Raw genomic sequence first — 56237 nt, forward strand, 5'->3', positions numbered from 1 at the left:
TTGATGTAGCTGCGGATGGACTCTCATTCCCTTTGGTACCGACCGGTCAAATCAGTTGAACCATGCCACAACCCCTAACCAATTCAATCATATCTCTAAAATCAAAAGTCAACAAAAATTTGTTGACCGGCCGAAGGTGTCTTCCCTATTATTTTTACCAAAAAAGCATCTTTTTATTCTTAAATCTTAATTTTCAAAAAATTGAAGATAAAATAAGAATATTATAATAAAATATAATTATATATTTTGAATATGTATAATTTATATTACTATGCATATATTATATATTGCATCATCCGTGAATGTTTTTATGGTAGCTTTGGGACCAATTTATGTATAATTTTTGGTAGCTTTGGGACCAATTTATGTATAATTTTTGGTAGCTTTGGGACCAATTTATGCATATATTATATATTGCATCATTTATGAATATTTTTTTGAATATGTATAATTAATAAACTTTGGGACCAATTTATGGTAGCTGACCATCTACGCCGTTGCGAAACTTAATTCTGACTTCCCACTTTCCCACAAATTTCTGCTTATCTTCTCTTTTCTATTAAACCCAATACCGACTTTAAGATTTATGGTTCATCTCCCCAAAAGACATTTGCCAATCCCTAGAAAGATTAGGTGGAGTAGATTATAAAATTACCTTTGTTTTTTTAAAAAAATGTCTAAAATTACCCTTGATTTTTATGAATTCTTTTAAATATATCATAATTTTTTAAAACGTACAAAACTCTTCATGTCACTAAACTAAGTTTTTATTTTCTAAAACTCACATCCCGCTATATCATTGCTAATGTTCATTAGACTCTTCCGAAACTCTATGTGTGTGCACGTGTGCCGATCAATCTCTCACTCAGATCTTTCGGCCGTCGCAAGTCTCTCCCTTTCTCTTTGCACACAGATCTTCAAATGGTAGACATCGCACCAACTATCTCCCTCTCTCTTGGTTAACTCACTCAGATCTACAATAGGTGCATGCCACACCATCCTCTCTCGCTTAGGTCTCAATTCCGGCCTCCACAACATCCTCTCTTACTCAAATCTAGATTCTAGCTATCGCACCATCCATTCTCGCTCAGATCTTGATTCCATTCGTCGCTCCACCCTCTCTCTCTCTCCCTCAGATCTCGATTATAATCGCCACACCATCCTCTCTCTCACTTAAATCTTGATTCTGACCACTGCCACACCACCACTATCCCTCTCACTCTTTCCTACATCTGATTTGATGTTGTGAAGGAACGAAGATTATGATCAAAGTTCCATAGATTTCTAATGTTTTGAAATATGTAAATATGTATTGTAAATTTTTTGAAAACTTTTATCATTTTATTAGTTTTTTTATGCAATATTAGTTGAATGCAAACTGTTGCCCCGAGCAGTTGAACTGTTCGACGATTTTGACTATTTATTTATTTATTTTTTGTCGACTGTTAATTGGTCATTGTCTGAATCCGTTTTAAAAACCTTGGGTTTTCTTTTTCTCAAATGGTGAAAGAAGCAATGACAATGGTTCTCTTTCGTTCAAACTATTAGGGTTTTGGGTTGAAGAATGGTGGGGTAATTTTGGGATATTGTAAAATGGGTCAAACATAAAGGGTAAAATAGTAATGTTCGTTAGTCAAATTTTTATTATCTCATTGACATGGGGAGTTTTGGTACAGTAAGCGTTTATTGAATAAATATTGCCACATAGGCATCACTTTACTTTTACTGATGTAATTCCTAATTACACCGTCAATTATTGCTTTTCTCGATTTTGTAAACAAGTTAATTAGATGCCACATGAGCGGTCAATTATTGCTTTTGTCGGTGTTCCAAACAAATCAATTAGAAACTTTAGTGCCAGTGAAATTTTTTGCAGACGTAAGTTACTCTAATCGTCGTACAATGGAAGGAGACGTGGACCCTCTGACTCGGTCAGGGGCCTCTCATGGTCTTCACTCACCTCCTTCCATTTCATATATTGTAACGAGATTAGCATCCGAATTCCTCCAAGCCTCCAACCACCTCTCTCCACTTCTTCTTCGTTCTTCTTCGTCCTCTGATGGATTCAAGCGCGGCTGAAATAGCCTACGAATTTCCTCCATTTTATGTACTGTATAAAGATGGGCATGTAAAGAGGCTTATCGGCACTGATTTTGTTCAGGCATCATTGGATCCCCAAACCGATGTTTCATCCAAGGATGTAATCATCGTACCCGAAACCGGTGTATCTGCTAGGCTGTATCTCCCCAAAATAACCGACCCACATCAGAAACTCCCTCTTCTCGTTTACTTTCACGGTGGAGGCTTCGTCATCGAGACTGCTTTTTCTCCCACCTACCACTACTATCTCAATTCTCTGGTAGCTCAGGCAAATATTGTCGCTGTATCGGTAGAATACAGAAGAGCCCCCGAGTACCCACTTCCGATCGCCTACGACGACTCATGGACGGTCCTCCAGTGGGTGGTCTCCCATTCCATGGACCAGGACGTTGCTGAGCCTTGGTTGAGGGATCATGTGGATTGCAAACGAATTTTCTTGGCGGGGGACAGCGCCGGTGCCAACATAGCCCATGATATGGCTATGCGAGCTGGGGCCACCGGCTTGAAGCTTCGTGGTATTGCTTTGATCCATCCTTACTTTTGGGGGGAGAAGAGGATAGGGTCGGAGGCAGAGGACCCAGATAAGGCGAAGATGGCGGACAAGATGTGGCTCCTTGCTTGCCCGTCCTCGGCGGGTGCTGATGACCCACGCATTAACCCTGTTGGGGAGGGAGCGCCGAGCCTGTCGAGATTGGGTTGCAGTCGCCTGCTAGTGTGCGTGGGAGAAAAAGACATTCTGAAAGATAGAGGATTGATTTACTATGAAACACTCGTGAAGAGCGGATGGAGTGGAGAGGCGGAGATTATGGAGTCCCAAGGGGAGGATCACGTCTTCCATCTCTTCAATCCCACTTGTGAGAAAGCCGTGACCCTCATGAAACGCTTGGTATCCTTTGTCAACATTGACAATTAACCATTAGAGTTCCAACTTCCAACCTTGTTGTGTTGCACGCCAAAGTGAAGCAGTAATTATATTGCTTTGTTTAGCAAGTGTTAAATTAGGCTTATTAGGCGCTTAGCTAAAATACAACTGTACTCAGAAAAGAAGGATGAGTCGCATCTCTTCTGTTGTATGGATTACGGCGAGGGCACCATCTCTTGACTCTTGATATAAAAAGATGACTCGATTGCAATTGCAGCATATATCAGTCCCAACTCCCAAGGTAAGGCGGAAGGCAAGCTTTGGTGCGCAACGCCGAGAAAAATACAAAAAGAACATGGAGCAGTTGCTACACATTTTTAGAATACTTTATTCTAGAACTTAGAACTTACTAGTTATACTTAATAAGTTTAGAACAAATAATATCAATCACAAATGTAAAGTCGGTTTAACTTGCAACCACCGACTCATACAACCTTTTGTATTGCAAATAAGCCGTAGGAGAGAAACAAAAAAAATACAAAAGCTACTTTCTACCATATACTCTATTCTTCTATACCATCAATATTGTATTTAATTTCTTTAGTAAGTAGCTCGTTACCCATACCCCGTGCGTAATCAATCATGTATTAAGTGCATTCGGTTCATGAGCAGTTGTCAAATTTCTCAATAATCGTACTCTCTCTTATTATTATTATTTCTATGGGCAAACATTTGGAGGAATATGGACGTATGGTGGTGGGGATCGCGAAGGCAGGACTTGATCCCAGCCGAGGTTAGGTCAGGTCCAGTGGGAACCATGCAATTGCAAACTTTGTTATTTCATTCCGCCTTAAACCGGTGGGTTGGCAGTCCTAGCACACACATTTGCTATAACTAGGCAGCGGTTCGCTTGCAACCATTGGATTGGTCATCTACCTACGGTCGACCCTCATCCTCTTTGATCTCATACTCAGAGTTGATGCGGTTGCGATGGGAAAAAAATTATCATCGCTTGGCGACCATCTAATGATGAAATTGGAATCAAATTCCTCATGTAATATGGGTGTTGAGAAGAAATTGGGTTTTTTCAGGGAGAGGCAGTCCAGGACTGGCGTGAGATCGTGAGTCGTGACCTACTTCTCATACCCACATCGCACCAGAGACTACTCGAGGTGGCCCGACAAGTCGGAGGGTTGGAAGGAACTGACCGAGAAATACAGTGAGAAGCTCATGGAACTGGCCTGCAAGTTGTTGGGGGTGCTGTCGGAGGTGATGGGGCTTGAAACAGATGCCCTTACCAAGGCTTGTGTCGACATGCATGTACCAAAAGGTGGTCGTCAACTATTATCCCAAATGCCCGCAACCTGACCTCACGCTCGCCTGAAGCGACGCACTGACCCCGGAACCATTACTCTTCTGCTGCAGGACCAGGTAGGAAGCCTTCAAGCTACAAAGGATGGGGGCAAGACATGGCTCACTGTTCAGCCCGTCAAGGGGGCATTCGCCGTCAACCTTGGAGACCATGGTCACGTAGGTTTTAGCCTAATTCACAGTGAGGACGGTGAAATAGTGAAGACGCTACCGGTGTGCTTTTGTTGCTAGGCTCGGGTGAAAATGGGGGAGAGGGAGTTCAGACGAAAGGGGAAAGAGGTTTCGATTACTTTTGTTTTTTCTCACCCAGTTGAACTGGTCTGACAAGGGAAATGTCTTACATTTAACGTTAGTTAAAATAGCGCCGTAACGGAATAGAGGAGAGTTCACGCGTGCACGCCTCCCTTCGGAGGGTTCACGCGCCCCGTGAACCTAAGGGTCCACTGAATCCGGACTGTCCCCATATTTAATCAAAGTTTTAAAAAACGAACCTAAAACAAAATCGGTCAGGGGATCGGTTTCCGGTTAAACGGTTCAACCGTCCGGGTTAAACGATTTGGCCCGTAACATCATAAATAAATAAAAAATAAAATATATTTTCAATTTTGAGAACCACCCGACTTTCAGTCCTTCGAACATGAAGGTATAAGGTTCAAAAAAAAAAAAAAAGCAAAACTTTTGAGTTCCCAATTGAGTGTCAGCCTGTCAAGCTTGAAATTGGTGGTTCCCAAGGAAAACATTGGAACCACCAATTTTGAGCCTGACATTCAATTGGGAACCACCAATTCAGGAACCAAAAGTTTTACAGTTTTTTTGAATTTTATACCTTCAAGCTCGAAGGACTGAAGGACAGGTGGTTCCCAAAAGTTGCACATAGAACAATTACTCTCACAAGCATGGGAGAATAGTGGGGAGGAATCACCGTCACTATTGGTAAGGTTGCAAAATCGTCCCCTGCCGCTGCAAGTTGGTCGCCAGACCTGCTACTGCCACAATCCACTACTGTACGGTTGGATCTGCTGCAAAATCAACGCTGGCCGCCGTAGATGAAGCTCACCACTGTCGCCAGTCACCATGAATCACCGTCGGTCGTTGTGTTGTCACCGTAGGTTGTGTCTGCCACAGGTGATCGATTGGGTGTGGCGACCGAGAGGAGGAAAGGGTTAGAACGAAAATGGGTTATTCTAACCCTAAACATAATAGATGGGATTGGGAATATGGGGGTTATTTTGTTTTTTGTTTTATTTAAATCCGTGAAAAAAAAAATGATAACCCACGAACCACTGCCCGGGTTGAATGGTTTAGCAGTTTGACTGCCCAGGTTAGCGGTTTTCTGACTTTTGTAACAGGTTTTAAAAATTTACCGGTTTATGGTATAACCGGACCCAAGGGCTGAGCGGTTACTGGTTTTTTCAGTCCGACCATCTGGTCCGATCCGGTTTTAAAAACCATGTAGTTAATGTTAATTGGTTGTACTAAAAAATTGCTGACTAGACAAATATGATTCTTAAGAAAATAGAAACCAAACATTTGGAGTTAAGACCAACGAACATGGTTCAGACTTGATTTTTGTTCAACTAGAATGAAATGGCCTTTCGAGTTATGACAAAAAAATGGTTATAGTATGAGTTAATTCCAATGAAATGCAACTTGAATCCGTGATGAACCCTCCCTTCTCTCTACCCTCAGAATACAACTGTGTCTAGCATTGTTCCTAAAGTCTGAACTATGTTTGATGACATCAAGTTGGAAACATGTTCTTCCAGATGCTTCTTGGCATCCTGTCTGCCGACATTTGCAATCGCTAGCTTCTCTGGTGGCAATTCATCTTCCTCCTGAACCGCCTTATTGTATTTGATTGCCAAGTTCAGCATCTCCTGCTCATCATACAACATGCCAAGTGAATATAAGAGGGATGCCAAAATGAAGCTTCCAAAAAAATCTATGGAAAAAAAAAAGGATGTGTTGCTTTTTAAAAGATGCAACAAATAGGAGCCTGACATAGGATCTCATGGCAAATTATCATGATAAACAAAATATTATGATCATATGCATCTTGTTATCTAATAAATTCACTTCTTCTGTGGGTATCCTGCTGAAAAGATGTCGGGATGAAAAAAATGAGCATGCCAGGTAACAGCAGTGAAGCTAAGAGAAAAAAGCTAGGAGAGGAGACCTTTCCTTACCTGAATAGTTTGCTCATTAGTTTTGGCATGGGTATCAAACCGTTGTAGTGTCAGTCCATCAGTCCACTTCTTCTTATGTAAGTTGAGTAACATTTTCTCCTCAAGTTCATTCTTCCTGTAATTAATGGCTATCGAGTAGTAATGCCTATTCAATCCATGGATCAAAGCCTGAAAGAAAAGTTGAGACGAGACAAACGGGTTAAAATGCAAAGCACACAACAAAAGATAATATTTTGGACACAAGAGACATGCATCAAGTACTCACCTGAATGGGTGGTTTGTTTAGATGTCCTAGATTAGATGTTGTTTGCCTTGGCTCTTGGCCAAGCATCATAGTTTGTGGGTTGATTAAGCGGAAGGCATCAATCACCACCTTCCCTTTTACACTTTGGATTGGGTCAACCACCACTGCAACAGCCCGTTGGTTCAAGGCTTCAAAGCTCTGCATGAGAAAACTCCAAGTCAGTTGGCCAAGAATTAAATTACAACATTAGTAAACACCGTTGAATTAACAGCAACTCATAAGAGGGAATTGGGGAATTTCATAGAACATGCATGCCATGATAGGATACAATCTTGGTCTCAAAAGGCAAATGCTTCAAGGGCATAAAGCAGATCATAAGGCATTTTTGGGCAAGAGCACTGGGCCAATGCGCCTTGCATCACATAGATCACGAAAAGTTACCAAAACTCCCCCAAAAAATTCAATCACTGAGCACAAAGTTATGGCCTCTACAAGTTTTCACATCTCTTCCTTTTTTTGTGGATGGGCTAGGCCTCCATCTTTTTTCATTTATGCCATATCAAACATGGAAAGGCACCCAAAAACCAGTGGTAGCCAAAAATAAAATTGAACATAAAAGTAAAAGAAATTGAACCTAAAAATAAAAATAATGTACCATCTGGGTCAACAGGTCTCTGATCAATCCAAAAGTTTTTGACTAAGTACCCGGTTTGGGGTTAACCTTAGCCAAAATTGTTGCTTGGTGACAGTTCAACCACCCAGGTCAATGATGGTTTGAAAACACCAAGGGAAACAGATAGTTTTGTTTTGCTGTTGGATTGGTTCATTAAAAAAATTGCTTTCTCTATTTGTTTTGTTGTTCTTTATCAGCACATTGTACAGTTTATATTTGTATTATAGTCCCTAATTAACTTATGAACTCAATTTTGTTGGATCATGGAATTTTTCAGCTTCCATTAGGAGATGACTCAAATGATGGCAAGTTGACACTGGTTCAATGGCAGTGCAAAAATACGAGGATTGATGTTCTTAACCTACACCTACAGTAATTTGAAATCAATTCCTTTCCTTTTTTTCTTTTTTTCTTTTTTTTTCTGAAACAACTGCTGCTCTAAAATTTCAACTTCTAAGCTTAAAAAACAAGTAAACTAATCCTGGCAGAAATTTAAGAATTTGTATTTTGAATTGTAGATATTTGGTGAAGACAGCTTTAATTTTCATGCAATTGGCTATTATGTCCTTTGGCACCACCATCAATTCCTAGCTTCATGATCACCTGTGTCTACTGGTGGCCTTTACTGCCTGAACTATTTCTTATTTCTCATATTGACATGACATTGCAGGCAACTAGTAGTGCATTCTAACAAATACATTACAGTATCAACTCTAAGAAGCTATGTCCTTTTTTATATGCATCTCTACCATAGATGATCATCAACCAGAATGATTGTGTGGGCTAGTTCTGCACCTTAGTGATGACATTACCAGAAGGTGAGGACAAGACTGACCTTGGCACTCAAATCCAGGTCAACTTGGCCCCTTTAGAAAGACAGTTCTCTTTCTGCAGAAATAATTTCTTTCCAACCTATTTGATCACTAGATATTTAAAATTAGTCATGCAAAACCCATACAAATAAAAACTAATTGAGGTGGTTGTAAAGAATTTGATTAAAATCTGGAATTAGACCATGAAGCCCTCAGATTGTTAGTTATTAATCCTGCATGAATTTAATAATCAATAGGGGTCAGACAGAACGTAGGAGAATCTCTAAAGATTAATGAACAAAAGGAACAGGTGTGCTGGGGGTGTAAAGAGGATAGGAAGCCTACAAGTTTGGTGAACAAATTGGAAGGACTGGTCAGAATTCAGAAGCTAAGGAAAACTTCTCGGTATCCTCCAGAGACTGTCCAAGGTTTGTTTTCTCCTTTTTTCAGTTGGCCTAAGAAGTGAGGGAAGACTATGTGGAAGTGTACTAGGGCAGTGATATGCTGGTCATTGTGGGAAGAAAGAAACTCACATATTTTTTTCCGACAAGGAAAGAACATTGGAAGAATTGTTAGATCGAATCCTTTTAAGGGCTGTCCACTGGCTAAAATCTTTGAAGTTGTTTTCTGATTTTCCTGTAGATAACTTGCTAAGAAACTGGAAAGAGATTGCTTCAATTGCTAGATGCAAGAGGGACTCTTAATCCGTTTTGGTCCCCTCCCCCCTCGGGCTTTATAAAGCTGAATTTTGATGGCAGCAGTGTAAGGAATCCAGGGCCCTCTGGGATTGGAGGAGTTTTCAGGAACGAGGAAGGGATTGTTATTGCTTTATTCTCTGGCCTTATTGGAGAAGGTGACTCTCTTAGGGGTGAGATCCTTGCAGCGCTTGAAGGAATTCGAAGAGCAAAAGAATTAAATATCAGCCGTTTGATCCTGGAAGGTGATTCGAAGGTGGTGGTTAGTTTGGTTGAAGACAGAGGACAGTGGCTTGTGGAACTTTAACAATGAAAAAAAAAACTGTTCTTATGGCTGGGTAGGGACATTGAGATTCAGTACAGCTGGGTGAAGAGGAGTGCCAACTCATTTGCGGATGGGTTGGCCAAGCAAGGAGTGAATAGGGAGTCTGTATTTTGGGCTAGTTTTTAATCTTTTCTCTTTGTACTCCCTTTGTTTTCTGTTTTTGGGGAGCTAAGATATTTTATCTCCCCTCTTGTATCAATATTCCCTCTTTTCTTTTAATTTAAAGAAGCTGGTGTTATCGATCAAAAAAAAAAAAAAAACTAAGGAAAGCTTCTTGCATTTGAAACAATGAGTAGGTCTCTTTTGTTCTAAGACAATTTTAAAAAGTTTCGAACAGATGCAATGAAGAAAAGAAAGAAGGATATTGTAATAGAATAAAGGGGAATTAAGGAGGATTAGTTAACACTGTAGTTTTTTTCATCAGTTATGGGAAGTGGCTTGGTCTTGGCTTTGGTGTTTGTTCTTGCCTGCCTGAATCAGTTCTTCAGCTTCTGCAAGAGTGGACTCTCAAGGGTTTGAATGTAAGGGACAAATTGCTTCGTTGGATTTTTCCAACTGCCATCTTGTGGGCTCTTTGGAAGGAAAGGAACTGCCGAATTTTTGATAAAAAATGTTCTGATGTAGCTTCAATTAAGATCAAAATTATAGGCTTTCTGTGTTCTTGGTTAACTGTACAAAGGGCTTTCAATGGTTTCCAGCTTTTATCTTTTTTGCAACCTGGGCCTTTTATTCACTGAATTCTCAGGTCTTTTTTGTGTATTCCCAATGTAAAAGCTGTCATTGTACATGGGCTGATGTATTTGGTTTTCTTTCTTTTGCAGTATAATACTTTACCTTAAAAAAAAAAAGATAAAAAAAGACTAAATTGAGATTAATAACTAAATATATAAGATGTGAAAAACTGATAAAATGTATACAATAGAGCCTAATGGTCAACATCATTAAGTTTCTATAGAAGTTAGCACCCAAAGATAGAGTCAAAATCTTCAATTGTGGAGTCAGCACCAAAGTATAAACATTGTAAAAACAATTCAACATTCATTAATTCAATCAATGCCCGAAAAGAATGTTTACATGGGTTCATACGCACACCCACCCACCCACCTAAATAATGAAATTAGAAAAAAGAAATACTTGCTAGAATATTGTAAATACCCCAAATATTCAACAACTTGAGGATCGGGATTTGATTGGGATTGAGTCTTTTCATCTTTTGCTTATCACATTGGGTCCACTTAGAGGTGTAAATCGGGCCATGCTGTCCCAACCCGCAGGCCTTCCTGGGCCGTGCCGCCCTCCCTGGGATAACTTGGGGGGTTGGCCCGGCCCGGCCCATGGCCCAAGCCCATGCGGGTCCATGCCATGCCGCGGGCCAGGCTGGGCCATGGACTGGACCAAAGCTATTTATTTAAATAATTTGAAAAAAAACTTAAAATTTTAATTTTATATGAATTTTGATGTATACAATTGATTATATATACAATAATTAAATAAATTAATATAATAAAATTGAATATAGTTGTTTATTTTATTAATATATTATCTACTATATATTATTATATACTTATAATTTATATAAATATATTATACATTATATATAAATATATAAATAATATATATGGGCCATGTTGGGCGACACAACCCACTCGGTCGTACTGTGCCGGCCTGGCCCACGGACCTAAAACCCTAAACCCAGCACGACCCACATGATCACGCCAAGCCTGGCACAGCTTACGTGCCGTAGTGCAGGGCCGCGGGCGACACAGGCCGATTTACACGAATCCGGATCTCCTGCCCACGAGAACCTTGCTCACGTTTATCGCAACCACACGGAGAACATCTCATCCTTTGCATAGTATTATGTAGGGGGAGATGTTCCCAATTCACGGGGGGTAGTGTGTTGTGGGCAGACGGGGGCAGGAGATCCGGATTCTGGTACACCTCTAGGTCCACTTGCGTGGACAACCAACTTTGTGGGCTTGCTGGAAAAGGATCAATGTTGTGGGCCTTTGGACCAACTCAACAATTTATTGGGCTTGGACTTGTCAAGAAATATTTGTAGGCCCAAGAAATTCAATTGGGTTTACATGCATTTGTGAAAAATCTGGTTATTGGCCCAATATGAAAGCAATTGGAAGACTCATAAAGATCTAGAGGAAGGCATGAGTTTTACTTCCCTTCGCCAACATTTGGCTCTGCATTATTTTGCCTATACAGATTTCCAAATGTGCTACGTAGTTGTACACTATTAATTATTGACAAATTCAAGTTGTAGTAAAGCAAAATCTCAAATTTGTTTATTGCTACTCACAATGCTTCAATGAGATGGTTAAAATTTCAATATCTATTTTTAGGGCATTTTATGGTTTTGGGAGTTGCGCTTGCTTTGAGGCTTTGCACATTTGCCTCTATGCATACGCCTTGTACACCTTTTAATAAACAATACATTACCATTTTCGAAAAAAAAAAAAGAAAATATAGATGGCTAAAATTTCAGTTTACCCATCCATTTTGTAGACAATTAACTACTGCAACAAAGCACCTAAACCCTTCCCATAATTTTGTTCAAATGTAGCCATAGGACTTGGAACCATGATTGCTAACCATTAGAAAAAGGTATTAATGTATTATGAATTTATGATTTATGATCTGACATGATCATTTTTGAAGCATAGATTCTAGAATTTCCTTGAAATACTATAAAAATGTTTCTCAAATGCAATAAATATGAATTACAACATGATGAATGAAGGCATAGCAAATTGAAATTGAAAAGAACTTTCTGAACACTTGAAATCTAATTAAGTCTCAGCAAAAGAAATTGAAAAAAAAATCCAGAACTCCTGAAATTAAAAAGTTCTTCCAGAGTTGTTTCTTGATTATAAATCAATTACCTCTCTGAGATCACATCTAAATCACATGATCTTGGGCTTGTAAGAAACTAAGTGACCTTCCAAATGGCACCAAAAATAAGGTGTTTACACACTTTTCAACATGCTAAATATTGGCCCTGAGGACCACTCAACGGTTGATAAACAATTATCCAAAACAAGATGTCCAAAGAGATAACTACCTGTTGTGTATTGATGTCCACACCTGAAAGCCAGCACCCAAATCCAGGATGTGAATGGTACCACCCAACTACCATCTCTGGTCTGTGATGCCAAGAAAAAATGAAAGGGAGAAAAGCAGGTAAAACTTATGTAAGACCAGGTTTGTTATATACAGATATATAAAAAGAAATTGAAATTAATAAAGTAAAAGGAACGGGAAAATCAATGACCGATGAACAATCTATCAGTCTGGAGCAGAATTTGCGTGGGGGCAAGTTAAGGGCCAAAGCAAACCTAAACAAGAATATCGAATTGTCAATTACTTAGCCAAACCAACTCTTAAATCAACCTAGAGCCTATCCAAATCTAATTATATAATCCTAACCCAGCAGGGATAAGGTTAGGATAGGTCATTTAGGCCTGGATTACAATGTCACACAACTCATTCTAGACTGCAACTTAACAAGTATATGGTAATTGGAATCACATCCTTACATTTTCTGTCAAGAAAGCAAAGATTTTCTTTTCTTTTTTTTTGGAAAGGTAAGGTATTGTATTAATGACATCATGTATCAAAAAGATTACATCAGCACCTATGACCTATGTATGCCAAGGCACCATACAATCAGTAGTAAGAAGTATCAGTAACTATATCTGTTTACAAACAAACTTTCACTTAAAAAAGAAAAAAGAAAAAGAAAACAATGAGCTATAACTAACACCTCCAAAGCATTTGGGCATCGACTTGTTATTTTTTTATCAATAAAACTTATTATCATATATTGGCAGAAAATTTTCTTTGTTGATGAGAACAACACAAAAAGCCTTGTCCTAATTATATGTGCAGAGCAACAAAAATCTTGTTTTACCATTCCACTCTATATAGGGCCATATCTATGTTTAAATTTTGAGTTGCCAAATCATTTCTCACTATCTTAACTCATACTTTTGCAGCCTGACCTGCATCAGATTACTTCTTCCTACTAGATTAGTAGGTGGTCTTCCATGGAAATGCCTAATCCATCTTAGATTCTTAGTCTACTTTCCTTCATTTAATCATCTAGAGGCTACTCCTAGAACCCCATGAATGCACTCATTTATTTTGTAGTTTTGTCACTAATCCATCTCAACATGAAGTTGCTGTTTTATTTAATTGAAGAGAGAGAGAGAGAGAATAGAAAATTAAAAAAAAAAAAGAAAGAAAACTCTCTATACTTCTATTCTTTCTTTCTTTTTTTCTTCTTCTTCCCTAAAAATCCTTTGATCTTTTAAATTTCTATAGTAAAACATCAAAACAAAGCATAAACCCGTTGATCTTTTATAATAGAATGTATTAACACACGTTAATAAGATATACCAATATAAATCATATTATAATAAGGCACCCATCTTGTCATTTTTGTCGCCTAGGCAGGTGCTTAGTTGCCTAGGCATGCGCCTAGTCACTTAGACGGGTGCCTAGTTACTATAAGTAAAGGCGTTTGGGTAAGGCACCCAGCCAAGGGTGCGCCTAGCCACTAGGCAACACCTTTACAACCTTTTTTTTTTTTTTTTATAAATAAACCTTGATAACTTTGTTATCAATCTAATAGCCATTTTATAAAATTTCCCCTAATCATCCCCTTTAACCTAATCAGTGTTTCACCTTTTATCAATAAAGCAATACATTTTGTTTTGGCAGGTAAGAGCTAGTATTAATTAAAATTATCCTTCTTCATCCACTGCAAAGAGTGTGGCTTAAGTACAATACAGCCATCAAGTGCTAACCAAATAAAATTGAAATTTAGTAGATGTAGTACTGAAGATCCAGGATCTTCATACATAGGTGGGATGTCTAGGGATGCGCATGGAACCATATTAGCAATATACTCTGGCCTGGTTGGCTAATGGGATCTCTGTAAAGCTGACTTTCTAGCATCATTACGAGGCTTGAAAATGTAATGGTAGAAGGGGGCAAAAGGTGGTATATGGCTTGGTTGAAAGAAGATAAAAGATCATGGCAGTATTGACACATTATGAGCGAGATAGGACATTTGGCAAGTGAGCTAATTCCATTTTCTCTTGGGTTCAAAAATCAGCACATAGTTTTGCTGATGCTTCGGCTAAACAAAGGGTGAACAGGGAACAATCTTTTGGGCACAATTGTAGAGTAAATAGAAAAATTGGGTTATGTGGTTACTTGCCAAAATATACTTTGTGATGCCTGGCAACTTGTATACAATACATGTAAATTTTATGTGCATATATTATGAAAATACCCAGTTGCCACCAAAGCATTGGGCCATGTATTATTTCACACTGATTCTGAATTGTAGCAGAGGCATTCCATTGAAGTCCATTAAATTATGTATGTGATCTATGGAAGCAAAGTGACTGAACTTCAAATTCAAGAAGTCAAAGTATCTTATTTATATGCTTTAACCAACTATACTATAAAAGGACATATATATTCAAAGTTTAATTAAATTTTGTAAGCCATGCATATTGAGAAATAACACTTAGCTTTGGTAGCAAGATATAGGCATAATAAATAAGTCTATATCCAGGATCTTTGGAAATGGAAAGTAATATCTTCATTTCCAACACCCATGTCCATGTTGGTATCCATATCTGGACATCATAGCACATGAACAACAAAATTGAAAAGTAGGCTAAGAAACACATAAGAACTCAATGAACTTGACTTTTTTTAGAATAAGTAAAGTATCAATTCTTTTTTTGATAGAAAAAAAGGAAGTACAATTCATTAAAGAGACAAGTACAACCAGAGGCTGTACAAAGGAGACCGGATCTGCTCCTCACACCTGGCGCCTCACACACACATCCTATCATACATTGGAACATCTCCGGTACTTATTATTATTCACGGGAGATGTTCCCAATGCACAGTGGATGTGCATGTGAGGCACCCATTTGTGAGGAGCAGATCCTGTCACTGTAAAAAGGAAGTACAAACATTCAAACCACTATCCCATTGGAAGATAGAGACTTCCAATATCAAAAAGAGAAATATAGAAAGAACTGTCAACTTTTAACTGTGCCAAAGACCAAGAATATAGCTTCCCCACAATTTTCTGCCATATTTCATCCTCTTGACAGCTCTTTATTTGAAATATCCTTAAGTTTCGTTCTTGCCATATCAACTAGAACACTGCACCTGGAATCAGATGCCATAAGATTTTCCCTTTCTTGCTTAGGCCTTGTAATTTCCAGCTGTTTACAAAAGCAACCACTGATGCTGGGCAGCTACTTCTGAAAGCAAAAATTCTAAAAATCCTCACCCAAATGTTGTGAGTGAAGCTACAGTGCAGAAATAGGTGGTCACCTGACTCATCTACACTGCTACATAACACACACCTTGTAGAATCAATCAACACACCCTCCTAATCGAGTTGTCTCTTGTAGAAATCTTATTCAGGTAAGCAGCCCAAATAAAGAAAGACACCTTTGAGTATTACATGCGTAGGGAAATCCTGCTCTTCTTGAATCAATTTATTATAGGAAGACTTCACCGAAAACTGGTCTTTGCTATCTGCTAACCACACCCTTTTGTCTGCTGCATTGAGGTCAACTTGGGTGTTATACAGCCTTTGTAAAAGCCTTCCAAATGGCTCAATCTCCCAATCATTCAAAGCCCTTCTGAAAAGAGGATTCCAGACAAACACCCCATTTTGTGGCAGGACATATTCATCCACTTTTTTCCTCCTTTTCTGCAGCAATTGCGAATAAATCTGGGAAATTATCCTTCAGCTTATTATTCCCACACCAACAGTCCAGCCAAAAGTTTACACTAGTACCCCTTCCCACTACAAACTTGATTTCCTTGCTAAAAGAACTGTAGTTTTTTTCAATTCTCTTCCAAACCGAACAACCATACGACTGATTTGCTTCTGCTGGGTCCCATCCTTCATTTCTTGAACCATATTTTGTTTCGATTACTCTCTTCCACAAGCAATTTCTTTGATGACCAAACATCCAGAACCACTTGCCTAGTAAGGCTAAATTCATTTCCCAGATTCTTCTTATTCCCATCCCTCCATTCCTTTTTTTGTTTGCACGCCTTTCCCCAATTTACTACATGAATTTTCTTACTCTCCTTCCATCCCTTCCACAGAAACTCTCTCATTTTCCTCTCAATCTTGTTGGCCACCCCTGCTGGAATTGGGTAAGGAGACAGCTAGAAAATAGGAAGGGAGGAAAAGCCATTCTTAATTAGTGTGAGCTTACCTCCCTTTGAAAAGATACCTTGATTTCCATCCAGCCAGTCTCTCTGCAATCCTCTCCACAATAGGTCTCCAAATAATCTTGGAATTACACTTGGCCCCTAAATGCATTTCCAAATACTTTAAAGGGAACTTTCCTACTTTAAACCCCCATGAGTCAGCCCAAGATTGCACATCTTTTCTTTTTTTGGATGAATCATGAAGAATTTTATTAAGATAAAGTTTAGAGTATATAGTAACCCAAGATTGCACATCTTGAACCTCTCCTACTGTTACCAGCTCACTTTTGTGTACATTCAAGTGTAATCCCGACACCACTTCGAACCACCAAAGAATTGCCATTGGATTATCAATTTGCTCCCTGGATGCATTGGCATTGCAGGAAAAAAAAACTGAATCATCTGCAAACTGTAATAAAGGAATTGCCAGCCTGTTTTCTCCCACCCCGAAACTTTCCAAAAAAAACCCTAACACTGCCAACTTCGTAACCACTCAAGGCAGTTAGCATCCTTATATAACTCTGCACTCCCAACTTTGTACCTATCTGGTATATTCAGAAGAACGTTAGATGACCTTGGGAATGGCATAAAGAAGATCTTCTTTCCAAGGTTCAAACTTTTGATACGATACACCCCATATTGGGCATATTGTATTGTATCGTTTTTGATGAATGGTGATGAAGGAAGATTTGGCCCGACCTCGTAATCACTCAACATGTGAAAAAAACAACAGCTCGGCACAACAACACGCCCGAGGCGCGAACTCCGAAAGGAGGAACCAGCAGTCTGAACTCCCTACGAGGAGCCCGAGCTCTCCCTTAGGCCCCGAACCTTACAAACACAAAGGGCATTAACCCGAACTGGCCTGCCCCATGGCAGTTTGGGACACACCTTTATCCGAACTCAAGACTTCACCTCGCTCACCACTCCAGCACTTCGCCCCCCAGGACGCCTAACTGAATAACTATACCATGCCTAACACCGAGGAAGTCCGTATCCAGCGGTGGCGCACCTGACTGACTCGGGATCTAACGCTTGGCAGCCACACTTCAAACGGCCAATTGCCACCACCACTTGCCACCACCATCTCCAGTTATAGAGGCGGCTCCGACAAGGAGCAGTGGCGGTTCTGTCCCAGCAGAAGGGATGACACCCGAACTGGCAAAAGCACAAAAGTAATCAAACCCGACCTGACAGAAGCCTCGGAGTGAGTGCGTGAAGTGGTTATAAAAGGCCCCCTACCCCCCAAGAACAAGGTATGTGAACTTTGTGCCATATGGTTTTGTCTTGCCTTTGAGAGAATACTAACTTGAGCTTCGGAGCAATCTCACCGGGTTCCCCCCCGGAGTTCCCTCATCTTCTCCGTTTCAGGTTCCCTGTAGCTCCGTTCAAAGGCAAGGCCGTCGACAGCTAGGACCGGCCAAATTGCGCACCATCAATTGGCACCGTCTGTGGGATCCGCTTCTAAAAGCCTCCCTCTAAAACTCTCATAACTTCCTCTTCTTCTAAAAATTCCAACACTCATGGCTTCTTCCAGCAATGCCGGACATGGCACAGAGACAAACACCACCGGGGAACAACTCCAAGTCCCCATGGTGTGTATCGGACAGTTCACCATCCCCCTTCCGGTGGATGGGATCCCCAGCTTGAATGTGCCACAAACAGTGGCGCCCGTAAACCTTCCTGCCATGAACGTCCCTCTTCCACTCCGTATCGAAACAACTTTTGTTGAACCAACTACTGTCCCATTGGCGACCCGCCAGAACCAGTTGGACGACCTAATGCAATGCATGCGGGTAATGCAAGCCCAAATGCAACAATTCTAGCAGCATCAACTCCAGCAGCACCAAGTACTACACCACCTCTCTCAACACCACTATTAGCAGCAGTTCCCCCAACTACCCCTAAACCAGTCACTACTTCCACCTCGGCACCCCGCTCTGAAGCCGGTTAAGGCCTCCCCTCAGGGTGGACGCCCTCACCGAGGAGAAGCCTCACAACTCCAAAACCCCCCTAATAGCCAGGCCTCATTCCCAAGCCGAAAGGAAAGGAAAATCACCCCCGCCTCGCAGCTCGCAGGCAGGTCGGGAACCTCGCCGGCAAAGTCAGCACCTCGGCGCTCCAAGCCTGAGTTCCCGCCCACAGAGAACTGATTCAGCGCCCTAGCAGTAGACTACCAACATTCCAAGCCCATCGAGCTCGGAAACACAGAGGCCAGTAGCGCCAGCACCAGGCCCACTCAACAACGAAGGCGCCGATGAAGTCGCCGAACTACCACCCATGTCCTGCCCGAGCTTAGAGGTAAGGAAGAGGCAAGCTCGGACGAGGTGAAAGCTGCCCCAATTCTCTCAGTTCCTTTCCCCCTCGCATCAGAACTCCTAGCGGTCCCCATGCCCAGAGACTTCAAACTCCCTCCTTTAGACAAGTATGACGGGTCCTTTGACTCCAACGACCACGTCGATGCTTTCCAGTCCCAAATGCACCTCGTTGTGGCTTTCACCACCACCTTCAGGGGGGTAGCCCGCACTTGGTACAGGAACCTGGCCCCCGGGTCGATAAGAAGTTGGGCCCAGTTCGTGCAGGTCTTCACCGCACACTTCGTTACCAGTAAGCGGTGCCCCAGAACCGAGGAAAGCATCTTCGGAGTAGTCCAGAGAGAAGGAGAATCCATCCGGGGCTACATCAAGCGGTTCAATGAAGCGTGATTGCAGTAACCGTGATTAGACCTCGCGGTACAGCTCGCGGCGACCAAGAGAGGAGTAACGCACAAGGTGCTCAAATGGCACATTGTAACCAGCCAGCGTCCGTGGCCGAATTCCTCAAGCTCGCGGATAAGTTCATGAGAACAAAGGAAGAAATCAACCAAAAAACTGAAGGCGGGGTCGAGAAAAGGAAAAGAGAAGGTGAGCCCTCCAACCCAGGCGACAAAAGAAACCTAGCCCGGGAGGCAAAGCCAAGCCAGCCGTCCCGAGCTCCCTTAGCAGTTCGGACGGATTACGCTCCGTTAAACACAAGACGGACCGAGATCTTGATGACGATCAAAGACGCCCCATACGTAAAGTGGACACCTCGCCTAAAGGGGAATCCAAACAAGAGAAATAAAAATTTGTACTATAGTTTTCATAGAGATCACGATCATAGTAGCGAATAGTGTAACAATCTCCGGGACAAGATAGAGGGACTCATCCGTTGCGGATACTTGAGAAATTTTGTACAGCATAATGATAATAATAATAAGGCAGGTCGGCAAGGGGAGCATGGAAAGGATGCCCCCGAATCCAGCAACAGACCGACCGAAGCGTTGCAGCGACAGCCTCCGGAAGAGAGGCCAGTTCGGGGAACCATCCATGTGATAGTGTGAGGTTCGATGGTAGCAGGATGTACTTCAGCAGCAACCCAGACATCAGTTCGCAAGGCAGCCCAGGAAGGATAGAACCCTCCAAAGAGGCCGAAGACAAAAGAATCGATCTTCTTCACGGAAGACGATGAGCAAGGTGTCCACTACCCCCACGATGACGCGCTTGTCATAAAACTAAGGATTAACGACTTCGAAGTCAGGCGCGTACTTGTGGACTCAAGTAGTTCGGCGGACATCCTCTTCAAGTCGGCGTTTGACCAGCTACAGTTGCAGAGAAGCGAACTGAAGCCCGCAAGCACTCCTCTTGTGGGCTTCAGCAAAGAGGAAGTCAGGCCCCTCGGGAAGATAACAATACCTGTGGAAGTCGGCACATGGCCTTGTGCGGTCAGACTCAACCACGATTTCCTGGTGGTCGCGACACCCTCCCCATACAATGCCATAATAGGGCGGCCAATTACGCATATTTTGCGGGCAGTGGTCTCCACTTACTATCTGGCAATGAAGTTCCCCACAGACTTCGGTGTGGGGGTAGCGTGGGGCGACTGGCTTGAATCCCACAAGTGTTATGTTGCCGCCCTGAAGGGAAAAACCAAAGCAGCCGACGACCTCGAGCTGGAGCGGCCTACGGAGCAGGGCGAGGAACGAGCTTTGCCCACAGAGGAAACGGTCGCGATCCCGACCTTGGATACGGATCCGGCTCGAACGCTACAGATCGGTGTTTCCATCAAGGAGCCTCTACGAACCGAACTGGTGAGTTTCCTACTTCAAAATTTAGATATTTTTGCATGGTCCGCGGCCGATATGCCTGGTATTGACCCTGGCCTTATAACTCACAAACTTAATACTGACCCTGTAATCAGACCCATTAGACAAAAGAAACACAACTTAGCCCCAAAACATTGAAGGGCAATCAACGAGGAGGTCGAAAAGCTCCTCGCAGCAGACTTCGCAAGGGAAATTCATTACACGAGCTGGGTAGCCAGCCCAGTACTGATGAAAAAGGCAAACGGCAAGTGGCGCATGTGCGTCGACTACACCGACCTGAACCGAGCTTGCCCAAAAGACTGTTTCCCCCTCCCCAGAATTGATCGCCTAGTAGACGCAACTTTGGGACATGAGCTACTGAGCTTCTTGGACGCCTACTCAGGCTACAACCAAATCAGGATGGACCAGTCCGATGAGGAAAAAACCACCTTCAAAACCGAGTTCGGCCTGTACTGCTACAAGGTCATGCCCTTCAAATTGAATAATGCTGGGGCGACCTTCCAAAGACTTGTAAATAAGTTGTTTCGACCCTTAATTGGAACGAAAATAGAATGTTATGTAGACGACATGGTCGTCAAGACGCAGTTCTCACAGGAATTAATACAAGACTTAGATTCTGTCTTCCAAATTCTGCGTCAATTTAGCATGAAACTGAACCCCAACAAATGAGTCTTTGGGGTCACCTCGGGTAAGTTCCTAGGGTACATTGTCAACCGGCGTGGTATTGAGGCCAACCTGGACAAGATAAAGGCCATCCTAGATATGAGGCCACCCCAAAAAGTAAAAGAAGTTCAAAGGCTAAACGGCCACATAGCCGCTCTGAGCCGCTTCATGTCCAAATCGGCAGACCGTTGTCTGCCTTTCTTTAAGGCAATCAAGGGCAAAGGGTTTGAATGGAGCCAAGATTGCCAGCTCGCGTTCGACGAGCTAAAGACCTACCTCGCTACTGTGCCAACCTTAGCCAGGCCCGAGGGTGAAGTCTTAGAACTGTACCTCTCGGCAAGCGACGAGGTGGTCAATTCGGTACTAATAAAAGAAGTAGATCGGGTCTAGCGGCCCGTCTATTATGTTAGTAAAATTCTGCAGGGAGGAGAGACGAGATACCAGTAGATAGAAAAGCTAGCATACGCATTGGTAATTGTAGCTCGGAAACTCTACCCATATTTCGAGGCTCACACCATCATCGTCTTGACTGACAAACTTCTGAGGCAAATCTTACTCAAGCCCGAGGTTTCCGATCGGCTGACGAAGTGAGCAATCGAACTCACCGAGTACGACCTCCAGTATAAGCCACGAACTGCTATTAAGGCCCAAGCCTTAGCAGATTTTATCGCCGAGTGCACGTTCAGCCTCAAAGCCCCTGGGCCAGTTGAGCCCGAGATCCCCAGTTAGGGTGAGCCCGAAGCTCCCAAGCCAATAGAGTCTGAACCCCGTGAAGCAGCAGCTAGTGTGGCATCTCTCCTGGTTAGGCCAAACGCGAACTGGGATGAGGAGCCATGAATCCTTCACGTAGATGGCTCCTCGAACCAGCAGGGCAGCGGGGCTGGAATAGTCCTATGCGGCCCGGGTGGCACGAAATTGGAATACGCACTACGCTTTGAGTTCGCGGCATCCAACAACGAGGCAGAGTACAAGGCACTGATAGCCGGGCTGAACCTAGCGCAAAAGGTAAAAGCAAAGCACATAGTTATCTGTAGTGATTCCCAGCTCGTGGTCAACTAGGTTACAAGCGAATACGAAGCACACGAGCTCTCTATGATCGCATACTTGGCAAAAGTAAAAGAGGCTCTACTCAACTTCCAGTCGCACTTCATCAGGCAAATCCCAAAGTCGGAGAACACTGAGGCCGATGCTCTGTCCCGATTAGCCAGCACGAGTCACAACACCTTGAGAACCGTGTACATAGAAGGCTTACCTCAGCCTAGCATTCTCGGTGGGGCAGAGGAGGTCGCTCCCGTCCTTGAAGCAGAGCCGAGCTGGATCGACCCACTCGCGAGCTTCTTGCTAGATGGAACCCTCCCTATGCACCACAATGCAGCCAAGAGGGTGCAGCGCCAGGCAGCCAAATACGTCATAATAGACGAACGGTTGTACCGACAGTCCTACACACTCCCCTACCTGCGTTGCTTGCGACCTGTCGAAGCCGAGCTCGTACTCTGCGACAATCATGATGGTCTGTGTGGCGAATACCTGGGGGCAAAGCCCTCGCCCAAAAGGCACTTCGACAAGGATTCTATTGGCCAACGATGAAGGCAAAACATGTCGAGCTCGTCAGAAAATGCGACAAGTGTTAGAAGCACGCCAATATCCACCATCAGCCTGCTTCCGACTTCAAGTAACTCACCAGTCCATGGCCCTTTGCGCAATGGGGCATCGACCTCCTAGGCCATTCCCGCCAACAACAGGTGGGAGAAAGTTCCTAGTGGTGGCAGTAGATACTTCACAAAATGGATAGAAGCTGAACCTCTAGCAACAGTTACAGCCCGAAACATACAGAGTTTCTTTTAGAAGAACATAGTATGTCGCTTCGGGTTACCTCGAGTACTGATCTCCGACAATGGCAAGCAGTTTGAGAATATCAAGTTCCAAGAATGGTGCGAAAACATGGGAATTCGTCAGAACTTCACATCGGTCGCACACCCGCAAGCAAACGGTCAGACAGAAGTAATGAACAGAGCCATCCTCCGCGGACTGAAAGCACGACTAGACCGAGCTAAAGGGTTGTGGGCGGGCGAGCATTATTTACAAGTCTTTGGAAGGTCGCCCCAGCATTATTCAGTCTGAAGGGCATGACCAAGTAGCAGTACAAGCCGAACTCGGTTTTGAAGATGGTTTTTTCCTCATCGGACTAGTCCATCCTGATTTGGTTGTAGCCTGAGTAGGCGTCCAAGAAGCTCAGCAGCTCAGGTCCCGAGGTTGCGTCTACTAGGCGGTCAATTCTGGGGAGGGGGAAGCAGTCTTTTGGGCAAACTCAGTTCAGGTCGGTGTAGTCGACGCACATGCGCCACTTGTCGTTTGCCCTTTTCACCAGTACTGGGTTGGCTACCCATCTCGGGTAATGAACTTCCCTTATGAAGTCTGCTGCGATGAGCTTTTCGACCTCCTCGTCGACTGCCCTCCAGTGTTCTGGGGCTAAGTTGCGTTTTTTCTGTCTAATGGGTCTGACTACAGGGTCAGTATTAAGTTTGTGAGTTATAAGGCCAGGGTCAATACCAGGCATATCGGCCGCAAACCATACAAAAATATCTAAAATTTGAAGTAGGAAACTCACCAATTTGGTTCGTAGAGCCTCCTTGATGGAAGCACCGATCTGTAGCATTCAAGTCGGATCCGTAGCCGAGGTCGGGATCGCGACCGTTTCCTCTGTGGGCAAAGCTCGTTCCTCGCCCTGCTCCGTAGGCCGCTCCAGTTCGAAGTCGTCAGTTGCCTTGGTTTTTCCCTTCAGGGCGGCAACATAACACTTGCGGGATTCAAGCCAGTCGCCCCACACTACCCCTACACCGAAGTCTGTGGGGAACTTCATTGCCAGATAGTAAGCGGAGACCACTGCCCGCAGAATATGCGTAATTGGCCGCACTATTATGGCATTGTATGGGGAGGGGGTCGCAACCACCAGGAAATCGTGGTTGAGTCTAACCGCACAAGGCCATGTGCCGACTTCCACATGTACTGTTATCTTCCCGAGGGGCCTAACTTCCTCTCCGCTGAAGCCCACAAGAGGAGTGCTTGCGGGCTTCAGTTCGCTTCTCTGCAACTGTAGCTGGTCAAACGCCGATTTGAAGAGGATGTCCGCCGAACTACTTGAGTCCACAAGTACGTGCCTGACTTCGAAGTCGTTGATCCTTAATTTTATGACAAGCGCATCATCGTGGGGGTAGTGGACACCTCGCGCATCGCCTTTCGTGAAGAAGATCGATTTTTCTGTCTTCGGCCTCTTTGAATGGTTCTGTCCTTCCTGGGCTGCCTCGCGAACTAATCTCCGGGCTGTTGCTGAAGTACATCCTGCTACCACCGAACCTCACACTATCACATGGATGGTTCCCCGAATTGGCCTCTCTTCCGAAGGCTGTCGCTGCAACGCTTCGGCCGGTCTGCTGATGGAAAATGGTATTGATATATTGTATTGTATTGTGTCGTTTTTTATGAATGGTATTGTATTGTATTGTATTGTATCGTTAGCTGACTAAAATGCCTTTTTGAAAGTTTTTCCATAAACTTAAGTTTTTAAGTGTTAAATACCCTTAAAATCAAACCCCTGCCCCTGTAAAAAATATCAGAGTAAAAAAAAATGTTTTATAGTATCAAAACACCTGATACTCATGTTCGTGTGTATTCTGTGTACCGATACTTTAAACCTTGGTTCATTTTAGGAGCTGAAGATCTAGTTTCCATTATGAAATAATGGAAAAAAGGACCAAGGACGATAACCTTCTTTACGAGTCCATTCAATAGCCATCTCATAATTTAAGCACTAATCAGATTCTTGTTACCAATGGGACCCAAATAGACAAGAATGATATCCACATCATGTCTTCATAGATCCAAACTTCATTTATGAATTATGAACAAGGGAAGTGATTCTTGAAGAGTTCATGGTGAAGGTTCAGGAATAAGTGGTGCTTTAGAAAAAAAAGGTCATTAATTATAAGTACATCGTTAAGAACATCGTTAAGAACAAGGTCACCTGGTGACCTTGTCTTATGGGATAAGTGCCTATTGATAGCATGAAGGTGACAATGACTTCAAGGTAGTATTTGGATCAAAGTCAAAAAAAAAAAATTAAAGAGATAATTAATGGAATAAAAACACTTCTAGACAAGATCCACTGTGCCTCACCTCCAATTCTAATTTAAGTCATCTATGTTTTTTGAATTACTTGTTTTGAACGTCAGAAACCAAGTCATTTCCATCCATTACTTTATCTCTTCTAAGTCCATTCAATGAGTTGTGATCCCATCAACGGGTATAGGAATATGACTGTTCCAATTGGCACTAGGTAGCGAGTAAGAGGAAATTCATGGTAGAAGACAAGTAGGCAATTCCAGACTGCAAGTTTACTATATGATTTTATAACAAAATATCATGTGGCCAAAAAATGTCTTTAGCTCTTTTCTCTGCTTATGGGTTCCACAATAAATTTGTTTTCTTTGGTCACTTATTCCCAATCGCCGGGAAAAGGATAACCAGAAGAGAAAACATGTTTCATGTAGAAAAAGATAAATAAATAATTACCTGCCAGTCTGCTTGAGCATATCGAGCATGGTAGTCTGGAAGACATGATCAACGGCCTCGACACTAACGCCAGTACCACTCTGGGGCATCGCGAAAACGTCAACAACACGGACAGTGTACTCGTCTACGAACTCACCCAACATCAAACCCATCACTTCCATCGGAACCCCTGCTCTTCCTATCCTCACCCACCAAATACTAACTATTAGGGTTTAAAATCCGCGATCCCACAATTAAATAGGAAAAGCAATAGAATGCAGAAAAGAGAGAAACCCTAATTAACAGATCCAGGATACTTTCTGCTGTATGTAGCTATTAAATAAAATAGAAGGGATTTACCATGCTTGAGCATCTTAAGGAGGGCCAGAGAAGAAATGTAGACCTGCTCCGACGTATCAAGCAGCGGAGAATCTGAAGGTGGGTGTCCCACCCCCAGCCCCCCTGCTGCTCCCGCGATCATCCTCTGTAATCTCTCCATTACTTCCTACTCCTTCTCTCTCTCCCTCTCTTTTCCCCCCTGGTCTGAAACTTGCGAATTTAAAATGGCAAATGCTATTTGAGACGGGAAAATCTGCGCCCCACATGCATATCTTAGCGTGCATTGGGACCATCTGCCAAATTGATGGTTGGGATGTGCTGTGGGGCACCCGTAGTCCGTAAATCGCGCTTGGGGCGCAGATGAGACCGGATCTGCTCTTCGTACATGGCGCTCACAATGACGGGAGATGTTTTCAATGCACGGTGCGATGTGCTTATGAGGTTATTGTGAGGCGCCATATGTCAGGAGCACATCCGGATTCATTGCAGATGTGAATTCATTCTAATTGGGGCGGTTATATCAGCATTCATATGTTTGATTACTTATCCTGCGCGGGAACCGTTGTATTAGAATCTTTTTTTATCTCATATGAGAGATGCTACATCCTGTCTAAAACCAACGGTATCGGGATAAAGAACAAGAATTTATGTCCTCCAAAGGGGTAAATTGGTGAAACCTCCTTGTTGAAATTTTCTCTGAAGTTTTTTAATGGCAATTATTGCCTTGAATTTTTTAACATAATTGCAAGTAGAACCTTTTGGTTAGAATCCTGAGAGAAAAAATATGAAAACATCAAAAAGGGAAATTTCTTGATTACTACCATGTATTCTAGGCCTAGTGTCACATTGGTCCCCAAATTTTAAAATGCAAAAATTCTATTTAAACTTTTGAAATGTAACAATCTAGTATTTGTTGTTAACAAGCTCATTAACCAGTTGTTAAGTGGCATTTAAAAAGAAAAAAAAATGCCCTTCAATTTTCTTCATCAACCATCTAAACGTTGATAAAAAATGAACACTGGTGACCCCAAATTTCCTGAATATAAGAGACAAAGATTTGGAATTATTCATTTTTTTTTATCAATGTTTGAATGATTGATAAAGAAATGGCACTCAAAGGGGCATTTGTGTATTTTCAAATGCCACTTAATAGCTAGTTAACAGACTGATTAACATGTACTAGATTGGCACATTTTAAAAATTCGGGTACTGAATTGTTGCATTTTAAAGTTTGACGACCAAAGTGGCATTAAGCCTAAAATACAGGATACTAATCGGGAATTTTCTCTATCAAAAATATACATGCAATTACTTTTGCCAAGTATATTTGTTTTCAAATTTGCCCTTCACATCAATTTGCTATCCCAAACCCTTCCTATCTCCTTTTCAAAATTGATTTATTTTTCATACCTAACTTTCATAGCAATTGATTCCCAAACCCTTGCCATCTCTTTTAAAACCCTTGCATAATAGTTTTTCAAATTTGTTATGTAATTTGAACTCGTATGCTACCCCAAACCCTTGCCTTCTCATCAGTGACAAATAAAATTCCGATGAGGTATTCGTTAGACGCAAAACACCAATCCTTATTTCTTTGAATTCAAATGTACTGCAACTTTAAACTATTATCTTTTTATTATTGGTCCTAAAATTTGTATTATTTTTTTTTCTGTAAAAACCAGAGTCAATAATTTGGTTAGAAAGGTGTATTTGCAAATTGCAATAGCTTTGAAAAACATAACACATTTTAATAGCCACATAGAATTATTAATGCCTGCATTGTCGCCAAATTGGACCCTTTTATTCGGAATCCCTTACGAGTTATGACAGCATTTCGCCCACAATAGCATATTTGCTTTTTGTACCTTTGAGATAGAGAAGAAAAGGGAAGAAGAGACTGCATTTCCTTTTGAGCCAATAAAACAAGGTAAAAGGCAGAGTAGAATGTTTGTGGTTTTCTTCTGAGGCTGCTGCTATAAGGAACAGGCAGAACAAAAGATGGTTCTTCGACCACAAGCAAGAATAGAGATAGTTCAATAGAAAATCCCCCCTCCGTTAAAAACCCCATATTTGTCATTAAAGGGTAACTTTGGTAATTAGAGAAATCTAGTTATTTACATCAGCAGATCCACTTGTCATTTAAGGGTAATTTTTCATTTAAAAATATATAATTAATGACATTACAAAACTTCTGGGGTCTACTAACAACTATGCCAGAAAGTCAGGGGAGGTGATTGCCATTACCAAACTTATGGGGGAGGGGGTTTCAGCAATTTTCCCTCCTAAAAAAACGACATCGGATTTCATGGTCCGTAATCCGTATTCTATGTATTGGAAGAACCGGGATGTACTGTTGGTTCATTAATTTTTGAGAATTAATACCTATAATATTTTGATAATTTTTGTTTAATTTATTTATAGGAAAATCTATAATGTCGAAAAGATATCATACTTGAAAGGCTTTAACCAAACATAACCTCTGTGAATTTTGGTGAAAATCCACCTGATTAGTTCCTGCTTTTATGATACCAGTTGATTGGTTGAAAGTTCTTCCGGTATCATGTCTTTCCAACATCATATTTATACTATTCAATTGGAATCCAATATAAATAAGATGGTTAAGTTCTGATTTGAATTTGAATATAAAGAAATCAAATTTATATTATGTCCAATCCAATTCAATCCGTTTATGACTCTTTGGTCCATGACCTAATTAAGTGTTTTGCTTTTGAGAAAGAAAAAAAAAAAAAAAAAAAAAGATTTTGCTTTTGCATGGACCTTGGCTAGCCAATTTGGGCTTTGAACCGAGTTTGGTATGGGCCTAGGCTCAAAGTTGGGCTTAAGTTCTTCCATGGGGTGGTTGTCATGGGCTTGATAAGGTCTTACAAATACAACACAGAAAAAGCAGCCTTTGTACCTCGTCAGTCCCATCCCATGGAAGCCCGCTTTATTGTCGGGAGAATGACTGTTCAGCCTACCTCACAATTCTTAGCCCCATACAGGTGGGATGAATCCTGACCGTGGATTGATGCCAAATCCACAGGCAGGATGCAATTTATAGGGGGGCTACTAAAATTGGTCCATGACCGTGGTGGACAGTCCAGAATCAGAATCTGTTACATGCCTTGCTTTGTAGCCTCTCAAGGCTGTACTGTTGGCTAAGTTTGGAAAGAGCACAAATACAAATTTGTGGTCTCTTCATGTACCAGTAGATAATAATTGATGAATCTCAAACTGCAACGTATAGATTTGTCTAGCCCTCTTTGACTCATAACGAGTAAAGGTTGACTGGTAGAGAGAGACAGAGGAGAGCCACCCTCACCTAAACACCTGTTTTACTTGCCGCAGTGGTACTGGGACCTATAAACTCAGACGTTAATTTGGAGGATATTCTATCTGCAGACTGCAGTTGAGTGGACCATTCCATTCCACGTCGACATATGCATAATTGGATGTACTTATTGGTGCCTATGACCAATGTTTTTCAATCCAGCAGCAATATTGTTGGCGCATACGGTCATCAGGTCATTAGATCTGTCATTCAAAAAGAGGAAACCGGGTTGGTTCGATTTCAAACCTATCTAATCTTGATTCTTAAAATTCCATTGGTTTGATCAGCAAATCACCTGTTAACTCATCCACCAATAAATCAGGAGGCCTATGTATATAATCCCTGACTTGTGTACTATTATTTTGTCAATTCACATTTCACCCAATCACCAATCAACCAAAAATCTGCCTCTTGGATAGTTGAACAGTTTATTACATCCCCCATAAAATGGGTTCAGAATCAATGACTGCTGTTGCTATTATTAGGCCTTGCATCCCAGGAAGATTAAGGTTTGAGGGGTCAAATGATATTCAAATCCAAGGGTTTCTCTTGGGAGTTGGGGTTGAGGGTCTACCTACTAAATGAAAAGTACAAAAAATAAATGAAAAAAAGGATTTATGAATGTGTCATGCCCCAACATATGGGAGGTGGTCATGGTCTGATTTGTAGCAGAACACAGAAAAGATCATAAACTAATTTCTCTGGTAGACTGGTAGGTGCTGATGAGGATGTCATGTTGACTTATATAAACTCATTTATTTAAAGAAAATCTGATATCAATGGCTTTATATCCTCCACTAATTCATGATTTTGTTGACAATGAATCTCTTTCAGATATAATGAAGTAAAATTAAATAAGGTGGGGATCAGTGGGATTTATATAATACCTAACCAGAATTTTCAACTCTGCAGCTACAATTAATTGTGATATAAAAAAAATGTCGAAATACACAATTTATCAATTATCACAAGGCAGGCAGTGGCATCCATATAGGAATCTATTCAACCCGACATGCTATTGTCTAGCTAGAAAGATCACTGCTTTTTTTCATCTATTCATTTTTACAAAATTGAGAAAAACAAATCAAGGGTCAATGCACTTTTTTTTGTTTGTTTGTTTGAAGAAAGGCATCTTCATTCATGATCAAGGCTGTTTTTGGTTTGAAGGAAAAGAAGGTAAGGAAAACTATACAAACCTTCCCTACTTTTCCCTTCAAACCAAACACATCTAGCCTTAACCAAACACATCTATATTCCATTACTTAATGTGGGTGATGGAATTTATTGGAGAAATTAATGCCTAACAAAGTCCGTGATTTCCATGTGTTTTAGCATTATATAATTTAATTAATTTCCTCCCTTGACTAGTAAATTCGTTCTGCAGAATTAAGATAGAAACCAAAATCAATTCCATTCTGCTCCCACAATGAAAACGCATACTAAAAGAATGTAATAAGATTACGAACTAATTTTATTGAATTGATGCTTTAATTACTGTTGATACACCAAGCATCTAGACCTAAAAATTAATGAAGTATAAAGAAGCTATGGTACATAAACCACTTATTAATAAATTAGGGAGCATTATTGGATTAGTCTTAGCTTGTCTACGACCTAAGATAGATCCCCGATATCTGAAAGCTGGAACAGAACTGATTATATCACTTTTTGGACTTGGCAACATTGGGGTGTGGTGATCTTGCCTCGCGAACGCTCCGTTCATTCGAAAGTAGTTTTGCAAACCTGAAATGGAAAGCAAAGAACAAAGATCAAGTCTTTAATTTGTTGCATAGATAAAAAGACAATGTGATCAACTTCAAACCTTTTAAGAGCTTGTTCATTGGTGCCTTCACTTTCCGTATGTACACAGTTACCAGTTTCCAGATTTACCCTAGAAACCGGTTTCTTCAATAATGCTTCACCCACTTTGACAAGATTCTCTAAGTTTTCCTTAGTTGCAATATCAACAGAAGCGAGGGTCACATTTAATGTATCATCCTGGTTCATTTTCACTCAAAAACCTTAGTGGTTCATCGTCAGAGTGCGTGCTGCTGGTTGGATTCTAAAATTGAAGATAACTAAGGAAAAAGAAAACACAGTAACAAATAAACATATTTGCTGGGATGACTGAGCAACTATATTAAACAATATTAATGTCTACCTGAATTCGGAGATAGTTAATTTCAGAATGAAGGGCTTTAAAAACCACAGAGATTTGAAAATCAACCATGTCTCCACTCGCCTGTGTAAACACATCCACTAATGGAGTCGAACCTCTACTAAGTAGCCAACCCAAAATGCCCCACTTGGCTGCCATCTTTGCACTATATTTCTCATCCTTCTTTGGTGAACCAGTCCCCAAAGAAATGACTAAAAATCTTCCATAGTCCATTGGTTTTATAGGGAAGAAATCTGGGTTCCCCTTGAGAATTTCCTTTGTTACTTCACTGATGGCAACTATAGTCTGAAGCAAATTAAAAGTTCCAGAATTAATTAGTGTCATTTAAGAGTAGTGTAGTACAACCACTCAACCAGAAAAAAAAAAAAAAAGAAGAAGAAGTGGAAATTAATATATTCTAACCGGGTTATTAGCAGCTACGCCACCATCAATGAGGTTGAATTTCCTGACTTTCGTCCCATGGGAATCTTTTGTTTCGAAGTGATGGGCAGGCAGGTAAGTTGGTGCTGAAGCGGTACTAATGCAGATATCCGAGAGTTGAGCATCCAAGAATGGCTTTTTCTTCACCTGTATGCACAGAGGAAAATAACACCGAGTAAGCTGTTAATTGTGCTACTGGAGCCTGTTGTAAGAAAAAGAATATAAGGAATGGATGCAAGTGACCAAGTAAACGAAATTAATCAATATTAATTCAGAGGGTATCCCTACAACAAGGTCTCCAAAAGAAAAAGAAAAGAAAGGAAGACATAATTTACGGTCACCATCACTGTAACCAGATTAAAATACCTAGCTAATTCAGAGTGAGTACGAATTTATTGGTGTGAGGCGCCTCACACCAACCTTATGGTCATCACCACCAACTGACAGCTGAAACGTGGTGCATGTGAGGCGCTCTCTGTAAGGAGCAAATCCGAATTTAGATTGAAGGACAGAAAACTAATAAGACTTAACAAAATAAAAGTGTTTATTAAAGAATTAGGACGTAAATTATGGGTAGGGTAGGATTAATAGGTAGAAGATGATAAACATTTGACATACAACTCATGTATAAGGTGACTGCTGGAGCTAATAGCTAGCTAGCTTACTCTAATAGGTATGTTAATTAAATGGAGTTGAGGATCATTCTGATAAATAATGTATCAGAACGACTGAACGCGCGACACATAACTGTATAAGGGGGAGTACAAGAAATTAAAATTTAACAAGGCCAAATTAATTACACTTTTGTTTTGGTGTTCAATGAAGTAGAGAGAGAGAGAGAGAGAGAGAGAGAGAGAGAGAAGACCTCATAGCTGGAGAAGATGGTGGGTTGGAGGTGTCTGATATCAAAGGTTGGAATGACCACATTTGTCAAAGTGTCACGCAGTCGACTGGCCCCAAGCTTCTCCTTGAGAAGGCCATGAAGATACTTTCCATTATATTTGGGTCCTGCCAGCTGCCTGATTATCTTTTTAGCAGAAGAAAATGGACCTCTGTAAGATGCAGAAAAGAAGACAAACAGTAAATATATGATGGGTGAAATTAAGCAACAAAGAAGAGAAGAAGAAGAAGAAGAAGAGGAGGAGGAGGAGGACTTAATTAATAATTACATGCACTGTGGGAAAATTTTAGGACAGTGTTCAAGGTAGAAGGCCTGGATATCCTTAGCAGCAAATAAAGGACGATTATCTTTGTCTGGTGCAGTTAACATAGCAGTAACCAGACCACCTGTGCTCGTTCCGGCAATAACATCAAAATAATCCGCTAGTCTTGCATCTTCACCATCTAGTTCCTATTACGTACCCCCAAAAAGAATAAAAAATAAAACTCCAAGGATTGGAACTAATTAAAGATCATTCCATCAAATGACAAAGGACTATGGAACTGCATGGAAAACCCAGCAAAAGCTGTATACTATATATAATACCTGTAGTTGTGATTCCAGGAAATTAAGAATAGCAGCGGGGATTATTCCTCTTATACCTCCTCCATCTATGCTAAGAATTGTGATTAGGTTACCGTATGTTGGGGGCTGTATGCACGACGATGCTCTTTCCATTATTAACTAATTAAGGCGTAAACTGAATGGAATAAGCAAAGGATTTAGAAAAGGTGATGTATGTGCATTAAAGAAAATGAGAAGAAGGAACATTTATTTATAGACTTGTATGCTTGGCCATCCATTGAAGCAAAATTAAAAAACTACTTTTGCTGTAAATTTAATTGGGCCTAACTTTCTTGCGCCATGATTAATTAGCATTTAGCAATTTAGGTTTCAGCATTGCTCTTCACGATTGAGCGTTGAGATGTAGTCAAAATATAATAATGGTGGCTGCCGATAGCACCTAGGTTGGCAGATTCCGCCATCTCTAGCTTGTTGCTCTACACACGCAGGTTCTTGCTTGAGATAAGATTCTGTATTTATAATAAAAAAAAAATTAAGAACCTTTAATTTGGTCCATGATCATCATCAATCAATTGGTTGGTTGGCCTAGAGCTTAGCGTCATTTTACACAGCAAGAGGGGGTTGGGGTACGTGATCGATGATCCAGTTAGATATATATAATCGAGAAGCGTAGGTGAATGGAGCTTTCAAGCTCACTTAATTTGTTGACTTGTAGGTTGTTCATGGTCTAAAGTTCATCTCTACACAATGTGCCAAGTAAGTATTGTTCATGAACTTGTGATATATACTTCTATACTCATCGTCTTTCAATTTTGCAAGTAATGGTCATGTCAAGCTGAAACATCCAATAATTAATAACATCTTCTGAATTAAAAATGATCCTTTAAATTATCTTAGTTAATCATGTTAATTATTATAACTAAATCCGATCCACATATAGTTTAATAATTAACTTGTTTCGTGTTTCTTATATGTGCGCGCACCGCACCTGTGGGAGGTGTACCATATATATAGTCCATCAAATTGAGATGTACATGTAGATTTGGAGATCGATGTGGCTTAATTAGGAAAAAGACCTAATTAATTACTAAGTAAGAAAGGTTGATTTAATTTCTGCGGACGAGGCTTTCTGCTTTCCTTATCTTGACATTGTACGTATAGAAAAATATGCAATTCAATGCTGGTCCAACTTTATTTCAAGTTAGGAAAGATATAATTCAGTGTCAACAAAATAAAGTGTGGAAGGTAAAGATATTGGTGTTAGATGAGTTCACATCAATGGCCCAGAGGGGGTGCTCCACAGTACATCCCAACTGTGTAGTGGGAACATAACAAGTAAGGGAGATGTTCCCAATGCATGCTGAGATGTGCTAGTGGGGCACAAATTGGGATCTGTTCCTCACATAGGGTGCCTCACAACGACCTCACAGGCACATCGCACTGTGCATTGGGAACACATAAGTATGGGAGATGTTCCCAATGCACGGTGTGATGTGCTTGTCAGGTTGGTGTGAGGAACAGATCCGGTCTTGTGGGGCGCCAGATCATATCGGTAGGTTGTTGGAACTTATATATATATATATATTTCCTTTGTCGTGTCATTGTTTATTTCCGCTTTATCTTTTTTACTTTTTAAATTCATAAAATGAGGAAAACAAAACAGTGAGGGCAGTATGGATCTGCCGTCATATTATCTCAGAGAACCCCCGATCTACAAAAGTACAGTGCTCAATGTATTCGACTGAACCCATTTATTCTAAACTTTTACATTCTTCATCATTTTAAAAAACTTCGAGACTGATTAATATATAATTTATGTAGGAAGAAAGCGGCAGGGCGGCTCCACTCCTTTTGGACGTATGGAGGAGGGAGGGGGGAGGAGGACCATTCGCTCATTCAGCATAATGAAGAAAAGGATTGGATGCTATTAAACAATTCCGCAATTCTGGTACTTGGCTCCGAGTACTGATTAATATATAATTTATGTAGGAAGTGGTAGTTCATATGTAGCTTATATAATTAATTAAGAAGGAAGACCTAATTGAACCTGCATAACTGGATTGATCCAAGAGGATATAACAAGCGTTGGGTTATATTCTCTCTCTGGTTAAACATGTTTATCTTTTAATCTTGTCTGAATTTGAGTCATGATTAGCTTTGGCAACATGCATGTGGTAAGGCTTATAGGGTTCATAAATGATCATCTCACCCTATTACTTGTTTCTGGTTTACCTTAATTTTCTTATGAAACGCTGGAAGTAGCAGTTATATATTACATGGAGAAGTGGGAAATTCATGGATTTGTAACTAGAATTATTGAAAGAAAGAAAAAGCAGATAATTAATTGTAACAAGGCAGCTGGGCTTGCAATTGGCATCCGCCTTGTATTTATTCGAACAACAAAAACTCCAATATGAAATACATACAAAATAAAGACTAATTAACTGCAATTATTATAGTATAGTGCCACAAGTACTTCCAAGTGGATTGTTCAGTGAGTTTATAGATTGAATGCAATTTCCAGATCAATATCATCCATTATAGTTTTACGATATTTTGGTGGGGTGATGTTGCATCTCGAAGCCTCTTCTCGTCTGAGAGTAGTTTGGCAAACCTGGAAAATTTAGGAGAATTTAAACAAATTAATTAAGCATATGCACACGCAGAAACTCCATTATTAGTATATACTAATTAAAGTTAAGAAATGTTGTAACATATAAATGAGTTTAATTATATTTTACCTTCTGAGTTCCTCCTCATTTGTGCCTTTGGTTTTAGAAGGCTCATATATACCAGTGTCCAAATTAACCCTGGAAACCGGATTTTTCAGCAAAGCTTCACCGACTTTTACGAGGTTGTCCAAGTTTTCCTTGGTGGCGACATCAACTGAAGATACAGTACTTCCCAACGTATCGTCCTACATTAATTTTTTATTTTAATTAGCTAGGTCGTCACTCGTCAGTATTGGATTCTAATTAAAAACCAGAGAATCAGAGCAAATATGTATATTGTTCCCGTGGTCTGTACTGTAGTACCTGAATGCGGAGGTAATTATCTTCAGAGCGAAGGGCCTGAAAAACTACTGAAATGTGTAAGTCCACCATGTCTCCGCTTGCATGCGTGAATACATCCACTAACGGGGTGGAGCCACCTTCCAGCAACCACCCCATGACACCCCATTTTGCTGCTTGATGCGCACTGTATTTCTCTGCGGCCTTAGGTGCACCAGTGCCCAAAGATATAACCAGAAACCTTCCATAATCCATTGGTTTTATGGGGAAGAAATCTGGGCTTCCCTTGGTTATCTCCTTCGTCACTTCTCTCATAGCAACCAGAGTCTGAAACCGCCATTCATCAGAAATAAGAAAATAGAAAAAAAAAATTAAAAGGTACAGATAACGCCTCAATTAATCAATTCTTCTAATTAAAATTCGTCAAAAGCCACATATCTATAGATACCGGGTTGTTAGCGGCCACACCACCATCAATAAGGTTGAATTCTCTCACTTTTCCATCGGGATCTTGGGTTTGAAAATAGTGGGCAGGTAGATAAGTTGGGGCTGCAGAAGTACTGATGCATATGTCTGAGAGGAAAGCATCCAAAGATGGTTTGCTTTTCACCTAAAAATCACGGAAACGGTGAGGTAAATTATTAGAATTAATACAAGCTCGCCTTGACAGAAACACTTTTATATATTGACTCTTAATTCTGCAAATTAAAGGCCGCTGTAATTAACAACGGAGGATGGAATCACTAAACAAGATGCGATGAAAGGTTCTGAGTTCTGAAAGAGAGAACGATCGATATTGAACCTCATAGCTAGAGAAGATAGTTGGCTGAAGGTTTTTGATGTCGAACGTTGGGACAACCACGTTGGTCAATGTCTGGTGTAGTCGCGTGGTTTCTAGTTTCTCCTTGACGACTCTATGGAGATACTTTCCATCGTATTTTGGTCCTACTAGGGCTTTCATCACCTTTGCAGCGGGAGCCAATGGGCAACTGTAGTCACACACACACAAAAATTTAATGGTGGAACAATGATCAGCAAATAATTTAGAACGGTTCAATTCTAGCCATATGAGCGCTGCTAGCTACCACCGTCCACGTGATGGTAATGCCCTTTAAGTATGACCACCTGAACCCAGATGCCTAACATTCTACAGATATTAATGCAGGAGAGATGAAATATTATTGGCAAGAGAACTCCAGATAATATATATATATATATATATATATATATATATATATATATATATATATATATATATATATATATCAGGCACACTGGTCTAGAACTAGCTGAAAATTCAAGATCTCCTCCTATACCTCAGCTGTGGAAAAATTCTAGGGCATTGTTCAAGGTAGAAGGCCTTGATATCTTCTGCAGAAAACAAAGGGCGGTTCTTCTCATTTGGTGCAGTTAGCATCGCAGTCACTAGTCCACCTGTGCTTGTCCCTGCAATTACATCAAAATAGTCTGCAAGTCTTGCATCCTTACCGTCAAGTTCCTGAATCAAGGCAAACCACTTTGAATTAAAACTAATAATAAATTAAAGAATTATAGTAATTATTGATATGGGTACATGGGAAAAATACCTATACCAAATGCATAATTGTGATGCCAAAAAAGAAAAAAAAAACAAATTCTAAATTTTTTGATCCCGGGTCTAAATGTATCATAGTTGTTTACTTTCCATCTGGAAACAACTGTGATACATTAATTTGGAATGGATATAAAAGTGAATTAGCTCGTTCTTTTGTACATATGTATATTCTAATTAAGTTACTAACCTGAAGTTGTGACTCCAAGTAGCCAAGTATAATTCCTGGGATTATCCCTCTTATTCCTCCTCCATCAATGCTAAGAATGGTGATTAGGTTTCCATATGTTGGAGGCTGTAGGCTTGATTTTGTTCTTTCCATCAGGAACTTAGGAGATAATTAATCAAAATAGGCCGGGGGGAATATTGAGAGAGAGAGAGAGAGAGAGAGAGGGAGAGAGGTTGTGCCAAATTGTTTGTCCTTAAGACCTTGTAGTGTGGTAAGAAAAAGAGGTAGGAAATTGTTTATGTCATGAACAACCATGATGTGATGAGTATTTATAGCTTTTTGATTTTTTGCTTTTAGTATGCTTTCATGAATGTTCAAATCTGACCAAATTCATAGTTTCGTTGGATATGTTTTGGATGGTTTTCCATATGAATGCACAGGATAACTTGTCCTAGATCGTAATGCTCTTGAACAATATGATGAGATGGTTGTAGTCATTTATTCATGAGAATTGTAGGTAAGACCATGAAGAACTTTAGGTGAGAACAATTAGGTGGGCTATTTCACTTTGCTTGATCTTTGAAATCTATTTATCTCTTTGATTACTGAAGAGAAATGAAATAACTGGTCTATCCACTTCTTTATTAGTTTATTGTAGTCTAGCTTGCAGGTGGTTGTTAGGTACCTTGCACCATGATTAAGAACAAATAGGATGAGGATCAAGAGGCTGCGCAGACACGGGCCGGTCTTTCCTAAGAAAATTCATCACCTAGAACACTATTTTAGTGACAATGCATCTTTCTATACATCAATTGCGTAAACACCGCAACAACAAAACATCAATCTTAGCAAGAATAGTATTCAATGGTGTACATGCACTTGATGCCACCAGAGCATTCAGCAAAGGTGTGTGATTAATAATATGTGTTCCTTTAATTCTCAATTACAACTTTGAATAAAAAAATCGCAAAGAACAACAAATTTTGTATTCAACAAAGGTGTTTGACTAATAATGTGCAATTTTTTTAACCCCAACCTTTACTCCAAGTGGAGGGGTGGTCACCTTAAATTTTATGATCAACCATTATCAAAAAGTGGAAGGGAGGACATAGCCAGCCTTGCCCCAAACCCATAATACAAAATGGACTTTTTACCACACATGAAACCACCCTTAAAAAACACATGGAGATTTCTAGTCAAATCTGGCAGGTCTGAAATTGTGTTGTGAGTAGAGCTCCTCTTGTCAATGCAACCTTGATTTGCCAAACTTTCAGCCACCGAGTTTACCTTCTTCAAAATTTTGTAGTTAGGGGTGAGCAAATGGGTCAGTTTTACCTGAAATTGAATGGACCCAACCTCAAACTAACCCTATACTACCCAATCTATTATTGAGTAGGGTTCCAAATTCTTGGAACTGACCCTCACCCAATCTAGTTCCAGGTCTAGGGATTTACTCTACCTGAATTGACCAGAGAACCAGCCTTGGAGGAACTTGATGGAACTAACCTTGGAAGTTGGAATCAAATTTGCCTTAAAATAAACCCCAAAATACTTTGAGGATGTAAATATTTGAACTCAAACACTCATGTTTACAAAGACTATAGTCTCACTTGACCATTTGGCCACGTAATGAATTGATAATTTTCTTCAATTTAATATTTAAATGTGTATAATGAGTAAAGCAAAAGACAACATTTAGAAATTTTAAATTATAATGGTAAGCTCTGAACTATAAAAATTATTATTGAAAATTAAGTTTAAACATTTCATGATTGTGATTTCTAATCAATTATATATATTGATAGTAACATTATCAATGACACAATTTGTGATTATGTGATTATATCAGATTTAGTTATAATTCTTAATGTAAAAAAAAAACATAACATATTAAATAAAGGAGAGAATAATTTGAATACGAGCGTAAAAGTCCTTACTTTCGAGTGGTTGGCTGAGTTCTATTATATATAATTGTTGATAGAGTTGGTTACATGTATTCAAATATTTAAGCAATGTTTTTCTATTGTTACAATGCAAGGATGGAGTGATGGAGGCCCATCCCAAGGCCCACCTCACCATATGGGCGGCAACTCCTAGGACAAGGATAGGGGTAAGGATAATTCAAGAACTCAAGGCTCATCAAGAATTCAAGCCCATCAAGAATTCAAGAATCCAAGATTCATCAAGAATTCAAGAATTCAAAATCCATCAAGAATTCAGAGATTAAGATAATCCAAGATTTTCAAGATTCATAGATTAGATCCAAGAAGATCGGACGGTGAAGATCCAGCCAGAGAGTTCGATCCTATCAAGACCAAGATCAAAAAGAGTTCGATCCTAGCAGATTAGATGATTGATATCTATCTTAGTTATTCTTTCCTAGTTCTTCTTAATTTCTAGATGTACTATAAATATTGCTCTTTCCAAGCTAATAGACACTTCAGATTTACTCTTCTATTTTCGCCACATTTTCTCTCTCCTCTAGAGATTTTCTTTCTTGCTTCGCTAGAAGCTTGTATTCACCCGGTGCTTGCATAGCCAGCCCGGTTTATTGCTTCCACGCTGCGTCATGGAATCATGCAAGATAAGGAGATCTATGTATCTAGCTATCTGGTGAGTCAAACTGGACTTATCTCCAATACATATAGTATTACATTAAGCTCAACAGCATATATAGTGTCTAATTTGAATCTTATTGTTAGAGAATATTTTATGAGAGAACAAGCTCCATTTTTGTAAAGAAAGAACAGATTCCATAGCTAGACCTTAATTAGAACCGACCTTGAAACTGCCAAGGCCAGAACCGACCTTGGAACTGATCTTCATAGGGTAGGTTTTGGTTGTAAAAACCTGGAACCAACCCCTAGGTCCCCTAAATGGAAAGTTCCAATTCCTCAATAATATGCATGGTCAATCCATTTCCATAACTGTCAAGAAGCTTTAGCTTGAGATTAATTTAAGGATGGCAATTGTAAATATCAACGAATCAGTACTCTCAATTATGAAGTCATTAAAGCTTAATGTTTTACCATAACATATAGCCTCAAGAACTGCCCTCACCCTCATCTCTGCTTCTATATTCAGGACTCATTTCTATAGGATTTGTGACGTGGAGTGCAAAACCTTGTATTTTGCATAACATTTTGTATGCATTTGTATTGTACTCTTTCCAAACTGAGCATTTAGGACAACCCTCATAGCTTTTGTTTGATTCATTCTTGCATTTTTATATCTTGCCAATATGCACCTCATTCTATATATGATCGATCTCCTTATATCTTATTGTATATCATGATGAGTAGTAAACATTACAAATAAGAGAATAACTGTTTTTTTTTTTCTTTTTCCATGAAGGATGTACTAAAGCTTTGTGTTTGGACTTCTATGAAGAAGACAAATCATGATCCTTTCTTGGCATGTCCTGAGGTAAAATTTGCTCTTTCATATATTTTTATCATATACCCTAGAATTTACAAAAGGTTTCATGGTTTAACAGAGTAGGTAGCTAGAGTGAAATGATCCAAAACATTAATGGTGGGAAGAAATGCATTTCTCCATTTCCGTCCCCAACCCAACAAAAAAAATCCAAAACTATTTCCTAAATTTTGCAGTAAATGGTGCCTTAAGTGGTACAATGATTTAAGGATTCCCACTTTCCTATTTCCTGAAAAACAAGTATATTTCATCAAGTGTAAGCAATGGGAGCACCATGGATTTTCTGCAAAACAAATAGAAAATTACACTTATGTAGGCAGAATGCTGAATTACCTAAACAGTTCAATTCAGATCAAATATGTAAAGGATTTGTGTTGATCTTAGAGAATAGGTTTTATTATCAGCAAGATAAATGCTTATAAAGGCAAGTCTGACTATCACAAATGGACATAACCCATAATCATGCATGGGAGCTTCTAAACAAACTCATTGACCATTTCCACGGCTGCAATTTTGTCTTCTGCTTTGAAAAGTGAATAAAACGAAGAAAATGGAAAAGGGTCGATTAAGCATTTTTATTAGTTTGAATATTTCACACAAATTTTATATAATGAGACAGATATGCCGCTAATTAACACAGAGGATCCCTCATTAGGGTGGACAATCTGAATCCCCCATTTCATCCCAGATCCTTGTACGTGGTACCGTGTTAAAGCATACACAAACTGGCTAGATCAAATGATTTTCGGTTGAAATTTGAGAGATGTGGACTGAGTGTAATCCATCACCGTAGACCATGATAATTTCAACTTAGACCTTACATGGAGATGGTTGTTTATCCAAAAGGTTTACTATTTCCACGTTGCTTTTTGTCTTGCATTGCCTAGCTTCTGACATTCAAGATCATTTGACTGGCAGACGGAATAAGAGTCCTAGTCTCACATGCCAAGCACCGGAGCTACCATTTTGAATGGACTTACAGAAATCGTTGTTCATAAAAAAAGTTGGATTCAATCCAATCGAAGGGTTCATTTTCACCATATCCAACTGTGGGAGCTGGTGCTTTTTGTATCGTAAGCAACAATATGATGAAGTCCTTTTCAATGCAGAATTTCGTCTATAGTGGGTATACACGAATGGAAACCATCCATTTTCACAATCCAATTCTCTGACTGTAGAATATGAAACCCTAAAGCCTCAAAGAATTAATGTGAAACCCTAGATTTTTCAATTATCATTTCCACCATCCTTCCACTAATTTTCATACGTTAAAGCCGAATGCGTATAGACGGGTTCAAAACCAGACGGCACAAATGAAGTCCGTGGTCCTCCACTAGATGACTGTCTAGTTTTAGCTGCCCAAGTTATACAGATCTTCATTTAGAAAGATAATATATAATTTTTATATTAGTTCAAAGTTTAGATCGATCCATTGAGAACAGGCACCTGGTTTATCGATCCATGGAAAATAAAAAAAGCTAGGTTTTCACTAAGACCATTATCCTGGTGAAAATGACGTAAAATTGAACTGGTCACGTAATGGCACATCCACCTCTGATTCATTTATTTCATTTAACTACCAGAGATTTAATTGCAATACAGAGCCAACAGTTAGCAATATTGACACATCTGCTTACGAGTGGCTTATTTAAATACTAGCAGAAATGGAATTACAGTTCATGAGTCAATTTTATTATGGCTTCATGGCGTTGCCATTCGGTGATTTTGAATCACGCAGCTTCTTCTCCTCTGAGAGTAGTTTTGCAAACCTGCGATATCCAGGGAATAATCAGAAGAGTAGGAAAAAGAAAGAAAGAAAGTATCATTGATTCTTTGCACGTAATATGTTGAGAAATGTTCCATTTATAGAAATATAGCTAAAAATTAATTAAGGTAATTTCTACCTTTTCAGTGCCACCTCATTCGTGATTTGCTCTTTACAAGGCTCATAGATACCTGTGTCAAGGTTTACCCTTGAAACTGGTTTCTTTAACAAAGCTTCACCAACTTTCACAAGATTGTCCAAGTTTTCCTTGGAGGCGAAATCGACTGAAGATACAGTCCCTTCCAATGTATCATCCTAGAAAATTCATGCAACTGCTAGCATCAATATTGGAGTACTCTAAACCTAGAGAATCATTGGAATTAATGATAAAGTTAATGCAAGTTTTCTGATCTCTCAGTCTTTAATTTTCAGAACATGATGAAGAACGAGTACCTGAATCCGAAGGTAATTATCTTTTGAGGAAAGGGCTTGAAAAACTGCCGAAACATGGAAGTCCACCATGTCTCCACTTGCCTGAGTGAACACGTCCACTAATGGGTTGGATCCATCGCTATGCAACCAACCCAAAACACCCCATTTTGATGCTTGCTTAGCACCGTATTTGTGTTCGGATTTAGGTGCACCGGTTCCCAAAGATAAAACCAGAAATCTACCAAACTCCATTGGTTTTATGGAGAAGGAATCTGGATTTTTAATGATATCCTTGCTTACTTCCCCGATTGCAACTAGAGCCTGAAACCACGCAATTAATGATCAGAGCTGGACAAGAGATCAAATAATATAATCCTTCTCAAACTCATAGTGCAATTAATGCATTAATATGTACCGGGTTATTTGCAGCAACACCACCATCGATAAGGTTGAATTCTCTCACTTTTCCTTCCTCATCTTTGGTTTCGAAATAGTGAGCAGGAAGATAAGTTGGTGCTGCAGAAGTACCGATGCATACGTCTGAGAGTAAAGCATCCAAGGACGGTTTACATTTTAACTAAATTATCAAAAACATCGAAAGAGCAATTGTTAGAAAACAAGCCTATATGGCTATACCCATAAATCCATTGACCTAGAGATGATGTGAAGGAAAAAAAAAAAAATTTGAATACAACATATCAGCAGAGGATGAACCTGATAGCTGGAGAAGATAGTTGGCTGGAGTTCCTTGACATCAAACGTCGGGATAACAACATTTGTCAATGTCTGGTGTAATCGTGTGCTTCCTAATTTCTTCCTGACAAGGTTATGGAGATAATAACCTTTGTATCTTGGCCCAGACAGCGATTTTATCACCTTTGCAGCGTGAGCAAATGGGCAACTGTGTTGTTATAAAATTATTAGTATGTATAATATAATAAGAAACTTCAATTCGTCTAGGTCATCATCTGAGTAATATCCATGTAAAGGTTGAGAAGTATTGGGCGATGCAAAATATAAAAATCACCGGCCATATATATAAACATCAATTGATACTACCTCTGTTGTGGAAAAATTCTAGGAGCGTTTTCGAGGTAGAAGTTCTTGATATCTTTTGCAGAAAATAAAGGGCGCTTTTTCTCATTTGGTGTAGTTAGCATGGCAGTCACCAGACCGCCTGTGCTTGTTCCTGCAATTACATCAAAATAGTCTGCAAGTCTCACATCCTCACCATCCAGTTCCTGCAACGAGAAGGTATAGGCACAACCTTGAACTAGAGCTAGTAAATAAAAACGTAAATTGACATGAAGTGGATTTAGTACAGTGTTGTTTCATCATGCATTGAGAGACACACACACACACACAAAAAAAAAAAAAGATCAACTACTTGATTTATAAGGTATAACTTTATTCTGTTCAAGGACCTACCACACCAAAACCGATCAAATGAATTAATATGGTACATAAATACATTTTTCAGTATTGATATCACATGTACTTTGAGCTGTTGAATGTTGCAGCACTAGCAAGTTAATGTTGTACCACTAGCAATTTAATGTTGTACCCACCACAGATGTTACATTTTTTTATATGACACAATAAAAAATTATACAAAAGCTGCTCATACAAAACAAGCGGAGCAAACGAAGCCTGCACCTTAACAACTAAAAAGAAAGATCAAAGAGCACACCCAAAACAGCAAAAACAATGCTAAGTGCCCACCCCATGCCAAAGTCGAAAAGTACATAACATCATTAATTATGAGGCCAAACTAAATTTTTAACACTTTCTAGCACTCCTCCCAAGTTAATGAACGAATGCAACAAAGAAGGCATATATATAAATGGATGGATGAGCCATCAAAAACTGCATCAGTTCAAAATGAGACCATGGTAATTAAATAACTAAACTTATACATGCTTAATTGGAGTAAGATATGAATTGGGAGTATTAATTAGGTTACCTGAAGTTGTGATTCCAAGAAGCCCAGAATAATTCCTGGGATTATTCCTCTTATTCCTCCTCCATCAATGCTAAGAATGGTGATGAGGTTTCCATGTGTTGGAGGATGTAGGCATGATTTTTCTCCTTCCATTAGGAATTTAGAAGAAGTAAAAGTGATGAAAATGTTGACAGAGATTTGAAGTAGTTTAATTTGTTTGTGATTTGGTAAGAAGAAGAGGAGGGAAGTTTGTTTGTCTTAAACACTTGTAACCTGATACGTACGAGTATTTAATTTATAGCTTTTTTTCTATTACCCTTTAGTATGTTCCAACAAGTCAAGATAATTCAAATATTGCTTAATTCTTAATTTCCTGGAATATTTCTGAATGGAAGTGAATGTCAAAAACAAAAGGAACCTCCAGATAGTCATTCCAAACACTAAAGTAATCTTTTGATCATATGCAAGATGGCTACATCCACTTTGTGTGATGTGAGAATTGTAGGTAAGACTGCCTAAGAATTTTAGGTAAGAAAAATTAGGTAGACTTGTTCTTTATCCATGGTGCCAGGAATACATCTATATGTTACGTTAATTAGAGGCATAGAGATCAAATGAACTAAACAATGGTTTGAAGCTTATTTTATCTATAATTATCCATACAATAGCCTCCTGTATGTGTTTGTTCGGTAGCATGAAACAAGATTAAGAAATGAAGATCCAAAGGTGGCAAAAGTGAGTCCTTGTTCGATCTTACGAGCGCATGCGTAAACGTAACAACTTCGAAAGGTCAATTCAAGGGAAAACCTTTCAACACCATACATGGGCAGCACTATAGCATTCAACAAAAGTGTGTGATTTTATATTGAGATTGTTCATGTTCAACATGATATTGATCAGGATGAACAGACTCAAGTGAGAAAATACAAGTTATTTAAAATGCATTTTGTGTTCCACATGTTATGCATCTAAGTTATATAACTAATTCTACCAATGTTTACATTAAACCAAGTTTTTCTTTCCTTGTAGAGAATGTATTTGAAACATTTAAGTTTTTATGACTTCTTTCTTTCACCATTAATTTTATGTATAAGCTAAACAAGAGAAAAGAAAACGATACAACAAGGAAAAGGAGGAGAAACATGTTTTCACATATTTAATTTACTCTTATTGACATGATATTGACTACAATGCATAGACATTAATCTTTGATATTGATGTAAAAGTTCTTAATTGACCCTTCATATTCTGTTGGATGTTTTAACTATTGTTCGAATAGCATTTCCTTATCCATTAATATAATTGACATGCTTCAACATAATAAAAAAATTACTCACAGAGCATGCACTAGCAAATCTGCCTTGGTTTCTCTTTTTTTTTCCTTGAAGATAAAAGAAAGAATTGTTTAATCTTTGTTTTGTACCGTTTGATGTGTGATAAGAATATTATATTCTTAGAGAACGGGAAATGCTATCCTTGGTTTTTCAAAATGTTAGAGAATATAAATTGTTTAATCTCTGTTTTGTACAGTGTGATAAGTATATTATTCTTATTAATTTGAATAAATTTCATATATCAAGGTTAGATGTGCCCAAAGATGATTTTTTATATTCCATGTTTGTCCTTTTAGGTTTACAGAAAAATATTTTTAATCATGTAAATATTGTTGAGCAGAATCTCCTAAAGATTTCAATGATAGGGTTTCACACCAATATTTAAATGCATGGTGCCCGCATGAATTTTTTACAATGAGGCCCATGAATTTATTATTAGCGTAGAACCTCATCATTGGTTCTGATCTACAGCCCCCTGAACAACTAAAGCATTGAGCTAGCTTGCCATAACAATAAGATTAACTTAAAAATTAATAAAATATGTTTCCCAACCCTTTCAATGATGATGATGATGATGATGATGATGAATTCTATCTTTATTCACCCATTGCCATTCAAGTACAGATAAAAAACATGTTAGGCTATAAGTTGATCACTGAATGCCAGTACAGAAATTTCATCTGTCTTTCTAAATGGAAACTTTCTACTTTTCTTAGTATCTTGATTCTTTCTAACTCATTTTGTAAATATCTGGAATTCTTTTTCATTTGTGCGTCCATCAAATGAAGACTGCTTTAGATGTGAACATCTTTCTTTATTTTAAGGGTAAATTGCTGAAACCTCTCCTTTACTTTATTTTAAGGGTAATTTGTGCATCCACAATTGCTGTTCAGCACCCTACTTTATGCTAATAGCACTGTTCTCCCCTAAACTTTATAAAATTGTTGCATCTACCCCCTCCATTAACTCAGCATTAGAATGCTAATCTAAATTGCTGATGTCAACATCTCAAGAATTTTAAATGTCAAGACTGTCCTTAGATGAAAACATGTGGTTTTACACTAACCAAAATACCCTTAAAAGACCATTTCTATCCTGCTTGAACAGTTGGTTAGAACCCACCTCACCCACTCCACCACACTCAATATTTTTCTCAAAAAACACAAAAAAAAATGTAGGAGATGCAAAAATTGATAAAAATTTTAAAATTTATACTAACAAAATGACAAATTTTAAAAAATAACATAAAAAATGATACGTTTTTCTCAAAAATATATTTCAATCAAAAAATCATAATTTTAGAAAAAATACATAAAATGATAAAATTTTCACATATATATATATATATATATATATATATATATATATATAAAGTAAAGAGGCAAAAATTGTAGAAAACAAATAAAATTATAAAAAATAAAAAAATATATATTTCAATAAAAAGTAGAAAATGTAAAAATACATAAAATTCATAGAAAATCAATATATAATTCAATAAAAAATGTAGATGCAACAATGTCAGAAATTTCAGGGGAGGACAGTTCTATTAGCATAAAGCTAACAGGGTATAAACCACAATTGTCAGAAATTACAGGGGAGGTTTAATTAACATTAATGATCTGTTAGGAAAGAGTACAAATACAAATATGTAGAGTGGAAAACCTTATATTTTATATTTTTGTATGTATTTGTACTGTACATATTTGTATTTGTACTCCTTCCCAACTGAGCCTAAACAATTAGCCACAACTCCAAATCTTATAACATCAATTATGATATACCACCTCAGCACGAGTCATGTTTAGGGGGATGACATTGAGTAGAGTTAACCATATAAGGTGACAAGTGATAAGGATGGCTGATCAAATATTGAATTATTCTAGACCAGAAAAAGAAAATAGCATTGCTTTTAGGGCTCATCAACAGAGAGGATTTCAGATTCCATCATGGCCTTCCACTGAAAGATTCTCCAAAGTGGGTATTATGGGCCTGGTCTCAATCACTCTGATAGCTAAAAAGTTAAACTCTAGGGCTAACTATTCTTGACCTTGATACTTTTGGGGTGAGGCTCATGCACTTCACTGCCATCCGCACATAGGGCTCACGTTTAATTACCTGAAGGGTCAAGATATGCCAAGATTTGTATGGTTTGGGATGTTGGAAAACAAGGAGGATGATGGAAGTATTCTTCTTTGATCACCAGACGAATCCCCTAAGCTCGACGATCAAGGTTGGAGGTCTAAAAGAGAAATTTCAAGAATTAATTAAGTTTAATAAGGCTGTCCATGCTTTATCTAATCAAATCGTTTGAAAAGTTCAAATCCTCTAGTTGAATTGAGTTTTTACTTTTTAGGGTTGCTATCCATCTAAATTGACTAGAACTACAATCAGAGATAATTAATAGTCATATTTGACAGTCTCTACTCGAAAATGTTCCCTTGGGCAACAATTAGATCTCTATATGTTTCTCTTTCTTAATTTGAATGAAGGCGGTTTGCTAGGCTGCATTTCAACGAGAATGGAAAATATTTATCCAGGAAAATTGACGTGAATAAGTTTATACAACAGACGTCAACCTACAAATGGTAGTTTGATTGCATTGATCAGCTTCCTAGTTTCTCTGTTAACTGGGTTTATCTTATTGATTTGAACAAAAACAGGCCTAATAAAATGGCAAAATTATGGCTGAGGCATCGCCAATTGTAATTAATCCGGCAGGTTGAGCGCCCGACAATAACATCAATCTATTAGTCCTATTCCATTATTGGTTCCCAAACAATCTCTAGATATGTATTTAACTGGGAGATTAAGCTCTCAATTGTTAGATTCTTATTAATTCAACTATATACATCTAAGCCAGGTCACTTAATTAGTTCATCTGGACAGGGAAGTAAATGAGTAGCTAATAAAACTTTTCTGTATGGTTCTAATGAATTATTTGTCTTACAAAATGTCTAATAAAGTATAAAAGTACTGAAACAAAATTATTCACCACAGTACAGTACAATCCAAGCTTGTGCTAAAAGTTCACAAATTAAGTCATATTATTTCCAAATTAAATTTGGTACTGGGCGATCTTGCTTCCCGAAGTCTTCTTTCTACTGAAAGTTGCTTTGCAAACCTAGAAATAAGAAACAACGTACATTATAACTTATAAACTGTAAATTAAAGAAATAACATTAATCGAAGTATAGTTAATGTATTATTAATTATCTATTATTTAATTAAGAAGTGGTTATATGAATTATAAGCAGTTGGTCTTAAGTACTTCTTGAGAGCTTCTTCATTGGTTCCACCGTTAGTGATAGGTTCAAAGATACCCGTTTGCAAATTCACTCCAGAAACTGGTTTCTTCAACAATGCTTCTCCCGCTTTCACCAGATTGTCCAAGTTTTCTTTGGTGGCGATATCAACTGAAGATATCTCTCCGACCAATGTATCGTCCTGGTTTTTAGATAACCAAGAATATATGCATGAACAACTAAACTCAACTGTTATTCACATATCCATAATTATCAACGAAGCTAGCTAGCGTGTTTCTGTATGTTGGTTAATTATTACCTGAATTCGGAGATAGCTACTTCCAGATTTTAGGGCTTGGAAGACCACAGCATTATGATAATCAACCATATCTCCACTCGCCTGAGTGAACACATCCACTAGTGGAGTTGAACCGCCATTGACGAGCCATTGTATGATTCCCCACTTGGCTGCCATGTTAGCGTTGTATTTCTGTTCCATCTTTGCCGTGCCGGTTCCAACGGAGATGACTAGAAATCTACCATAATCCATGGGCTTAATTGGGAAGAAATCAGGATTTTCTTTGGTGATCTGCTTGGTCACTTCGCTAATTGCAACCAAGGCCTAGAATGATACGCCAAAAAATCAAAAATAAGAAAGAAGGATATATAATCTTAGCTGTGCTAGCTCGTGGTATTTGATTTTGTATAAACTAATCAATTTATTTTGCTGTGTACCGGATTATTGGCAGTAACGCCACCATCAACAAGGTTGAATTCCCGCTCATTCCCATCTTGATCTTGGGTTTTAAAATAATAGGCCGGAAGGTAAGTCGGAGCTGCGGAGGTGCTAATGCAAATATCAGAGAGCCGAGCATCCATGGTCGAGCTTTTCTTCACCTGTAAAGATATAATTCTTGGATTTTAGTTTTGCAACTGTGGAGATGTATATATTCAGGTTCATCTAGTCTTTCTGAAAGCAAGTTAATATATAACTTCTATTTTAAACTCAGTCTTCATTGATTGTCATAGGCCTTGCGTTGCGGCCTGCATACAGTTGAGTGGGTTTTTTGCCATTTGGAAGCTGGTTTGGCATGGTGGATCGAATAGGCGATCCAGATCGAGGATGGTTTGGATCGATCACAGACCCACAGAATTCCATTTTATATATGCCAGAAATACCAGAAATATGTATATATTTACAAGTGTTTATGTATGCAAATACAAAATACAGAGAGAGCTACACAGAGAGAGAGAGAGAGAGAGAGAGAGAGTAACCTCATAGGAGGAGAAGATGGTGGGCTGTAGGCGCTTTACATCAAAAGTGGGGATAGCAATATTAGTCAAGGTTTGGTGCAACCGCGTTTCTCCGAGCTTCTTTTCTACGAGGCTGTGAAGATACTTCCCATCATATTTGGGTCCTTTCATTAGCTCGATTAGATTTAAAGCCGATCCAAAAATGCCACTGCAATTCACAGAAAAAAAAAAAAAAAAGAGGAAAAAATAAAGATGAAAAAGAGCATAAGATTGCTGCCGTGATTTTCTGCTTCAAGCAACACTATTCTTTAGCCAAACAAAATAATAATAAATCGTGTCCTATCCCATGCAAAGGATCCAAAACATCAAAATTTAGGAATGACCATTTTTCTCTTTCTTCTCTGAGTTTGCTCGTACCTGTTTGTTATACTGTTGTTCTTACCTTGTCTGGGGGAAAATTTTAGGGCAATTTTCAAGGTAGAAAGGAACGATGTCTTTAGCAGCAAACAGAGGACGATTGTTTTCATTTGGTGCAGTTAACATAGCTGCAACAAGACCACCTGTGCTTGTCCCTGCAATAACGTCGAAATAATCTGCAAGTCTCGCATCCTCACCGTCGAGTTCCTGAATCAAGATGACAATATGCATGCATCCTTCAAACTTTAGACCAACAATTTATACTGACCAAACATGTATATATAGATAAAGGTTTCATCATGGAACAAGGACTATTGCTCTGAGATATGCTTTAAATCATGGAAGTGATTAAATGAATAAACTATATATGTTGAGTTAGATCAATGAATTTGAAAATTAAATGGGTACAGTAAAATTTTCATTAATAGATATATATAGTAGTCAGGCATGCATGTTAGTAAATTACTTAACCTGAAGTTGTGATTCAAGGAATGCGAGAATAGTTCCCCCTTATTCCACCTCCGTCAATGCTGAGAATGGTGACTAGGTTTCCATAAGTCGGTGGCTGTATAGGAAGAAGGGATGATGTTCTTTCCATGGCGCTTGCAACTTATTGGTTTGAAGCGGGAAGGAAAAGGTAATAAGCAAAATTATTGTCTAAGCTAGATATAACAAGTAGTGATCGAATAACTGGATTTCGACCACTATACATTGATGACAATTTTTGTTTGGTGAACAAAGTATTTATAGCCTTAAATTGAATCAGTCTATCTTAACAAAGCTGGTGTTTGGATGCAAAAACAGTGCTGCTAGCTAGATCAGCGCCACGTACGAAATCTGTTTTTTCAAATAACGCCTGATGTTTAGTTTTGCATTTTTCTAAAAACGTTTTTTCAGACGTCCTGAAAATCAGAAAAGGCGTGGTTTTTTACTGTTATAAACTTCTAATAACAGTATGCTAAGATGGCATTGAAAAATGATGCAGCAGCAAATGCAGCACTGTTTTCTCAAGAAACAACTCTCAGGAAACGACATTGGTTCTAAGCACCTTAAAACTTACGCATTATTTCCAAAACCTTATACAAGAAGCTACTGGAATGTATTGGTTTTGAATGAGAAAATCAGAACCTATGGAATGATATTACACCTTAAAGGCTCATATCCAGTTGACTTGGTATAGTGGTACTGATTCATTAATGATTTATAGTCCATGCAATAAATAAACTGAAACAGTCATCTTGAATGGGTCATCGCCCGGGGAGGTTGCCGGCCGGAGGAAGGAATCGGAGTTTATATTAATGTAAAATTTTGATTAATAATTCTTTTGATCATGTCAACCTGTGCCATGTATATATGTAGATCGAACTAGAAGTTGAGACGACCTGCCAAAACCAGAGATGATTTAAATGAGGTTACTCCACGTAAACTTGGTCCAATCCAATTAAGTGCTTTTGTTTCATTTCTAAACAAAAGATTTGAAAACGAAGGCAAACAAACGTTGAAAGTGATATTCATCCTTGTGGGCTCAAAAGTCAGAATTAACATTAATTTGATTCACCAGCAGGCCATTTTCTGTGGCCTTACTTTCCTTCTTCTTAACTTTTCTGGTCTTTTGTATCTACAACATTTATAAGAGTAATCTTCACATCTTACTGTTTGTGATTTCTTGGTCTGAGCGTTGAGCGTATAAATGAATTTGCCTTTCCAGGCTTCAAGAAAGCAAAAGTTAAAAATAAAATAAAAATCTTAATTACTTGAGACCATATTTTTCCAGACTTTTGAATGTCTCTCATCTATTTATAATCTTTAAGAGGTAGGTCTAACTCGTCCATCACGGATAAAAAAAATCTCATTTAATTAATATATTAGAATAAAAAGGTTTTCATCGTAAATCATGTTTACCCAGTCATGAGAAGTACTTCTTAATCTTTATTGATATTATCTAATATTTTTTTCTATGTTCTCTTGTAAGTAATAATTAGTTTGTAGGGTCATAAAATGATCAAGGCTTTTCTTTGTCAAACTGTGTTGCAACATTTCCATTAATTATTTGCTTTCGTTTCATAGTCCAAATTCTTGATTTAAGCCCCCTAGCTAATTCGTCAAATAAATAAATAAATAAATGCATTTATGGATGTGTGTGTCGGGTTACAGAATTTTGGAGTCCATTGACAGCCTACAACACCTAGGTGATGAAGGAAACCTTCCTAGACCACTCGGGATTTCCTACTCACTTTTCCTACCCACTCTCTACCCGCCATGAATTGGAACCAGACACCTCTATTATGAATTGAGAGATGTGTGGCTGCAATTCACGGCGGGTAGAGAGTGGGTAGGAAAAGTTAGTAGGAAATTTGGGCTCTTCCTAGAGATGGATTATCATGGGTGTGAGGAAAATGAATAATTGACTTTGGAGGGGTGTTCTTTAGTGTGATAAGGACCAATCCACACCAAACCACAGTTCACAGTTATTCTGAATTATGGATAGAATGTGTGGATAGGATCAGTCCACACCCATAGTGGTGTTCTACAGGCATGGTGTTGATCAGTCTACACAACACTTTTTTATTCCATTTATCTTATATAGAGTTTATGAAGAATCTACACAGTCGACCATAAATGTCTAAGTTTTACAATTTATATGATAAACATGTTGTGTGTGTTGTTGAATTTCTCAACAATATATTTCCAACCATCATTGTTGAATGTTGAGGTTGGTCTATTATGCGGCTTCACTTGATCTACCATTAATTCAATGAATGTCCGTTCTTCGGCCTCACTCCATGTGGCCGACTCATTGGTTCTATCTTCATGCACTGCTTCAAACTGAGAGGCCATATATGTCTCTAGAATAGAATAGGAATGGATTATGTGAAATAATCAAAATCTAATAAGTTGAATCAATTTCAAAGTACCCAACTATCTAATGTTTATAGTGGTTCCTATTTTTTTCTTTATAATAGTTCCTAATAACTAGACCACATGATATAAACAATCAAATAATATTCAACTTTATCTAATGATCCTAGCTAGGAGTTTGTAAGACAAGCATCTTGCAAAATAGCACACAAGCATCCTAGCTAGGAGTTTCCAAAAATAAGTGCAACCTTGACTTTTCAAGGTTGTGAACACAAGAAAGTGATATGAATCAACTATACAACATAAATAATCTATATGGTAAAAAATGCAATTAAATATCCAATTTTAGGATTGTTTTCTTGTTAGAAATTGATTAGTCCTATTTCTGGACTCAATCTCAAAGTACTCAAGATGTAGATACAAACTATAATGTTTGATAAAATGGGCACATTGACAGTGGGAAAACCTATGGTAGTTAATGCAATGCTCTTTTCAAATGTTCATATCTACGAGTTCTGTGGCATGGTTGCTGCTGATGCTGAGGTGAGAATTGATATTTAACAACTAGTTTTGTTGGAATTTCTTTGCTCTATATTCTGGATTAAAAGTTACAGATTTGATTTTCCCAAAGATTTCTAAAAGTTCCATTGATGGGTAAATAGTGAGCAGCCTATAGCAAGGTTGTGATTGAATATGCTAATAAGTTGCATAAGTATGGCTTTTCTATGGAACATGTGACAGAGCCCAAGAACTTGGAGGTGCATCCAGGGGCTGTGGTTAGTGGAAATGTTGGGGGGGAAACTAGTGTTGGTTGGGAACAAGAGGTTCATGTAGGCCTACAATGTTCCACTGGCCCTGAGGTTCAAGATTAACAACTAGCTCGTACATGTGTACTAGTAGACATTGATGGGAGGATTGTTGGTGCTTTTGCCATAACAGCTCTTGCGAAACCAAAGGCAGAAGGTGTTGTATCATACCTATGTAACCAAAGGCAGATGGTGTTGTATCATACCTTCGGTTAATGAGGATCTCATGTGTTATGGTGACTGTGGATAATTGGGCTACAACAACTGCCATTGCAAGGGAGCTTGGAATTAGAAAAGTGGTTGCTAAAAATGGTTCACTAGAAAAGGCAGATAAGATCAAAAAATTACAGGTAGATACACCCAAACACT

General features: G+C 39.1%; 5 protein-coding genes and 1 pseudogene across 10 annotated transcripts; 1 reads left to right on the forward strand and 5 right to left on the reverse strand.

Annotated features, from left to right (window-relative positions):
* The first annotated feature begins 421 nt into the window (after positions 1–421).
* On the forward strand, positions 422–3521 carry LOC148850403 (putative carboxylesterase 2). Its single transcript, XM_088943902.1, has one exon. The coding sequence runs from the start codon at positions 2060–2062 to the stop codon at positions 3011–3013; it is 954 nt and encodes a 317-aa protein (XP_088800028.1). The 5' UTR covers positions 422–2059; the 3' UTR covers positions 3014–3521.
* Positions 3522–5869: 2348 nt separating this feature from the next.
* On the reverse strand, positions 5870–26665 carry LOC148850404 (26S proteasome non-ATPase regulatory subunit 14 homolog). Its single transcript, XM_088945132.1, has 6 exons — positions 26238–26665; positions 25899–26076; positions 12342–12423; positions 6785–6961; positions 6520–6687; positions 5870–6210 (listed from the first exon to the last, which is right to left on the reverse strand). The coding sequence occupies exons 1-6, from the start codon at positions 26374–26376 to the stop codon at positions 6019–6021; spliced, it is 936 nt and encodes a 311-aa protein (XP_088801258.1). The 5' UTR covers positions 26377–26665; the 3' UTR covers positions 5870–6018.
* Positions 26666–30995: 4330 nt separating this feature from the next.
* Positions 30996–34094, reverse strand: LOC148850405 (patatin-like protein 2). 3 transcript variants are annotated; one of them, XM_088942483.1, is made up of 8 exons: positions 33940–34094; positions 33633–33786; positions 33316–33497; positions 33012–33198; positions 32129–32293; positions 31709–32011; positions 31370–31545; positions 30996–31290 (listed from the first exon to the last, which is right to left on the reverse strand). In XM_088942483.1, the coding sequence occupies exons 2-8, from the start codon at positions 33762–33764 to the stop codon at positions 31209–31211; spliced, it is 1227 nt and encodes a 408-aa protein (XP_088798609.1). In that variant the 5' UTR covers positions 33765–33786; positions 33940–34094; the 3' UTR covers positions 30996–31208. The 3 variants fall into 3 exon arrangements, 2 of the variants coding, with proteins under 2 accessions (XP_088798609.1, XP_088798610.1); XM_088942484.1 differs by having other exon boundaries at positions 33633–33737; positions 33940–33958; XR_016098650.1 differs by having other exon boundaries at positions 31370–31625; positions 33633–34038.
* A 1876-nt stretch (positions 34095–35970) lies between these two features.
* LOC148850406 (patatin-like protein 2) lies at positions 35971–38855 on the reverse strand. Its single transcript, XM_088945024.1, has 7 exons — positions 38404–38855; positions 37939–38120; positions 37425–37611; positions 37071–37232; positions 36647–36949; positions 36353–36528; positions 35971–36225 (listed from the first exon to the last, which is right to left on the reverse strand). The coding sequence occupies exons 1-7, from the start codon at positions 38533–38535 to the stop codon at positions 36150–36152; spliced, it is 1218 nt and encodes a 405-aa protein (XP_088801150.1). The 5' UTR covers positions 38536–38855; the 3' UTR covers positions 35971–36149.
* A 4491-nt stretch (positions 38856–43346) lies between these two features.
* Positions 43347–46214, reverse strand: LOC148850407 (patatin-like protein 2). 3 transcript variants are annotated; one of them, XM_088945025.1, is made up of 7 exons: positions 45978–46214; positions 45074–45255; positions 44729–44915; positions 44430–44591; positions 44036–44335; positions 43722–43897; positions 43347–43586 (listed from the first exon to the last, which is right to left on the reverse strand). In XM_088945025.1, exons 1-7 carry the CDS (start codon positions 46107–46109, stop codon positions 43511–43513), a joined length of 1215 nt encoding a protein of 404 aa, XP_088801151.1. In that variant the 5' UTR covers positions 46110–46214; the 3' UTR covers positions 43347–43510. The 3 variants fall into 3 exon arrangements, with proteins under 3 accessions (XP_088801151.1, XP_088801153.1, XP_088801152.1); XM_088945027.1 differs by lacking the exon at positions 45978–46214 and adding an exon at positions 45443–45587; XM_088945026.1 differs by lacking the exon at positions 43347–43586 and having other exon boundaries at positions 43665–43897.
* Positions 46215–50185: 3971 nt separating this feature from the next.
* On the reverse strand, positions 50186–52924 carry LOC148850408 (patatin-like protein 2; annotated as a pseudogene). The gene is made up of 7 exons (XR_016098819.1): positions 52675–52924; positions 52229–52410; positions 51808–51994; positions 51268–51429; positions 50852–51154; positions 50559–50734; positions 50186–50411 (listed from the first exon to the last, which is right to left on the reverse strand). The product of XR_016098819.1 is annotated as a patatin-like protein 2 (transcript).
* Between the last annotated feature and the right edge of the window lie 3313 nt (positions 52925–56237).

The sequence above is a fragment of the Nelumbo lutea genome, chromosome 5 (assembly GCF_056320005.1).
Source record: "Nelumbo lutea isolate HS-2025 chromosome 5, American lotus-T2T, whole genome shotgun sequence".
Classification (NCBI taxonomy): Eukaryota; Viridiplantae; Streptophyta; class Magnoliopsida; order Proteales; family Nelumbonaceae; genus Nelumbo; species Nelumbo lutea.

What these genes read in the sequence shown, in the direction of transcription:
- LOC148850403 (XM_088943902.1), top strand. Translation starts at nt 2,060, where the DNA reads ATGGATTCAAGCGCGGCTGAAATAGCCTACGAATTTCCTCCATTTTAT.
- LOC148850406 (XM_088945024.1), bottom strand. Translation starts at nt 38,535, where the DNA reads ATGGAAAGAACAAAATCAAGCCTACAGCCTCCAACATATGGAAACCTA. An exon ending in CTATCTTCTCTAGCTATGAG is followed by an intron (nt 37,233 to 37,424) that starts GTTCAATATCGA and finishes CGTGATTTTTAG; the next exon opens with GTGAAAAGCAAACCATCTTT. An exon ending in ATAATTACCTCCGCATTCAG is followed by an intron (nt 36,529 to 36,646) that starts GTACTACAGTAC and finishes AAATTAATGTAG; the next exon opens with GACGATACGTTGGGAAGTAC.
- LOC148850407 (XM_088945025.1), bottom strand. Translation starts at nt 46,109, where the DNA reads ATGGAAGGAGAAAAATCATGCCTACATCCTCCAACACATGGAAACCTC. An exon ending in CTATCTTCTCCAGCTATCAG is followed by an intron (nt 44,592 to 44,728) that starts GTTCATCCTCTG and finishes TTGATAATTTAG; the next exon opens with TTAAAATGTAAACCGTCCTT. An exon ending in ATAATTACCTTCGGATTCAG is followed by an intron (nt 43,898 to 44,035) that starts GTACTCGTTCTT and finishes TGAATTTTCTAG; the next exon opens with GATGATACATTGGAAGGGAC.
- LOC148850404 (XM_088945132.1), bottom strand. Translation starts at nt 26,376, where the DNA reads ATGGAGAGATTACAGAGGATGATCGCGGGAGCAGCAGGGGGGCTGGGG. An exon ending in CCTTAAGATGCTCAAGCATG is followed by an intron (nt 26,077 to 26,237) that starts GTAAATCCCTTC and finishes GGGTGAGGATAG; the next exon opens with GAAGAGCAGGGGTTCCGATG. An exon ending in TAAACAAACCACCCATTCAG is followed by an intron (nt 6,688 to 6,784) that starts GTGAGTACTTGA and finishes CTTTTCTTTCAG; the next exon opens with GCTTTGATCCATGGATTGAA.
- LOC148850405 (XM_088942483.1), bottom strand. Translation starts at nt 33,764, where the DNA reads ATGGAAAGAGCATCGTCGTGCATACAGCCCCCAACATACGGTAACCTA. An exon ending in TCCTGGAATCACAACTACAG is followed by an intron (nt 33,498 to 33,632) that starts GTATTATATATA and finishes GGTACGTAATAG; the next exon opens with GAACTAGATGGTGAAGATGC. An exon ending in GCGTAGCTGCTAATAACCCG is followed by an intron (nt 32,012 to 32,128) that starts GTTAGAATATAT and finishes AATTTGCTTCAG; the next exon opens with ACTATAGTTGCCATCAGTGA.